This window comes from Hakea prostrata, chromosome 1 (assembly GCF_041222555.1).
Source record: "Hakea prostrata isolate BN-2017 chromosome 1, UWA_Hpros_2, whole genome shotgun sequence".
In the NCBI taxonomy this organism is placed as follows: Eukaryota; Viridiplantae; Streptophyta; class Magnoliopsida; order Proteales; family Proteaceae; genus Hakea; species Hakea prostrata.
In genome coordinates this window covers 36057996-36130084 of record NC_142600.1, presented here as the reverse complement: position 1 = coordinate 36130084, position 72089 = coordinate 36057996, and the positions used below count along the sequence as shown (strand labels likewise).

The following is a 72089-nucleotide window of genomic DNA, read 5'->3' as shown; positions in this document are numbered from 1 at the left end:
CAAGCTTCTTCGAGTTTTGAACCACCTGAGCATATCCTTCAAGAGGCAAGACAGTGAGGTATGCCTTAATAGAAGGTCGCAAACCCTTGAAAAACTTTTTCGCCTTGGCTTCTTCAGACTTAATAGACTCGGGGGCGAAGAAGAAAAGTTCTTCAAATTTCTGCTGATACTCAAGCACAGACAAAGTACCTTGTACTAAGGCCATGAACTCGGCCTCTTTTACGTCCTTTACAGCTTCTGGAAAGTAGTTCTTGCAAAAAGCTTCCTTAAACTTCTCCCAGGTAACAACACCACCATTCAAGGTCTCAAGGATAGGCCTAGTGGAAGCCCACCATGCATCGCTTCTTGTTGAAGCTTCGCTCGAGAAACAACACTTTCCGAGCATCAGAACATTGCAAATGTCTGAAGGCCTTCTCCAACTCACGAAGCCACTTGTTCGGAAAGAGGGTGTCCTTTGTTACACCAGTAAAGGAAGGTACTTGTAACTTTAGGAAACTTTCCATCAAACGGGTGTGGGGTGTCCCGGTGAATCTTTCCATAAGAGGGGCTGCGGCTCCAGAAGTTCCAATTCCGGCACGGTTCTCATTGCGAAGGGTAGCAAAACCAGTCATCATTTGATTAAATTGGGGAGCCTCCTGTTGCATCATGTTGGTCATGACGCTGGCGATATCTCTAAAGCTTCCGATATCGGGGGCACCAGGAATGCCATTCGTGGTGTGGCTATCGTCTTGTGTCTGCTGATCAGAGCCCCCAGCAGGGGTTTCTTCGTTTCCGTTGCTTCCGGATCCGACGAAACGATTTCTAAGTAAGACCATTCTGCAAGGATCAAAGATAAGGATACCAAAATTTCAAATTTGACAAAGACAACTTGGCCAACGAATAGGATAACCAAATCATGGTTAGAATTATCAATATAACAGTAAAATAAATCAGCATTGATCAAAATCCAAAGGAAATGAGTCCAAGAATCAAAAACTCCAAAAATAACCCAATGCAGAAAAATGAAGGATTTTGGTCGATGCTTTTGGTCGATGGTATCGACCAAAATGATCGACCAAAATAAATTCTGCGCGAAAATCAGATTTAAAGGGCCCACTTCTCATTTCATTTTCATTTCTCACTCAACCATTTCGAGTTTAGCTCTGGAGAAAGCGATTTTCTAGGGTTTTCAAAAGTGCTAGGACTTGATTCAAGGCTTCAATCATTCTTGATAATCTCACTTGATCATCTACACAAGTAAGTTCTCTTTCTTTTTCTCTTTTCTTGTAAACTTCATTCACCATTGTTGTGTTCTTCAATAAAACCGAGTAATACTTGTAGCTAATGGTTAGAATCATACATATAAATGATTAGAAACATGTTTTCATAACTTTTCAAATAAGATTAAGTTCCAAACACAAGATTGCATCCATTTTGGTTACCAAAACACTATTCATTTCATAAAAACTCAACTTTACAAGCACTTGTCTCATTTTCAACCCAAAAGGAATTTTGACATGAAACAAATTTCTACAACACTGATCTACTAGGGGAAAAGTGTTCCCACTCTCCATTCGGTAAAATTCCAATTTTTTTAAAAATTACAAATGCAAGCCAAAAGAGGGATTTTTCTCTCTCTTACTTGCTGAATTTTCACTTTGAATATGCCAAAAAGATGGATTTTCACCAAATAAAGTATTCTAGCATGCTTGTATAGGTCTTATGCATATGTTAGAATGATCAAATCAAAATTTTACCAAAAATCGAATTTTCTGAAAATTTACGAAAATGCCCTTCATCTAACAATCATACACTGAGACTAATCCAAATGAGTTTCTTTCCTTGTTTCAACAGATACACCATGCCTAGAGGAGGGAGATGAGTAGACAGGGGTAGAGGACTTGTTCCCCGGGCTGAGGTCATAGACGAGGAGCATTTCACTACTCCTATGGCGGAGTTTCTATACGAGCATTATTTCCATGATATACCGATCGAGCACGGACGTTTGGTGGATGCGGATGATTTAGAGGTATTTCGTATCCGAGAGAGATTAGAGGCTATGGATTGGCTTCACTTATACACTACGGCACAGCCAGTCTACCCAGATCTTATCAGATACTTCTATAGTAATCTGACTTACCATATAGAGGATGATCCGAGGGATGGTTCTAGGATTGTCATAGATTCCATGGTCGGAGGTAGAGAGATCAGTTTCACTACGAGGACACTGGCTTGCATCTTAGATGTACCGATCGTACAAGATTCCCGTTGATGGATTCCCGCTGGTACAGATATCACAGAGGTGCTTCTTCCTTATGAGGTATACGAGGTGTGCATGACTCTATGGGATGACATTGACTGTTATATGCCCCGGTGTGGTACTGACATGCGTCCTTCAGCTAGAGTTATCGCTCGCATCGTCGGGCGAAACATCCTTCCGAAGGCAGGGCATCATAGCAAAGTGTCGGCGATGGAGGCACTGATCATTTATAGTATGTATACTGGAGTACAAATCGATTTAGCATACATCATGCAAAATGTCATGATTGATCGGATCGAGTTTCCTGGGGATAGGAACTTGGCTTTCGGTCGACTCTTGACTCATATCTTTGAGTACTTTGGTGTGGACTTGGAGCATACACCTACGATTCAGGGTCGAGATTTAGGTGAGCCCAATTGTACATGGTTGATCAGGAAGATGGGGCTCCAGGATGCAGTCAGATCAGAGGATGAGGATGATATCGATGATGCATCAGGAGATGACGACTCAGAGGATGATAGTACTAATGATGATGATGGTGCTTGTAAAACCCAGCCCTAACCTTGACCCGGAAACCTTGTTATTTGTAGGTCCGATGACCCGAAGTAAAGTAAGAAGTCAGCTTTGGGCCATCCCAGTGGAGGACTTGGTGTCTGGCTTTGAATCCATGAAAGTTGATGATGAAGTTCTATTTATGGAAACCGAATCTTGATGAAGATCTGATTAGTTGATGGACTTGGAGTGCTCTCTATCTTGGTTTGAAGGCATTTCTACCTATTAGGTAAGTCACTTGACATGTGTGCAAAACCCCTTTAGGATTGGATTTGATCTGGGCCTTCAATTCCTCGTTTTTTGGTCTTGTTGTCGGCATTGGTCGACCGATTGGTCGATCGGCCAGTCGACCAATCCACTCGACCAATGAGTGCTGTCTTTGGCAATTAGGTTGTTCTTGCTCTATTTAAGTCCAATCTCGAGTCCACTTCGTATTTGCTGCCTCCAAACTCTCTGGAACGAACCAAAGACCTCTGCAAGTCATCTCTCTTGCATCCTTGGTGTTTTCTTGACGGATCTTCGTCGAAACTCTTCTTTTTGCATCAAAAGGTATGTCTACTCTCTCTTCTTCTCCTCCATCTTTGTTTTTCTTTCCTTTTTGAGTTGAGACAGTAGAAGAGATGCTGCATTCTCTCGTTGCAAACATCTCTCGAGCATGTTCTCATGATCATCCTAAGGATTTGAGGCTAGAACAATGATCTTAACCATGATCATTGCAAGCTTCCGAAGGAATCATGATCAAACCATGATCTAATCTTTGTTAAACTTCTGATTTGAATTCTGATATCTTTGGATCTTCTATATTGATCATATTAGTAGTTAATTACTGTGTTTTCCTTCCATGATCCATAATCTATAAATTTCTAGTTGTTCTCTTCCACCTTACTATGTGTTCTTCATGATGCATGGTAGTTACATATATGGTAGGTTTTATTTCCTTATTTAGATTTATGCTTCTAAGCCTTGTTCCTTGAAGATCTAAGTATGTTTTCATGATACCTTTACCTGAAGCAATGATCCATCCTCCTATTGTTCTTGTCTTTGATTTCTATTTCAAATTCATCAAGATCCATGGTTGATTTAATTATGGTAACTTTTTGTTTCCTAATTTGGATCTTGATATCTTGATTTGATTGGTGTTTTGAGGTCCCCTATATGTTAGAATACTACTGATGTAGTCTACCCCTTGATTAGTACCCTTTTGAACCACCAAATTCGGATTTCATATCTTAAAACTCTGTTTTTTTTGGGCTACTGTCTGCATTGGTCGATCGATTGGTCGATCTGGCCATCGACCAATCCACTCGACCAATGAGTACAAAGCAACTCCAGAATGGTCTCTGTTGGATGTTTTGGTATCTTTTCTATTAGGGATCTTTCCTAATATGTTGTATATACTTGTTTAGGACCTTCTTCTCAAGTTTGCCAAGATCTTACTTGATTTCTTAGGATTCCTTTGCGAGTTATAAAAGGTAAGGATGGTTATTTCCTTAATTACATAGATAGCATGAATCTAGTTTCTATATTTGAATATCATAGATATGATTCCTAAATTAGATTCTTACAATGATATACTACTGTTGCATAACTTTGATTACAGTAGCATTACTTATTCATATTAAATTGATTCATGTATGATTTACTTACCAGTGTTATACAAGTGATTGTAATTATTGATTTCTTTCCATATATGAAGTTACCATATATGTGATGATATGAATTGATGCATGTGTATGCTTAAGTATGGTTTGGAAAGGAGAGGTGTCCTTTTGACACTTCTGTCCTTGGACTACTACGGGAATATTATGGGATGTTTCCGGAGATGCCCTCTGGACACCTTCCTAAACTGTTGGATGACATATCTAGGATTGTCTAGTAGTGTTTGGCTAGGATGTCCTGTTATGTCGACCCCTAATCGGAGGGGTATTGAGACCGAACGACCCGTGGTAGCAATGGGGATTCATGGGCACTCAAGACCGGTAACCAACCCGTGAGAGGACAGGAATCACATTGTGGGGGCCATTTATTGGTAGGGTTGCATATGGTTAGACTTGGGCTCATGGGCGCTTAAGACCGGTAACCAACCCGTGAGAGGACGTGAGAGCTTCCCGTTTACCATATGTGGATGATCAATAGGGTTGATGAGTCCGTAGTCGGGGGACTATGAGGACTCTAGTGTGAAGGATACCGGAAAGGATCGTCGGGGACGAGGAATGGAAGTATCTGGATCCGACTTGATGTAACTAAGTAGAAGACTTGCATTTGGCTAGGTTTTACCCCGACATGCGCCAGTACTTATACCAAATGGTTGTGAGAGTGTGTGTTGACTTAACCCCTGCCATGGTTTGTCCTGAGGGATGAAGGACCCATTACCAATCGGCTGCTCAAGACCGGTGAAATGATCCGTGAGAGAATCCAAGATATCTTAAATGGTTGAGGATGTGAGTGGACTTTCCTAAAGAAGTACGGTGCTATGACTTAAAGCATGTCCGCCAATAGAGACCAGCATACATAGAGTTAGATTCATTCATTCATTGCTTGTCTCATATCATATTGCATTCATGATTGTTCGGAATCCTCGCCATTTATGTTATTATGGATTTTTAATCGCCTTCTTCGAGTTTCTTTGAAACTCATTCCTTTATTGTACAATGTTGTTAGACTATTTGCAGGTACTGAGTACTATGACGGTCCCTATGAAGAAGCGCAAGGCGAAGAGGCATATCTCCAGGAAGGTGATTGCGGTTACCACAATTACTTTGAAGATCCCGCGAGTGGTTATGCTCCGTACGATGCTTAGTCCGACCATTGAGTGGAAGCGTCCTTGTGCCATTTATGAGATTTACACTTATAAGGATGTTGTCTATAAAGTGGAGAACAATTTAGTTACCCAATGTACTAGCTACTGGGATTAGATTTTATTTAGTTTATTCTCTTTAGAGCTACTTTTCCGCTGGTTGTAAAGTGGGATTTTTGCCTCACTTTACTTATCTGTTTGATACTCTGATTATATCTATTATTCTGATTTATTTATGATTCATTCTTTCTTTATTGGTCTATGGTTTATCTTCCGCACTTTTGTTATGGTTGTTCATGATTATGTTATTGTTTATGTGGGAGGTTGATCACTCGATACCTGATCTTCGGGCTGTGGATCACACTCTCGGGTATGCCAGATAGGGTACCGGCTGGGAGGGCGTGATGATTGGTATCGAGCCCACGGTTCGAGGAGATCCTAACCACAAAAGACAACAACTGAACATTCCTGAGTCATTGATCTGAAATGACTCTTCTACTCTTAGAAGTGAATAATAGAACACTAAATTAGAAACTTGACCTTTGAAGCATAACAGAACATTTCCGAATAAGATAACATAATTATACTTGAACAAATGTCACTAATGCAAGGAAAAGAAAGGTGCATAACATACAATAATTAAAGAGAAACAAAATGAACTTCATTAATTTCAAGGTTTCTTTTAACAACGATTACATCTGAAATGCATAAATGGAAATCCTAAGGTACAGTCTATCTAGGTGATCTCCTCTGATCTCTGTATGCTCCGAACTCCTCTCGCTAGCCGAGTCACCCGATGCTCTATCCTATCCTCGTCGTGACTCCATCCTCTCGTACATCTGCTCCTGTCTGACCTCCATTCTCTCTAGCATGGAAGTCATCGATCTCATCTGTGCTCCAAGATCTGAAGTTTCCGGAACTGCATATGAAGGGCCACCTGCCTCGAAGTGTGATGAAGGAAACTCGTGATGCACAGGCTCAGCCTCGCGCATATCTCGCATCATCTCCGGCCTGATCATCACTATCGGGACCGATATCCTCTCCTCCATCCTCCGATCCCCGATCCTCATCCTCCGATTCATCATCATCCTCACCCTCCGGACCAGGAGATCTCTCCGATCGCTGTAGTCTCATCCGACGAATGGTCCGAGTCCCAATAGAGTATCCCCGTGATCCAGTGTCCACCGGTGTATCCTCGAAACTCACCCCGAAATGCCCGAAGATCAAAGTCGGTAGCCTCCCATAGCAAAGGTTCCGCATGCTAGGCCGCAGAACTAAGTCCAAGCATGACCTGCTGAATGATGTAGGAGAGATCGATCTCGAAGCCCATGTAGATGCGGTAGATGACTAAGGCCTCCATCACCGTGACCCGATGGTGATGTCCGGCTTTCGGCATAATGTTTCGGCCGACTATGCGACCGATAATCCGTGCAGAATCCGTCATCCGTCCGCTAGTCCACGGTGTGAAGCATCGACGGCTATCCCATAGCGTAGAGCATATCTCGCGTAGCTCGTACGGCATCGGATGGCTGTCCGGATCTGCTCCTGCAGGTATCCACACACACCGCTGTGGATAGTAAGGAACCCGCAAGATCTCAGCCGGTGTCCGGGTAGAGAAGCGAATCCGAGTCCGGAAGACCCCTGCTCCCGAGGACAAGTCTAAGTGGATGTCCTTGGCCTCGAGCCTCCTCTGTGTAGGTAAGGTTGCTAAAGAACAACCTCACCAGTTCCGGGTATACCGGCAGATCCTCGGTGAAGAGATGAGTCCACTGCAATGTGTCGAACCTCTGCCGAATCCTAAAGGCTCTGAGCTGGCGTAAGTGAAGTAGACGTCCCATCTCGATATTGCGAAGATGGCTGAAGTAGGCCTCGTACAGGAACTTGGCCCGAGGTGTGTCAAACATGTCCGGTCTCCTAACCTCCCGTCTAGGCTCGAAGGAACCCGGCCTCTGCCCCTAAGAGCACCTACAATGCGACCACGACCTCTACCTCGTCCTCGCCCTCCCCTTTGCATAGTGTATCTGTGAAAGAGACAAGAGACAATTCCAGTTAGTGCTATCTAAAGATTTGAGCCAAAAGGGTATTTTCGTAATTTTCGGAAAAATTTCAAATTTGGGGGAAATTTGATTTGAACATACTAGCATGTGCGCAATACTTGGAATTTCATGTCTATGAAGTTTGTTTGATGAAAATCGATCGAAAACTTGGTTTAAAGCGAAAAATTCAGCAAGAAGGAAATTTGGGGATTTTGCAATTTAGGTCAAAATTGGATTTTTGAAAAGTTGAAATTGGTTAAATCAAATTGTATGGACCTATCTACAATGTCATCTTGAGCATGTAGCATTTGATCTCGTGCGAAAATTTCAAGCGGTTTGAGAGAAAACGGATTTTTTCTAAAGATATCGATTTCGGTATAAAACTTTGCGAGATGAGCACCATTATGTTAAAACTTGTTGTCTATGCATGGCATTGTGTTTAAAACCTAGGGAATATGTTTCTAAGCATTCCTAAGCATGATTTCTAGCATTGGATACAAGTAAAGCTTGGTTTTATTGATATGCAAGCAGGAGAAGATGAAAATGGAAGAAAAAAAAAAGAAATTTACCTTGTTTGTGAAGGTGGTGTGTTGTGGTGTTGTTGTTGAAGCACTAAATCACCTCAAGAACACTTGTGGGAACTCTTGGAGACTTTCCCTAGAACTCTCTCACCTTTGGAAGAAGTTAGAATGAGGTTGGAATGTGAAAGTGAGGTTTATAATGCGAATTTTCGCATTCTGTCTGCATTGGTCGACTCATTGGTCGACTGGGTCAGTCGACCAATCACTCGACCAATGGTCACAGAGACCTCATTTGCTGTTGAATTTTTGGAAAATGTGATTTTTGCCTTATGGAATATTGTTTGATGACTATATGGATATATTTGAGCACGATTTAAGTTTTCAAATCATTTGGACTTGTGGTTTATGTTGAATCTTCGAAATTCGGTGTTTTGATGTTCTCGGTTTTGCAGAATGGTTACTCTGAGAAGTGGGCGTGGTGAATCCAGTGGTCATGGAGGTGGTGAAATACCTCAGGGAGGTGGTGAAGTACCTCATGGAGGTGGTGAGATACCAAATGCTGATCAGGGTACTCATGAGATCCCTGGTGCCCCAAATGTTGGAAGTTTTCGAGATATTGCCAATATTATGGGCAATATGATGCAAGCAGCAAGCAGCTCAATTCAACCAGATGTTGGTGGGTTTCATGACTCGCATAATGAGACCCGGGCTGGTGCTAATGTGAACCCTCATGCCGCAGATCCCGAATGCGGGAGGTTTAGCTGGAACTCCTCATACTCACTTTGATGGAGAGTTTTCCGAAGATGCAAGTACCCACTTTCACTGGAGTTACCAAGGACCCCTTGTTTCCTAACAAGTGGCTTCGTGAGTTGGAGAAGGCTTTCCGACATCTGCAATGCTCGGAAGCTCGTAAGATTCTCGTTTGCTGACAGAAGTTGCAACAAGAAGCTGATGCATGGTGGATCTCCACTCGGCCTGTTTTGGAAGGTTTGCATGCAGGAGTTGTAACTTGGGAGTTATTCAAAGAGGCTTTTTGTATGAACTACTTTCCCGAGGCGGTGAAAGATGCGAAGGAAGCCGAGTTCATGATTCCGACTCAAGGAACTCGTCTCGTGTTGGAGTACCAACGAGAAGTTCGAGGAGCTTCATTTCTTTGCTCCAGATTCTCCGAAGGAAGACCTCGCGAAAGCAAAGAAGTTCTTCAAAGTATCTGCGCCCGCCATTAAAGCTTATCTCACAGTCCAGCCTATAGTGAGCTATGCTCAAGTGGTGCGAACTCGAAGAAGTTGGAAGAAACAGAGAAGGAAAGTGCTCGTGTGCAAAAGCCTTGGCAGTCAAGGAATTCTGGTTTGGTGGATCGTAATGACCGTCGTTTTGTGAGACCTACACCCTACCCCACTCCTACCTTTCGGGCTAAGAGTGTAGGTCGAACACGGGTTTTCAGCAGCCCGGCCGCTTTAGGACAAGATGGCGGAAACCGACCACCAGCAAGTACAAGTGCAAGTGCAAGGCCTTTTGTTCGAAGCCCTCTGTTGCAGCCACCCCCGTTGGATCCAAGCAATCCTGTTTGTTTCTACCGCAAGCAAGCTGGTCATTTTGCTCGTGCTCGTCCGAGCGGCCTGCCCAGCAGCCTGCCCCGATGGTGAAGAGTGCTTCGCTCCTCCCTCCGGTAGAGTTTTCAGTATTTCCAAGTCTTGAGCAGGATCCAAGCCATGAAGTGATTACAGGTACATTGTTAGTTGCTTCTATTTCCGCATTTGTCTTATTTGATACGGGTGCATCTCATTCGTTCATGTCATCTCGCATTCATCAAGAAGACTAACCTAATCCCCGAGAAGTTGTCTAGTTGTTTATTGATTAGTACACCTACTGGTCCTGTTGTGAAACTAGATAAGGGGTTATCTAAATGTCCTGTGTTGATTGGTGAGAAGAACTTGGAAGCCAATTTTGTGATTCTTGACATGAAGGACTTCGATGTTATTTTGGGAATTGATTGGTTGACAGCCCACAAAGCCGTGTTCCTTTGTTCCTCAAAGAAGATTCAGTTCCATATTTGTGGAAGTCCGGTCTTTGAATTTCAGGGTGAAAAGAGAAGGGTTTGTAGGAAGGTGCTTTCCAGCACCGATGCAAGTCTATGCCCTAGTGGATGATGCTTCATCCGAAGGCAAGAGTATGGTGGAGAAAAGAGTCGATGAAGTCGAGTTGTCTCTGCGACTTTGTTGATGTCTTCCTCGATGATCTATCGGGAGTGCCTCCCGACAGGGATGTCGAATTTTCTATTGATCTCGTCCCCGGTGCCGCTCCGGTATCTAAAGCTCCGTACAGGATGGCTCCTACTGAGTTGAAAGAGTTGCAAAATCAGTTGAATGAGCTCATTGATAGAGGTTTCGTACAGCCTAGTGTGTCACCTTGGGGAGCTCCGGTCTTGTTCGTCAAGAAGAAAGACGGTAGTATGCGCTTGTGCATCGACTACCGTGAGTTGAATAAGTTGACTATCAAGAATAGGTATCCGCTGCCCAGAATTGATGATCTCTTCGATCAGTTGAAGGGTGCAGTTGTGTTCTCAAAGATTGACTTAAGGTCCGGATATCACCAATTGAAAGTGAAGTCTAGTGATATCTTCAAGACAGCTTTCCGAACGCGGTATGGTCACTACGAGTTTAGAGTCATGCCCTTCGGATTGACCAATGCTCCTGCGGTGTTCATGGACCTCATGAACCGAGTATTTCATGATGTGCTTGATAAGTTTGTGATTGTTTTCATTGATGACATCTTGATCTATTCGAAGAGCGAAGAAGAGCATGCGAGTCATCTAAGTTTCACTTTGCAAAGGTTGCGAGAAAAGAAGTTGTTCGCTAAGTTTAGCAAGTGTGATTTCTGGCTTAAGAGAGTGGTATTCCTTGGTCATGTAGTTTCAGCCGAAGGTATTCGTGTCGATCCCGAAAAGGTCCAAGCTGTGGCTGATTGGGAAAGACCGAAGTCGAGAACGGAAATAAGAAGTTTTCTTGGATTGGCGGGTTACTACCGAAGGTTTATTGAGAATTTTTCTCGGTTGGCTGCTCCTATGACTAAGTTGACCAGGAAAGAAGAGAAGTTTGTTTGGTCTGACGCTTGTGAGAAGAATTTCCAAGAGTTGAAAGATAGATTGACAAGTGCCCCAGCTTTGACTATACCCGATAGTTCCGGTGGTATGACAGTTTATACCGATGCGTCAAAGATTGGTTTGGGTTGTGTACTGATGCAACATGGCAAGGTCGTAGCCTATGCTTCTCGGCAATTGAAGGATTATGAGCGGAATTACCCCACTCACGATCTAGAACTTGCCGCCGTTGTCTTTGCTTTGAAGATTTGGAGACATTACCTTTACGGTGAGAAGATTGCCATTTTCACGGATCATAAGAGTTTGAAATACTTCTTTACCCAAAAGGAGTTGAACATGAGACAAAGGAGATGGTTGGAACTAGTCTCCGATTATGATTGTGATATTCAGTATCACCCTGGGAAAGCAAACGTTGTTGCTGATGCTCTTAGTAGGAAGAACCAGAAGAAGACTTTGGATTTGAATGCTTTGAGTTTACCATTGTGGTCTTCTATTGAGAGTTTTGATTTGGAAATCGTCCCTGAGAATTCTGATTTTATTCTTTCGCCATGACGGCAAGATCTGGTCTTAGAGATAAGATTGTTGCTCTGCAGAGTTCGATCAAGAGTTTTTGATCAAAGTTGAGAAGATTTCTTCGAATCCTGAGTCGGACCCCGACTTTGGTATATCCATGGATGGTGCTTTGTTGTTTAGAGGAAGACTGTGTGCGCCTGCAAATGAAGAAGTTAAGAAAGAAATATTGAAGGAAGCACACCAGTCAGTCTTTACTATACACCCGGGAAGCACCAAGATGTACAAGGACTTGAAGGAACATTTTTGGTGGATTGGTCTAAAGGCGGATGTTGATGATTTTGTTGCCAAGTGTGAGACTTGCCAACGTGTGAAAGCCGTTCGACAACCTCCATCTGGATTACTTCAGCTTCTTCCTATTCCTAGTTGGAAGTGGGAGGATATCTCCATGGACTTTGTGACTAGCTTGCCTCGGACAAGTAAAGGCAATGACACTGTGTGGGTGATTGTTGATAGGTTGACCAAATCAGCTCATTTCATTCCTATGAAGATCACCCATACTCTGGATAAGCTAGCAAGGCTTTATGTGGATAATGTGGTTCGTCTGCATGGTGTGCCATTGAGTATTGTTTCGGATCGTGATCCCAGGTTCACCTCAAGGTTTTGGAATAGTTTGCAGAAGGCCTTGGGAACTCAATTGAACTTGAGTACAGCTCATCATCCACAGTCTGATGGACAATCTGAGCGGATAATTCGGACATTGGAAGACATGCTCAGATCTTGTGTGGTGGATATGGGTGGTAATTGGGATGAACACCTAGCTTTGGTTGAGTTTGCCTATAACAACAGTTATCAAGCAACAATAGGCATGGCTCCATTCAAGGCTTTGTATGGCAAGTACTTGTAGGACACCTTTGTACTGGACTGAGACAGTGAAAGAAAAGTCTTAGGTCCTGAGAGATGATTGAAGCTACGAGTGCTATGGTAGATATGATAAGAGAAAGGATTAAGTCTGCCCAGTCAAGACAGAAATCTTATGCTGATAAGAGAAGGACCGATTTGGAATTTCAAGTGGGAGAGAAAGTCTTTCTGAAGGTTTCACCAATGAAGGGTGTGATGATATTCAATGTTAAGGGAAAGCTTAGCCCTCGTTACATTGGACCTTTCGAGATTTTGGAAAAGGTTGGACCTGTTGCGTATCGATTAGCATTACCTCCGCCTCTTGCAGGTGTTCACAATGTGTTTCATATTTCGATGCTCCGAAAATACATAGAGAATCCGGAACACATTTTGCAGCAAGCACCCGAAGGACTTAGTGCTGATTTGACCTATGATGAAGAACCGGCCGAAATCTTGGATAGGAAGGACAAGCAGCTGCGGAATCGCACCATCCCTTTGGTGAAGATTCGGTGGAAGAACCATACCCCTGAAGAAGCTTCTTGGGAGAAGGAAGAAGATATGAAGGAGAAGTTTCCTTACCTCTTTGGAAGCACAGTACGCTTTCAATTTCGGGGACGAAATTTCTTTAAGGGGGGGAGAATGTAAAACCCAGCCCTAACCTTGACCCGGAAACCTTGTTATTTGTAGGTCCGATGACCCGAAGTAAAGTAAGAAGTCAGCTTTGGGCCATACCAGTGGAGGACTTGGTGTCTGGCTTTGAATCCATGAAAGTTGATGATGAAGTTCTATTTATGGAAACTGAATCTTGATGAAGATCTGATTAGTTGATGGACTTGGAGTGCTCTCTACCTATTAGGTAAGTCACTTGACATGTGTGCAGAACCCCTTTAGGATTGGATTTGATCTGGGCCTTCAATTCCCTGTTTTGGTCTTGCTGTCAGCATTGGTCGACTAATTGGTCGATCGGGCCATCGACCAATCCACTCGACCAATGAGTGTTGTCTTTGGCAATTAGGTTGTTCTTGCTCTATTTAAGTCCAATCTCGAGTCCACTTCGTATTTGCTGCCTCCAAACTCTCTGGAACGAACCAAAGACCTCTGCAAGTCATCTCTCTTGCATCCTTGGTGTTTTCTTGACGGATCTTCATCGAAACTCTTCTTTTTGCATCAAAAGGTATGTCTACTCTCTCTTCTTCTCCTCCATCTTTGTTTTTCTTTCCTTTTTGAGTTGAGACAGTAGAAGAGATGCTGCATTCTCTGTTGCAAACATCTCTAAGCATGTTCTCATGATCATCCTAAGGATTTGAGGCTAGAACAATGATCTTAACCATGATCATTGCAAGCTTCTGAAGGAATCATGATCAAACCATGATCTAATCTTTGTTAAACTTCTGATTTGAATTCTGATCTCTTTGAATCTTCTATATTGATCATATTAGTAGTTAATTACTGTGTTTTCCTTCCATGATCCATAATCTATAAATTTCTAGTTGTTCTCTTCCACCTTACTATGTGTTCTTCATGATGCATGGTAGTTACATATATGGTAGGTTTTATTTCCTTATTTAGATTTATGCTTCTAAGCCTTGTTCCTTGAAGATCTAAGTATGTTTTCATGATACCTTTACCTGAAGCAATGATCCATCCTCCTATTGTTCTTGTCTTTGATTTCTATTTCGAATTCATCAAGATCCATGGTTGATTTAATTATGGTAACTTTTTGTTTCCTAATTTGGATCTTGATATCTTGATTTGATTGGTGTTTTGAGGTCCCCTATATGTTAGAATACTACTGATGTAGTCTACCCCTTGATTAGTACCCTTTTGAACCACCAAATTCGAATTTCATATCTTAAAACTCTGTTTTTTTTGGGCTACTGTCTGCATTGGTCGACTGATTGGTCGACTGGGCCAGTCGACCAATCCACTCGACCAATGAGTACAGCAACTCCAGAATTGGTCTGTGTTGGATGTTTTGGTATCTTTTCTGTTAGGGATCTTTCCTAATATGTTGTATATATTTGTTTAGGACCTTCTTCTCAAGTTTGCCAAGATCTTACTTGATTTCTTAGGATTCCTTTGCGAGTTATAAAAGGTAAGGATGGTTATTTCCTTAATTACATAGATAGCATGAATCTAGTTTCTATATTTGAATATCATAGATATGATTCCTAAATTAGATTCTTACAATGATATACTACTGTTGCATAACTTTGATTACAGTAGCATTACTTATTCATATTAAATTGATTCATGTATGATTTACTTACCAATGTTATACAAGTGATTGTAATTATTGATTTCTTTCCATATATGAAGTTACCATATATGTGATGATATGAACTGATGCATGTGTATGCTTAAGTATGGTTTGGAAAGGAGAGGTGTCCTTTTGACACTTCTGTCCTTGGACTACTACGGGAATATTATGGGATGTTTCCGGAGATGCCCTCTGGACACCTTCCTAAACTGTTGGATGACATATCTAGGATTGTCTAGTAGTGTTTGGCTAGGATGTCCTGTTATGTCAGACCCTAATCGGAGGGGTATTGAGACCGAACGACCCGTGGTAGCAATGGGGATTCATGGGCGCTCAAGACCGGTAACCAACCCGTGAGAGGACAGGAATCACATTGTGGGGGCCATTTATTGGTAGGGTTGCATATGGTTAGACTTGGGCTCATGGGCGCTTAAGACCGGTAACCAACCCGTGAGAGGACGTGAGAGCTTCCCGTTTACCATATGTGGATGATCAATAGGGTTGATGAGTCCGTAGTCAGGGACTATGAGGACTCTAGTGTGAAGGATACCGGAAAGGATCGTCAGGGACGAGGAATGGAAGTATCTGGATCTGACTTGATGTAACTAAGTAGAAGACTTGCATTTGGCTAGGTTTTACCCTGACATGCGCCAGTACTTATAACAAATGGTTGTGAGAGTGTGTGTTGACTTAACCCCTGCCATGGTTTGTCCTGAGGGATGAAGGACCCATTACCAATCGGCTGCTCAAGACCGGTGAAATGATCCGTGAGAGAATCCAAGATATCTTAAATGGTTGAGGATGTGAGTGGACTTTCCTAAAGAAGTACGGTGCTATGACTTAAAGCATGTCTGCCAATAGAGACCAGCATACATAGAGTTAGATTCATTCATTCATTGCTTGTCTCATATCATATTGCATTCATGATTGTTCTGGAATCCTGCCATTTATGTTATTATGGATTTTTAACTGCCTTACTGAGTTTCTTTGAAACTCATTCCTTTATTGTACAATGTTGTTAGACTATTTGCAGGTACTGAGTACTATGACGGTCCCTATGAAGAAGCGCAAGGCGAAGAGGCATATCTCTAGGAAGGTGATTGCGGTTACCACAATTACTTTGAAGATCCCGCGAGTGGTTATGCTCCGTACGATGCTTAGTCCGACCATTGAGTGGAAGCGTCCTTGTGCCATTTATGAGATTTACACTTATAAGGATGTTGTCTATAAAGTGGAGAACAATTTAGTTACCCAATGTACTAGCTACTGGGATTAGATTTTATTTAGTTTATTCTCTTTAGAGCTACTTTTCCGCTGGTTGTAAAGTGGGATTTTTGCCTCACTTTACTTATCTGTTTGATACTCTGATTATATCTATTATTCTGATTTATTTATGATTCATTCTTTCTTTATTGGTCTATGGTTTATCTTCCGCACTTTTGTTATGGTTGTTCATGATTATGTTATTGTTTATGTGGGAGGTTGATCACTCGATACCTGATCTTCGGGCTATGGATCACACTCTCGGGTATGCCAGATAGGGTACCGGCTGGGAGGGCGTGACAGTGCTGACGATGATGAGCATAGTGAGGATGATGATCAGGGTCATGATGATCAGGGTCATGATGATGCTCCGAGGCATGAGGAGGTTCCCGCTCCACGATTTACTGAGGTCAGAGGCCCATCACACACGACTTCTGAGGCTCCAGATGTGGCTTCCCATCAGTCGTCGATTTACTCTATTCTTGAGAGGATCGAGGCTCGGCAGGAGAGGATGGAGTTACACATGTGCACCCTCAGTGAGAGGTTTGCACGACTGGAAGAGGAGTTCAGATCAAGGAGGGATCAGACAGATCGCAGGAGTCGTTCACCTACATAGACATCACTAGGAAATCAATGAAGTTCCCTATGAAATCAATGAAGTTCAGTTATTTTGTCTATATTATTGTGTCTTATTCATGAGTCAAATTATGTTTCCATACTTTGGTTTCTAGTCCAGGTTATCTATTATTCACTTCTAGGAGCACTTGAGTCACTTTCGGATCTGTGATTCGGAATGTTCCGTCACCGTTTCTGTGGTCGGGGTTCCACTTGATCTTGGGCTCTGATACCAATCTGTCACATCCACCCAGCCGGTACCCCATTTGAAATACCCGGGATGTGATCCACAGTCCAAGGATCAATGATCTGAGGTCCATGCCTCCCACATACATGGTAACACAATCATGAACAGTAATAATCAATGGTAAAAACAACTAATATCAAGTATCATGAATAAGACAAGATTAACTAAATCAGAGTGCGGAACATAGATAATAAATAAGGTATGATCAAAATCATAAAGGGTGAGAAGGTATGGTAGTCACCCTCTCAGAGCAGCGGAAAAGTATTAAATCAAGTTAGTTACATATCCAAATTTGCACAAAAGGAATGAGTTCGAAGAACTCAGCAAGGAAGTTATTCCATAATTAGAAACCATACACATTCAGAACATATAATAATGCAATGTGATATGGAACATATGATGCAGATATGAGCCTAACTCTATGAATGCTGGTCTCTAAGGTAGACATGCTTTAAGTCATAGCACCGTACTTCTCTGAGTCGTCAGTCACTCTCCCATTTCCATATCGTGGGAATGCCCGGGGAAGATCGGTAAAGTCATCAAAAACCATGGTAAGGGGATCAGTCACCGCTCTCTCACATCACCATTTGGTCAAGTACTGGCGCATGTCACAGTAAAGCCTAGCCCAATGCAAGTCATCTACTCAGTCGGTCAAGTCAGATTCAAATACGTCCATTCCTCGCCCCCGGCGATCCTTTCCGGTATCCTTCACACTAGAGTTAGCGAAATCCCGGATTTCGGACTCATCAACCCTATTGGTCATCCACATATAGTAGACGGGAAGCTCTCACGTCCTCTCACGGATTGGTTACCGGTCTTGAGCGCCCGTGAGCCCAAGTCTATCCATATGCAACTCTACCAATAAATGGCCCCTTTCAGGTATCCGTAGCATGGTTTATGTCCCCTACCGGATTGGCTACCGGCCTAGAGCGCCCATCCAACCATACACTACCACGGGTTGTTCGGTCTCAATGCCCTTCCGATTCGGGTCTGACACAACAAGGATGAACCTAGCCACACAACTAGACACTCCTATGTATGTCATCCAATAACTCGGGAGAGTGTCGATAGGCACCATCGGAGAACATCCCATACTATTCCTTCCGATGCCCAAGGACAGAAGTGTCAGTAGGACACCTTCCAATCCCAAGTCATACGTAAACAATCACACATCAAATCTCATCATTTCTCATGCATCCAATGCGTATTCATAATAGTACTCAAATCATGATATTGAAACGAATCATTATAAACATAAGCAAATCAAAATGATAGAGTAACACAACAAATGTATAAAGATTTAAATGTTACTGTTCTAACACATATGTAACAGTATCATAATGATTGAAAGAAATTTAGGGATTTCACTCTTTGAATAAAGCATAGTTCAATATTTGATGACTTATATGTTTATGGATATAACCATCCTTACCTTGGATGAGTTGATGATGAATTGAGAATACCAAGAATAGTCCAATAGAAGTGTTAAGGCCCTAAACAAACATCAATAATAAGTTAGAAAAGAAGTCGGGAAGATCGGATGTCATTTGAGTCAAAACTGACCAAGGTTGCTGTCAGCAACAACTTTGGTCGATGGTCTTGGTCGATGGTATCGACAAAAATGATCGACCAAAATAGTCCTCGGGCAGAATAGTGGATTTTGGGGATTTTGGTCCGAAATGAGTCTTCCGGTGTTCGGATCAATCTGAAACTTGGAGGCATACTTAACAACAGTAGTAGGACACTATAAATCAAGGAATTAACCCAATCCAATGGTCTAATTAAAAAGCCCCAATTTGAGCTATCAAGTTCAAGTGATAAACATCATGGCATGAGTTGGAATTGATTGCATTGATGAGGAATAGCATGCAATAGCTAGAGGAACTAATAGAAATTCGATTGGAATCATATGGCAATGTTAAACATGAACATAATACACTCTATAGCTCAGTTTGATATCAAATGGTATGATGTTAATAGGTAAATCATGGAATACATATGCTAGGCATGAGATATAAGCATTAGCATCAATGAATGGCTAAGGGAATCATGAATTGAGCATGAGTAGGCACTTGGAGTGATGGTTGCAAGGTTGCAGCACCATTCCAAATGTCCCATCAGCAAGATGACAATAGAAAAGAGTAGGAAATGGTAGGGTAGAGAGTGGAATGAAGAGTCATACCTTAGTGTGGAAGATGAAGACAAGAATCAATGATAAACTAAGTGTCTTTGATGAGATACCATTCACACTAACCAAGGAGCTGCTTTGGGAAGCTCTCCCCACGTTCCTAGGTGAGAAAAATGATTGCAAAAGGCTCAAGGCTCAAGGCTCGAGGTCATATTAAATAGAAAAGGAATATTTCATGGAATCATTAACTTGGCAGACTGAGACATTTTGGTCGATGGTCCTTGGTCGATGGTATCGACCAAAATGATCGACCAAAATGTTTTCAGCAGAAAACTCAGGTTTAGAACAACAACTTCAAGTAGGGATTTGGAAGGCTATACAAGGTCAAATTGAGTGAGGTTTTCTTCCACAATTCAATCAAGAAGTCTAGTATTGGGGAATACCTTCGGATTGTGCACAGGAGGTCATTTGGTACATCAACCATATTAATCTTCTCCGATGCGCAGACTTTCCTTAAACACTGACAATGCATTTAAGCAAGGGGTATCATTGTCAATGTCCATGGGTTTGGTCTCCAAATCATGATCATCAATCAGGATGGTCCATAAATCTCTTCTTCCACCGCTTCGGGTCCTCGGACCTGAATACAACAGTGGATCCGGGTCAGGGTCAAGGTTAGAATAGGGCTGGATATTACATAAACCCTAGCCATGGTGATAGTCCGAGAGGGGTGCCTTGACCCCTTACCTGGGATCTCAAGACCGGTAACCAACCCGTGAGAGATCAGAGTGACGATACCTTCCTAAAGGAGGCTGGTGTTCCATCTTAATGCGTGTCCACCATTAGAGACTAGCATCTGTTAGAGTTAGTTGCATCCTTGCATATTGTCTTATATCATATTGCATCATGCTTTGTCCTTAAATTGGATTGTAATTGTGAAATCCAGCCCAAACCTAGCCTGAGATACCCTATTTTTTTTGGGATAAAGAAAGACTTGTTTAATGTTAGACCTTGAAGTTGGACCTTGATTTCAATGTTGTTATCCTTGAAAGCCTTAGGAGGCCATGTCCGGCCTTATCCTTACCCTGGACCCGGCCCGAAATTGTATTGTCTGTAGATCCAATGACCTGAAGTGGTGGGAGAAGTCCTTGTGGACCCTTTTGGTTGATGATTTGGTGTCGGAGCCCAAGCCCATGGACATTGACGATGATGCCCCTCACTTGAGAGCATTGTCAGTGTTAGTTTTGAATCTACGCACCGAAGAGGGGTGAATTAGTTGAAATACCTAATGAACTTCTGTGCCCAATCCGAAAGTATTTCCCGAAACTAGACTTCTTGATGGACTTGTAGGAGAAAACCTCACTCAATTTGACTTTGTATAGCCCTCCGAATCCACATCCGAAGTTGTTGAACTATTCCTGAAAATTCTGTTGAAACTATTGTTGGTCGATACCCATCAACCCAAGGTATCGACCAACAAGCCTAGATTCGAATAAAAAGGTGCTTTTTGGATATTCCTTCCTCCTTTTAAGTGAAACCTCGAACCTAAATCATTATTTCACTTATTTCAACATCTAAGAAAGTGGGAAAGCTCCTCTAAGCCTCCTCCTTGGCTTGGGTGTTGATCTTCTTCAAGAATCCTTTGTCTCTCTTCTCAAATTTCATCTACAAGGTATGTGTTCTCTCACTTCTCTCTATTCTACTCCTATCTACTTTTGTCTTGTACCGAGTTCGTGAAGAAGGTACTGCAACCTTGCAACCACCTCTTCTACAAGCTCTCTTGGGTTGATTAAACCTCTCTTCATTCTTTCCATGCTATGTTTCTTATACTTGATGTTCTTGCTTTCTTATTTTGATTTCCTCTTCATGGAAACATGAGTTCATCTTCTTAATCTGATTTTCTTTAGCAAATATGTCTGATTATATGTTAGTAATTGTCTATATTCTACTGCTCATCATTCTATTAATTGAATTCCTAAGTTCTCTTGCAATTTCAATTGATTCCATTGAAGAACATGATTCTTGCAAGTTTGAACCTAGGACCTCAATTTGGGGGTTTTCAATTTGACCATTGGATCATGTTAATTCTTGCTTCATAGCCTGCTGCTACTGTTCCTAGCATTCCCTCCAAGTTTCGTATCGATCCGAGACCCGGAAGACCAATTTTGAGCCAAAACCCAAAAATCCCATTTGCTGTCCAAGACTCTGTTGGTCGATACCATCAACCCAATGTATCAACCAACAGTGTTGCTGTCAACAACTTTTGCCAAGTTTTGATTCGTTCGATCTCCGATTGTTTTGATTTCTTCTCTAATCCTTCATGTATGTTTGTTTAGGGCTTTAAGACTATAATTGGACCATTCTCTTGTGACTTCGGATCATCTTCTTCACAATTTGAGGTAAGGACGGTTATTGCCATATAACATAGACTGTATGACTTTTACACTGTTGTTGGTAACTTAGTAGACTTAACTTATTAGTTGATTTTAGAAATCATATGACTACTGTAGTTACCTTATGACAGTAGCACCATGCTTAATTACTTGGTTTATCATGTTTACTTATTCTTGTCATTTATTTTTACACTGTATTATGAGATGTTATGACATGTTTTCAATATGATAATGTATTGTTGATATGTAATGGATGGAAATAAGCATGTGATTGCTTAGATATGATTTGGGACTGGGGAGTGCCCTACTGGTACTTCTGTCCTCGGACATCGGAGGGAACAGTATGGGATGTTCTCCGAAGATGCCCATCGACGCTTTCCTGGATCATTGGATGACATACATAGGACTTGTCTTATGGTGTTTGGCTAGGATGTCCCTGTCGTATCAGACCCGAATCGGAAGGGCATTGAGACCGAACGACCCGTGGTAGTAGTGTGGATTTGTGGGTGCTCAAGACTAGTAACCACCCCGTGAGAGGACATAAATCACATTGCGGATACCCGAAAGGGGCCATTTATTGGTAGGGTTGCAAATGGCTAGACTTGGGCTCACGGGCGCTCAAGACCGGTGAAATGATTCGTGAGGGGACGTGAGAGCTTCCCGTCTACTATTTGTGGATGACCAATAGGGTTGATGAGTCCGGTGGGTAATATCCGTGACTCTAGTGTGAAGAATACCAGAAAGGATCCCGAGAGGGGAGGAATGGACGTATCTGGAACTGACATGATATGACTATGTAGATGACTTGCATTGGGCTAGGCTTTATCTTGACATGCGCCAATACTTAGACCAAATGGTGATGTGAGAGAGTGGTGACCGAAACCCCTAACCATGGATTTGTCCGAGAGGGATGCAGGACCCAATTCCCCCCGGTGATGAGTGATTGAGACTACCTAAAGAAGTATGGTGCTATGACTTAAAGCATGTCTACCATAGAGACCAACATACTTAGAGTTAGATTCATGTTTGCATCATATGTCTCATATCATATTGCATCATGCTATGCTGTGCATCATATGATTTATGTTATTATGGAATAACTTTCCTTGCTGAGTTCTTTTGAACACACTCCTTTTTGCAACATATTTGTTAGACTTTTCTGCAAGTACTACTACTGTTGACTGTGACGATCAACACTTTGAGGACTAAGTTGGTGACTCATACCACTTTGGCTACGGTGACTACATCGGTGAAGGCTATCAGTTCAAGACTCATATTTGTCAGGAGTAGATCCGACCTGGCTTAGTTTCTTATGATTATGTTATTAAGGAGACATTGTATAAGTTAGAAGAAACTATAACTTAGTTGCTTACCTTGTTACGTTTATAAAAGTAGTATGTTAATATGATTTACTTCTGGAAATCAAAGCTTATCGGATGCAAAGTAAAGTGAAATCTAATAATCAACTTCTAAATTATTTGAAGTTATTTATATTGTTTCTTAGAGTAATGAATATGAATTATTAGAAAATTTGCTTTTTTAAGTATGAAAATTTCCCTTCCCTTCCTTCAATTTCATTGCAACCAGACAAATTGACCATCAAAGATTGAATATTTAGTAAGAAATTAAATTTCAATATATTGAACTTTGAATCAAGTCAAAGAGAAGTAGTAATATAGGCAGGTAGTTATGTTTTAATGGAGAAGGTGTCATATGCTTTTCTCCTTCCATAGTTTCTCCTTTGCTGAGGTACTTGAACCAAACACAACTACATACTCCAGCTTGAGGAATCACTCTTTAAAAGCAATACATAAGAAGCCAAGTACACAGATGTACGAGAATCAAAATTGAATGGACTCAAAAACACGGACTTGGCATTTGAACACCCGAGGCAACCCCTTTTGCATTCTCACAAACAGAGGTGCTGTCACCATCACTTGATTTCAAATCAATATCAACGAGCTGTACTCCTTCGCATGGTACGGCTTCACTACATATGAGGGTAACTGCATCCTTGGTGGCAGACGTACCCTTGATGTTCTTGAAATGAATGTCTGTGAGCTTCACACGTGAAGGCTGTGCATTGGGTAGGGTTAATAAATGCCATTAGTAATCTTAGAGACAAGGTTTACAAAGCCAATATATAATTACCAGCCTTCAAGTGAAAAAGACGAGGTAGAGCAATCAGGATCCTCTCCTATGACCTGATCGACCTACCTCCCTTCTATCAAACACAAAAGGGGATGGTTATATGAACATACTTATGCCAACCTAGACAAGGTGAGCTCACAAACGAAGTCTAATTGGGTGGGGAGCATATATGTATTAACTTGATGAAAAGAGAGTGGTTCTAACAAAGTGCTAATTGTGCTTGGAGAGAGATTGTCAATGACTCTGTACAATCAAATTGGGTAGTATTTTGTTGATGTCACATTATTTTACTCATTGGGCTCATCGAACTTACCGAGGAGTCACAGTGGTTCTTGTCACAATATTCTTGGTTGATGATGATGGGGTTTTTCACATTTTTCATGATAAGATCCTCAAATATAACATTAGAAACTTTGTTGTCTTCTGATGCTGGCCATGTTTTGATCCGGACGCCATTGTCAGTTCCAGTAAAAGTACAACTCTTCACTGTGATACCGTTCACTTCCTTTTCATTTTGATATCTCCCAAGGCTTCCCAAGCTGCAAAACAAAGAACAAAACTTGGAGAAAGCCGTTTGAAACAATTTTCATCATCCCTCCTTTTCTTGTTTCTGTTTTTTTTACGGCGGAGGGGGCTTTTAGATTTAACCCAACCGTAGGAGCCTTAATCAAATACCTAGCCCTGCGTACCCCTGCTAGGGCCAAGCTTAAACTTGACCCAGACCAACCCTAGTAGAGTTTTCCCAACAACTGCCCACCCCTAGTTCACCTTGATTTTCATGCGCCCATTTAGTCATGGAACTTGCAAACCCATTGCATCCTACTAGGGCTAAGCCCAAGCTTTAATGCACATAAAATCATGGAAATAGCAAAGCTCATCAAAGCCCATTTATATCAAGCACATGCTTTATATATGATGAACCTAGCCCACACCTAACTTCAAATACAGGCCCGATCTAATCCTATTTGGCTCAGGGTGCTTGTGCTAGTTGCTTTTTCTCTGACACCCCTTTATTGTTTTAGATCTGATGTATTAATTACTAGGATATTTATCAAAGTATTTAGGCATGATTAATATGTCATTACCTGATGCCATGACCTGGTCCACAATTCACATTGGAGACTAAAATGTTGGAAGTTCCATCTCCGACAGAAACACAATCATCACCGGTTCCAATATTACTGTTAGTAACAGTGATGCCGGATGAGTCGCCGATGTGCACACCGTCAGTGTTTCGGCTCGTCGCAGGGGCTTGGATATTGATATCATGGACGGTAAAGTCACTGCTTTCAACAATACCTATGTGAAAAGCCTTACTGTTGATTAAAGTGATGCCGCTTAATGATCCGCCGGTAATTGCAAAAAGGCGCAAGGTCTGCAACAAAAGCGAAAGTTCGAAAAGGGAAACAAATATTAAGGATCCAATTGTTTCCATGTAAAAATACAATAACTCACTGATTCAGCCATTTTGCAGTTTGAATTGCCAGTGTGAACACAACCACTGCCCCAAGAGGCTTCTCCTTGACCATCCAGAGATCCAGTTCCGGACCCAGTGATATCCAGCTCGTTTAGACTATCAAATGTGATCCATGACTCGGTAGATCCCGAGGAAGTTGGAGCTATTAATTTGCCGCTTATCTCAACACGAGGAGATTTCTTGTTTCCACAAGGACCACTAAACATGATTGAAGTAAGAAAGTAGTCACCTTTTGGGACCAAAAGGCTGGATGGTTCAGTAGATTTACATGCAGCGGCCCATGCATTAAGGAAGGCCTTATTATTATTTGTTTTCCCGTCGCCAACTGCTCCATACTTGGTGACATCAAACACTATACCCTGTGAATCATCACCTGGTGGCGGCCCGAAAGCATCTCTCGGTGCAGATGCTGGTGATGGCGTTCCAGTCGGAGTTTCACCTTTCGAGGTTCCATTTTTATGTTTTGATTTGAGAAGCCGAGTTTCAATAGTTCTTGCTTTAGCCACCCATAGAAGGAAGCCTAGTAAACATATTAACATAAGAAGCCTGCCTGAATCCATCGTTGATTTCTCCTAAGCAAATAAAGACTCAAACACAAGTGAGAAAGGCAAACGAGCTATGATCATAAACAAGGATCAGGCAGAGCCTTAGAGACCTTGCTTGGGATGAGAGGTTTGGTTGATACGAACTCCAACAGATGTCTAGTGGACTTCGTTCAAGTTGTAACGCTTGTGGGAGGGAGTTGATATTTATGCTCTGAATTTCCATCCTTATTTGGGATTTACACGTGAATTTAGCGAGAGAGATCTTAACTCACTGTTCTTGTTATTATTAACTGTGCGGTAAGAAATCCACATTCAAATAGGGATCGGCTGCCCTTTTCTTTAGGAAAAAGAATGAGAGGAAAAAAAAAGAGAGTAGGTAATTGGTTCTTTGGCTTGTTAGTTTGGTTATGCTGTTTCGCAATTTGTTTTTCTCTCTTTTTGAGTGAGTGGAAAGTTTTCTTAAAGAAGGTTCTTGGTCAGGGGATTCTCCCTCAACTAAGTATACCACTTGATAAGGAACTGGTGAGCGATGGGTGTACTGGGGGAGTTGTTGTTGCCAGTTTGAGTGTTTATTTTTCCTTGTAATCCTTTTTATCCCCTTTCCATAAAGATGTTTTATTTATTTTTTGTAAAGAAAAAAAAAAAAAAAAAAAGAGGATTTGTGTTGGTCTATGGTCAGGCTTTATGTACGGATGATAAATTTAGGAACTTGGATCCGCTATGGTGCTGGAAGGTCACCACATAATGATGTTCAATTTTCAATTATTGTTGATGAATTTAGGGACTGGGTCCTCTATGGTGCAAAGTAGGTCACCAATCTGGCAATTAGGGATTACCCCAATATAGAACCACACACGGAAGAAAGATCCTAAATGTCCACAGAATGATCATTCAACTATTGTATAGAAGAAGCCTTACAAATACTTAGTATTTTTTTTGGTACGACACATGTTCAATATTTTAATTGTTTGTTTTAGTGAATATATTCAATTGTTAAATAGAAGGTTAAGATGATTTTGTTTGGCTTGGGTTTCCCTCTAAGTAGGGGATGGCCCATTACTTGAGTTATCCCATGTGGTTTATGGATGGGCAAGTTCGTTTTTCTCTTAAAAGGTCCAGAGGGGGAGAAATTGCTTGTTTTTGTGGATGAAACAATGAGGGAAGGAATCCCAAAATAGAGAAGAAAGAGCTCAAGTCCCGTTTTTGGGTGTGCCTTGCTCACATGGCATTCAGGACGATGTAGGCCTAGTCTATCGGAAAGCCAACGTAGAGAGCATAGGTGACGTGCGCCTCCATTGGAGAGATCTTGTCTTGGTGCCCTCCTTTAGGCACGAGGTTTCAGCTATCCATGTGTGAGATCACTCTAGCAGATTGAAGCATGCACTTGTCCATCTTAACAGCAGTGCACTCCTCATCACAGAGAGTGGACAAGATCATCCAGTGCTCAATCCAGTATAGTATGTCGTCGAACTCACAGCCTGGTGCATTCCATCTGCTCACACTTGGGACGTAAGGAGGTCCAGTATGTGTGCTAGCAGCCATGTGGAGAAGGTGATGTGGATGTCCCACACCTTGCTCTCTATCACCAATCATTTGTCCTCTTCATCGGCTAGCTTTGATCGTGTCGCTAACCAATCAAAAATAAAATCCTATACTAATCTAGCAAGCAAAAAGTACGGGGTCGAACTATGGGGAACTAAAAGGCTAAGTTACTAAGATTGAATTTAACACAACCTACTTTAAACTAAATCTATTAATTAATGCAAAAACTTAAACTATCAATATGTGAAGATCTTTGGGATTTCGAATCCCCAATGCTTTTCCGTAACCGATATAACTCTACACTTCAAAGTAAATTAGGGATGGTCTTCCTAGATATGCCCTATCTTCGCAAGACTATCGTCCTTCGCAGAAGCTTGGCACGCTTAGTTCGCTGAGCTATAGAACATCTTTGGTCAAACTCAAACACAATCAACTAGAAGAGATAGAACAATCAAATTACTGAAATAAGCATGGTTCATCTACATCCCAAAGAAAAGGAACTAGCTACTCATTATCCCAAAGTTCATAAGAAAAATAAAGATGAAACATAGGGAGAGAGAGAGAGAGAGAGAGAGAGAGAGAGAGAGAGAGAGAGAGAGAGAGAGAGAGAGAGAGAGAGAGAGAGAGAAATGTGGTCTTCTTCTTCAGCAATGAGAGAGATGAGAGACACGTTCGCCGTCTTCTTTTCTTCTCTGTGGCTGGCTTCTCTTTTATGTCTCCCACACACAATGAATCCCCTCTCTTTACCCCTAGATTTGACCTTTATTCGTTTGAATTTTGGAAAAACTCAAAACTATTAAGTTGTAGATATTTTCAATATCGTTCCATAGTATCTTGAGTCACCACAATCCAAGCTCATACGAGAGAGATAGTCCGAAAATACTGAAGGTAGGTCTGTTTACCCGATTTTCAGATTTATTACCAATTTTGTTCCTTAGAGGTCCACCTGTTTCCAATTTGACTAAGATCTCAGTTTTCATGATTTCTTGGGCAGCAAGATTGAATGCCATGATTTAAAATCCACCTTATTTGCCAACTTTACTCCATATTATCTCTAATATCCAAAATCACCTTATTCCTGAAAAATACACAAAAATACTCAATTAGCTCTCTTTAATTAAATAAGTATGGGGAATTAAATCAAATAAATAATGGTAAATGCATGCTTATCAAATACCCCCACACTTGAGTGTTTGCTAGTCCTCGAGCAAAACGAAACAATAAATGCCATACGGGAAATAAATAAAGAAAAACCTAACTCACTTTCATAGGAATCACGGTTGCACTTAGCATGTGCAACAAGCCTTTAAACCCCTAGGTTACCCTAGTGGACGAGTTGTGTCTCGTGAGTGTTTGCAGAGAATATACACACAAAATTCTTAAGTGCTCTTCTAATTATTCTGGCAATAGTAAGAGTAAAAAGACAAATTCCAAGACAAAGACACTCCATTAAAGATTGAAGGGAATATAGGCACCCCCACACTTAAGCTCTTTACACCCTCTCTTGAGCAATTTTGCTGAGGTCCTGCGTAATTAATGCACAGGACCGTCAAGCGACCCGTCCGATATAATCGGACGGCTCGCATCATCCTTCCATTAAAATAATATAAACAGCCTGTTAAAGCAGCTTTTTGGGAACGGGTCGGTCCAATGACGCTAAATTGGTTCGAGTTGGGCGGTTCGAGTTTCTCTTTTGAGTTATACTATATGTTATAAATACGTTTTATAAAACACAACGTACATACAATTGTTTTATACCTTTAGCAAAATACATTTGTATACGATACGAAGTGATTTCAAACCCATGCGCGACAAATACGTTTTCAAATTTGAATCACAAAAGCGTTTGTTTTCTACATCTCGTGTTTCATTTCAAAATCAAAAGCCCCAAATCCATTTTTCATGTTGCAGAGGAGAATTAGAAGACGGAGACGAATTTTCATGGTTATAGCGTTGTTGAAGAAGAAGTTGCAGAGGAGCATTTCCCAGTTTGAGAGGTTCCAGCGTTGTTGAAGAAGAAGTTGTGGAGGAGCATTTCCCAGTTTGATAGCTTACAGCGTTCTTGAAGAAGAAGAAGCGAACCTTAAAGCTTTAGCAGAAGAAGAAGAAGGTTGAAGTAGTGGCTTGAAGAAGAAGAAGCCGTAGTTTGGGTTCTCGTTCCAACGTTCTGCTCTTAAAGAAGAAACACAAAATGGTGCCATTATTCTCTCCTAAAATGCTCCTGGTTTACATTATTCACATCACTTCTTGCTCATTTTGTCATTTACCCTTATTTCAGGAGACGCTGTGAAGGTGAAGAAGAAAAGGAAGACAACGATGGGAGTAAGGTTGGAATCGAGTAGTATGCGGTTGAGTTTTCACTGAGTGGGGAGCTTCTGCTTTTGGACTCTGTGAAAGTAAGATTTACCGGTGGGTTTTCTGTAATGACATTTGATTTATAATATTTCTGTTGAAATCATTATTTTATTATTTGCTTAAGTGTTGAATTTATAGCTTTCCATTCGGTTTCTGATTAGATTGGGTATAGATTTTTTGGCAAAGGTGATTGGATTTGTTCCCAAAGTCTGTTGTACAGGTTGGTTTTGTTGAACACAATAGCTTCACTCGGGCTTTTTATTTTACAAATAGAGAATACGCTGTTTCATATTTTTGGAAATTAATGACATTTCCATTTTTCCTAAACCTATGCATCTTCAAAGACAAACTTTGCATTTCATGATCTCCTTGATTCAAAAAAAAAAAAAAAAAAAAAAAAAAAACCCTGCTTGCCTTATCTGAATTTCTTATGTTGCTCAAATTCTATGGCATAGTCCATTTTCATTTCATCTCTCAAACTTGTGCTCTCAGTTGGATTTCTATGATATTGTTAAACAACCAAAACATAAGTGAGAAGAAAATTTGTTTGAAGCAGTTCCATTGTACAACAATAAGAGGTGAGTAATCAGCACCATTGTTTGTTTATTAATATGTTATACATCATTCGCCTATTTCCTTCTTTTTAGTTGAGCCTATAACCTCCTAAAGCATGCTAACCTAGTGCCATATACTTGTTCAACATTTCAGGCTTTTGATATTTTATTTTTTCCCCATCATTAGTAGTTCTTTCAATGGTGATAGTAGTTGGTTGTAAGTAGAAAGCATTATCTCTATTCTCAATGTCATGGTTATATGCATAGTTTGTATAAACTTTCTGGAAGTAGTGGACAAGAAACAATATGGTTGGTTGTAGGTTTGTCCTAATGGTGGTAAAGAGTGTAATTACAGACATGCTCTTCCTCCTAGATATGTATTAAAATCTGAAATGCAAGTTTTGTTAGAGGAAGAGGCTGAGAGGCTGAGAAGATATCGATTGAGGAAGAGATTAGAGAACCAAGTAGATGGAATATTATTTCTGCCACTAGTTCTACTGTTCTATCCTATAATTTGGATTTTAGTAAACTAGTTCCAAGTAGTGTGATATTTTGGTAGTAGTGTTCAAAACTATGGTTGAGCACTCCCTCTTTGAAACCTTACATTTTTTTGGTGTCTTATGTAAGCTCCAAGGGCTCGAGTCATGTGAATGAGAAGTTGAAATGCGCTCTCAGATTATAAGCCTGACATTGTACTTTGAAATTGAAATTTGATTTCTACTTTCAGGTAAAATATGTTGGAGAATAGTGGGATAATACTTCTGTCTTGTGGCTATTTGCTCTATCATGAGTGCAGTATTATCTGATAGAAGCTTCACTCTTTTTATAATTGAAATATATATTGGTTTTAATTTGTTGGTTTCCTATGACATGTTTTTTTGCATTTAATATGATGTTGTTTTAGCATTGGCTTATTAAAACATTTCATCCATGTTTAAATTAAATGGTTTCGTGCACAGTCAGGAGATAATGTTGTTATAATAATTGGAGATTTATGTTAAATCCAAAGTTGGTCAGGCCTATGTGGTTGTAGGGGCCATTCAATATGATATATATAATTTGATTCTATGGTTTGTACAGACTTGTGGTGGGGAATGATTTTTGAATTAAAAATATAAGTTCCTATAAGCATGTATGGATTAGTATTTTGTGACTTGTGGTGGGGAAGGGAGACATTATATTATCTGTATCATTGCACTGATTTAAGGGTATTGGTTGAAGACTTTTGATGATGTTTGGCAGTTTGTATTGTTTGATCATATTTGTTTTGTTTTGACATAGTTGATCATCAAACTTTGACTTAAGAAAGGGGTTAGTATTGTAGATCTCCATATTTGAGTCACCGTTGTGCTTGATGAGTTGTCAATTTGGTGCAGTTGTGTTATCCTTGTTTAAATCATGGGCGGATGCAATTGTGAAGAGTAGTCTTCCATGTTAATGGAGCAACCCACTCCATTATGCTATTGCGGGCAAGGCAGGATGTTGCTGCTGACTTCAAACACAACAAAAAATCCTGGTCGCAGATTTTATAGGTGCCGAAATGGTGAAAAGCATCCACATTCTTTTATTTGGGTAGATAAGATGTGTGGTAGTGAAGCAGCAGCAACGTACATACATTCTAGAGCTTCAACTTCATATGACAGTGTGAATAGTAAGAAGGAAGTGAGATCGACAATAATATATGACGACCCAGTAGGCAATCAGCTAAATTTGGGTCCTGCATGGCGAGCCCCTACTCATCAACTGCACAATCAGATAGTGTTGGACCGAATCACAATGTTGTATCATATAGTATTGTTCTTATGTGTTTGGGTTTTTTTAGTTTCTTGTTATGTACTTTATTCAGCAAACATGTAAAGGTCGTACTTTTGTGTCAGTACTGTAAGCTAGACAAGAGGACAATGGTCAAGTGGTTGGGTATTACATATTTATTGTTATGTACTGTATCCAATTTTAGTGTCATTTGGCTCATTCTGCTTGTTTGTCGATTCCTTTATTTGGCTGTTCCTTACGGTATGGAAGCTTACGAACATTGAGAGGATACAGGCTAATGGCTACTGATAGTCATCATATCACACTAATGGGTCCAACTAATAGTGAGGTTGCAGATGATTTATTTTGTTCGATCGACCTTGTGACAGCAAGAGTGAGCTGTAGTTCAGGTGACTTTAGGAGCTTAGGCAATCTCATTCTTGGAAGGTCTTATCGCATAATCTAGTATTGTTCTTATGTGTTTGGGTTATTTTTCTTTCTTGTGGTGAGAAGAATTCGTTGAGATCCCTCTGCAGTCACCTTTACCATGCTTCTGTACCCCAGCAAGAAAAGTCATGTGCTCCTACTCTGTCCATGGAACTCCTAACCACCCATAACCCCCAACAAGAAAAGAATTAAAATAGAAAAAAAATTTCCATGACATAGACAGATAATTCTTTGAGGAAGATGAGTTTAGGAAGATGGCAATCCTTTCATGAGACCTATAGTGTACAAATTTACTATTCACTCATATGCTCAGTCAATTTGAGCAACCAACCACTGTAATGCTCAATGAAATTTTAAAATGAAGACTTACATTCATTGTGACCAAGGAAACATATGTCCCTCATTGTTTTATTCAAACTAGTACCACCATCCATATACAAATTCAATGTGGCATTAAAAAAATGTGAAGTATAGTCGCTCATGTATGAGCGCAACATTCTATTCTTGACCAACCGCACATGCTCAGAACGCTAACAACATTCTATTCCAATCATCAGTGGTGGGCTTTGTAAGCCATCTACTTCCTATATAATCAAACAACAAATATGTAAGAATCACTCTTAAATAAAAATATATGAGCAATACAGAAAGAGATCCGTACATGCATTTAGCTTAGTTAATCAATGATCAGCACCCTGACCAATATGCACTGAATTTTGGGAGGAAGGTACATGCTATATAATCCAACAACAAATAGGTAAGAATAACTTTGAAATAAAGCAATACAAAAAGAGATCCCTACTTGCATTTACCTTAGTTGAAGAATGATCAGTAGTTACACCATTTTATACTAAATTTTGGGAGGAATGTACATGCTATATAATTCAACAACAAACAGGCCTAAGATCAATTGTGAAATGAGGTAAAATAGATGTATAATACAAAAGGTGTGTAAATGCATTTACCTGAGTTGACCATGTATTAAAACCTCAGACATTGACAAATAATCAGACTCTGGCAAGGTTATGTCAATGGAGCCCTATCCTTCCACTAGCCTGACAGACCTCTTCTTTTGTGTTTTTTTATGCCAGGGCTTTATTCTTTTTCCTGATCCCCTTTTGTGAGACTCTTTTGGTTTTAACTGTAAATTTCGGTAGTCTTCACCATTTTCTTCCGAGGGATGCTAAGTAGGTTGCACAACGTCTACATCTTCGAGCTCTTTGAGAATCCCATTTACATGCTTATATAATATGTTATAACCAACTTCCGTTTCACAGGCTTGGTTAATTACTTTCAAACATGTCGGAGTAATCAACCTACTTCGCTATAAGCAATTTAATTTCCCATCAATGTCATTCCTTGCCTCCCCTTCTCTTCCTGTTCTCACAAGTGATGTTAATTCTCGGACTGATCTTCTCCATCTCATCAAAAAATATTTGTTTGGGATGCACATGAGTTGGTGAAAATTGAGCACCCTTAAGATATGGACACAAAGGATCCCAACAGTCTCAAATTTCTTACAACTACATGTTAGGCTTTCTTCTACTGTATTACGCAATACTGTGTATGCCTTACCTGTATAGGAACCAGTCACATCTGCCTTCAAAATCACATATTCAACAAAATTACTTGACACATTTTGGCTGTTGATACCATGACTATCCACCAATTCAAACTCGATCAAAATTTTTTGAGTATAGTTGGAGTATATAACTGGTAAACTTGAATCAACATAGGTTTAAACCTATGTGCACCTCCAAGAACCTCATTTCGTGCATCAAATTCTTTTTTCATTTCATTTGCACGTTTTGCCTCCACAACATTGTTGAAATGTCTCATAAACCTTACAAGATCTAGTTTGCGTCCAAGACATTGTTTCAAATCAGCATTCAAACTTTCAGCCAACTGTGTGCTCCTCACACCTAGTGTGAAACAGTCCTTCATGTAACAACAAGCCCATTTTTTCCTTATTTCATATGTTCTATCTAGCCAAGCAGTGTTTACAACCCCATGATTTTCTCTTAAATTCCTCCATGCAAATTCAAATTCCTCAACTTCTGTATAATTGTAGATGCATTTGTACAAAATTCTGGAGAATTGTGACTTCTCATTCATCAAATATCCATGGTGTTTCTTTGCATTCTGCCAGAGATGCCAAGTGCACAATGCATGGAGTGTATTAGGTGCAACCTCAGTTAGTGCCCTTGACATTGCAGCGTCCTGGTCAGTGAAAATTGTCTTTGGCTTCTTGTCACCATTAACTCCAAAGGAAGTTTGAAATAACCATTGAAATGACTCAGTTGTCTCATCATAAAGCAAGTCATCTCCAAAGATAACCATAGTCCTATGATGATTAAATCCCACAAACACAGCCAACGGTCTATTTTCTTTGTTTGTGCAGAAAGTAGTATCAAACACAACTACATCACCAAATAGTTGATAATCACATTGCATCTGTGGATCAGCCCAAAATACATTTGTCAGCTTATCCTCATTGTCCATCTGTACAGAATACACAAATGCAGGGTTTAAATTTCGTTGATTGTCAAGATATAACATCAAGCTCCCGACATCCCCAAATGCCAAATCACGTTGCCGTTTGCTATTCAAATAATTTTGCAAGTCTTTCTTTGTGAAACCTAGATTTTCATTGCCCCCTGCTTGCAAACCCATCAAATTATATGTCAATCTGGTCCCCAATCCAGTTCTGTCTGCCATTTCTATTTCTGTGGCTTGGGTAGTTGATATTGCACGCTGGGAGCGCAACAAATGTGCAACTTCTTCAATTTGAACAGCATGGTTGTGTTCCTCAAAAAATTTATCTACTAGTAATCATCCATCATTATCTCTTTTGACACTCAACCCTGCTAAACAACCAGTTCTAGTCTCAGGACGTTGTCCTTTGACTTCTACTTGTTTCTCTCTTCGATGTCCTTCTTTACTACGCACGTAACACCATTGCACGATGATAGTCTTATCTATAGTGCACCTGTGCAAATAATTTTTCCTAATGCTGAACCCAATCATATGCGCATACTTGTTATAACAGTCATATGCTTCTTCAAAAGATGTAAATTCCATGCCTATTCGAGGTGTCACGTTGGCATCCATGTCCACCAATGTTGACAGTTCACTATAAAGACACATTTACAAAACTTAGTTATGAAAAGTAGTTAACATTATTCAAATTCAAAGATGAAGCCAACAGACATTATGAGATGTCAAAAATTTAACACCAACTTCCCATCGCATCGGACTCATTTGTAATCAAATCGATGAGATAAGTTGGAACCTGGCATCCGATCACACATTGATCTAGTAGTAGGCATGTATACAGCCTTGAACATTTTGACAGTCGTGTCTTACAAGAACTGAAACAAGTTGTCTCATTCTACTGAATAAGCCTTTTCTGTTCCAATATAATCTCTTAGTTCTGGGTTTTTTATATGACTCATACCAAATATGTGTTTCAAATGTTCTCCTTCTTGCTTTCTATAACTAATCAAAATCTAATGTTGATCTCGTTCTTGTCAAATGTGAAGTATAGTCGCTCATGTTTACAACATGAATGCAGCAGAGTTATAAACATTTGATTCAAAGCAATTTACAAATAAAAATATAGAAAAAAAAATACCAAACCTTAAACACAAACAATCGAAAGAGGGAACAACCTCGAAAAACATAGTCTGACGAACTGATACACACATATATCAACTGAACTTAATTACATATATAAAAAAACAAATGTTTTCACAACGCAGATACTCGTTAGAGGAAAAAAAGGGGATCGGACTCACCAAATGCACCACTTGAATGGAGCTCAGCTGAAGGACCTTAGTTGCACTATTGCGCTGCTTCAAATGTTGAGGGCAAATGGAATATTCAGATTCGGCGGTAGAGGGGTACTTGAAGAATTGTAAGGGAGAAACGTGGGAGGCGAAAATTTATCAGAGACTTATTTGCGTCGAAGTTTCATCCAAATCGAGAGTGACAGCTGAGAAACTAGAGAGGTTCAACGAACTGTTTTGCGTCAACGAAGAACAAATAGACTCAGCTAACAAAAAACCTAGAGATTTAATTGATTCAAGAGACAAAGAGAAATCAGAGCTTGAATAGGGACAGAACGAAAAAGTTTGAGGTTTCGTGCCTTTTTGGGTTCGCGCCTTTTTGTTCCATTATGTACTTCTTCATTACGAGTCTGGCTCAAGTGGCCAGCCTTCCGAGGCCTGGTCATGCTTTTCATAGCTGACCAGGTGTCATTCCTTCCGCGTGGGTGGTCACGACTTTCCATGTGTCAGGCTGAAGTAGCTAGGCTTCCGATGCCTAATAATGCTTTCCGAATGTGATTAACAAAAGTTATTATGCAGATTGAAGATTATAAATTTGCGGATAAGCTAGTCAGCCAATTACTAAATGACAAAAGCTTTGATCAAAGAAACACGAAGACAATCTTATAAAAGATGCAAAATTCAATGTTCATTTTCTCAAAATAAGAAGGAGATAGATAGACCAATACATCAGAAAAAGAGTGACTTAAACAAAAAATAAGAGTTTCTTAATGTATTCTTTCCAAAACATGATTGACATCAGATATGTGGGTCAGCAGGAGAGTCGTCATCCTTGGTTGAACTTGACGTTTCTCCATCTTCAAAATCTTTATCTTCATATTCTTCTTCACTTTCTTCATTGTCCCCTTCAAATTCATCAGAGTCAGGATATTTGAGATTTCTAAGGTCAAAGAACTTCCGGGAGGGGAGAATCCCCGAAGGAAGCATATTGAAGTTAACAGCTGAACAAATTTTATGAATTTCAGAGAAGATCTGATCGGAACAAACCTTCACCATATTTTTGCAGAATCCAAGAAAGGTTAGATTATCTCTAGCTTCTTCAATTGCTGATGTAACGGTACTCAGAACAACTTCATGTTCATATTCAATTCTTTTCTTTTCTAATTCAAAAATTTTCCTCTCTAACTGAATTTCTTCAAGCATAACAGTCTTGTCCTTAACAGTCTCATCCAATTCCAATTTCAAATTTTCCTTCTCTTTAGAAACCAAATCTAAAGAGACTCTGAGATTATCCTTCTCCTTAGAAGTCTCACAGAGGGTCAATCCCAATTGGTTCTTTTGACAGTCTAAATCGGATTTTTCCTTTGAAACTAAATCAAAGGCTTTCTGCAGACATTGATGTTGTTGCTCCAAATCAGACTTAAACTTATCAATCTTCTGGAAATTTTCTAGAATCTCATTTCTTTCTTTCTCAAACTGTTTAGACCAACTAATGGCCCTTGCTAATTTTTCTCTCAGTTCATCCCTCTCAAGCGTAGCAAGTCTGGCCCTTTCCAGACCATCGTTCTTCAACATTTCAATCTGAAGAAGTTCATCCTTATGATTTAGAACTGAGGCCCTTAAATTTGACACTTCTTCCTGCAGATCAGTGCATAGATCATAACAGATTTCATAATCACTATGTAAACCATCTATATCGGAACATAGTTCCATTTCTCTGAAATGAGCAGCCTCTAATTTTCTTTCTGATGATTTCAAGCTTTTTCTCAGTTCTTCTACCTCATCAATCAATTCAAACTGCCGCTTTATGAGACTGTCATTTTCCAAAGAAAGAACCTTCTCTCTTTCCAACACTTCAGAAAAGGCATTAAAGGCAGCACCAAAACATTTGCATTCAAAGTGATGAACAGTTAACAAAAACTAGATAATAAAAGATGAAATAAAAACCTTTCTCTTGAATCAATCAGCCTGAATAAGAGAAATGGAAATTCATTCCTTATCCCCAGGCATGTGAGTATAGAACAGGATCAGTCATGCTGGATGTCTCTCTTTTATCTCGAGGAATTCCCGCCTTTTGTTCCCCATTCACGTGCTACTTCCCAGTTCCAGTTAGCAGTGTCATTTTCCTTCAAATTCCAAACTGGGTTAAAGTGATCCTCTGAATCAGCATCAGTCTGGGCATCATCTAACTGCCCAGTACAAATCGGATGAGGATTGGCGGGTTCAATTACTTCATGGGGGTTAACATCAACAACGACATCACTAGAAGGAACTTGTAAGTCAACAACTTGAGCCGCAAAATTTACCTGCTCCTGTTGACCATTGGGAGAATCAACTGGCATAACTAAAAAAGGGGGAGCAGCATTTAACGCATCGTTATCGGGGACATTTGGGACAATCTCTTCAACAACATCGGGCACAACATTGATATCTGGAATAACATTTTCAATAACAGGGACGGTAAAAATTAAATTTGGAACAACTGGATGATCACCAAGTACTGTATCATTGTCGGGAACATCCATCTAGATATTTTGTTCATTTTCATCTTCATGATGGGGAACAAAACTATTCTCACCAAACAATTGATCAGCCATTTGATCAATGATATTACCTGCAACATGTGTACCAATTTCGTGAGCCATTGTCTTCATCTGATCAATAAAGTAACTAGAAAAGTCCTCACCTGGATTTTCGGCTTCAACTGTATTTTCTGAGGGGGCAACAGTAATATCATGGGGAAGATGAGGTGACATGGGGGCAGTAAACGCCTCATCCCCAGAAGAATTTTCAGGATCAATGGCTTCTTCAACAACTTTTTTCACTGAACTTTCTTTCTCAATGGGTACTGTCTTAGGGGATACTTCAATTGGGGGAGAAACAGAGGATATTTTTCTCTTGCCTTTTTGGGCAATATGTAACTCTTCAGCAGATGAAGGACCCATGGAGCGAAGTCGACTTCTCAAGGTCCTCGCTATTTGAATCGGGGTTTCAGTACGGACAACTTTGACAAACCCAATATCAGAATTATCAGCATCTTCATTTCTTTCTACCTGATCCGGCTCCTGCCGATCAAATGGAATTTTCTCTTCAGCAACATCTTTTTTGGGCATTTTGGTTTTCTTCTTTGAAGTTTTCTTAACATCCTACTTTCTTTTCTTCCCTGACTTCCTTGACTTGGATTGAGGTTTCTTTTTAGATTTGTTTTCTTCTGAAATAGCCTTTCGGAGTTCAGAAACATTGGGAACTTCGTGTACATCGGTTCCTAATGAAAAAAAAAATGTAAAAGTGCAAAACAAATATTATTTTATATTAAAAAAATTACAATTTCTCAAACAATTTCATTGTATACCTAGTAGAAGACCATGGCTGGCCAGACCTGCATCAGTTCTTAGATCGGCCGAATCAACTGGTTCTCCAGTGGGAATTAAATCCCAAGTCTCTTGGTCATACTCATTTAGTTCAGGACGCTTATTCAAGGGAAGAAGAGAACTCGAGAGTGCAAACACCAACGGGAACGATAGTTAGGAGTGGGAATGGCACAGAAAAAAATACTTTTCTCTCCATTGTTTGTTGTCACGAGGGATGGAGGAATCGGTAAAATTCGGGTCTCCTGGACCCAACTCATTCGCAATACATGTTCTTCTCGCAAAGTGGATGTAACCTCTCTCACGAGAAACTTTCAGAGTTTGATATTTTTTGAAGAGTTCTATAGAAGGGAGATGCCCCATTCTACGAATAAAAGCAAAAAAGCTGTAAACCAATCTCCAACTGTTTGGAGTAAGTTGACAAGGACAGACATGGTAGTAGTCAAGCAGTGACTGAACTATGGGAACCAAAGGAACTCTAAAACTAGACTCAAGATGGTCAAGGTAAACAGCAATAACTCCAGGCTCTGCATCATATGGACGTTCAGAGGATCCAGGAACCCATACCTTAGCATCGGATGGAAAGAGATAATCTTCCAAGTACGAAGAGAGGTGCAATTTTTTAAGCTTACTTGGATACCACTCCGGACCAGCATATCTTGGATCTTTCTTCTCTACAGACATATCTACAGGTGTGTAAGGAACGATATCTTCATAATGAGCATAAAGAGCGGGTTTCCAGTCTAACGAGACTTGATCAGACGACAAAATAGTTAGGGCTTGCTCTGTTTGATCGGCAGTTGAAGGAGTATCAGGTCGGTCTGAAGTACTGGGTGTTGAAGGATTACTTGCAGAATCCATGTCAAATGATAAAAGAGAAGAGTAAAGATTTGAAGACTTCAAGTAAGAGTAGTTAGAGCAATGAAAATGGCGGATGATTACAATTTGTTTTCAAATGAGCGAGAGCAAATAACAGCGGATGAATAAATAAAAGGACGACGTAAGGCGAAAGAGGAAGGAGGTTTCTTGAAAAATTGGAGGGAAGTATAAGATGTTTCAGATCAATGGCTATATCTATTCGTACTCGACGCGTGGAGTCAATTAGTTGATTTAAAAGCATTACCTCTGGACACGTGGATGATATCAAACGAAAGAAGAGAGATATGATAACCGCATGTTGGGAAAAAATTTAATTTATGATCAAATGGCGCAAAGGAGGAAAACGTCAAAGAAGACAAAAAGTAAAATTGAAGAGAGAGAACAAAAATTTCTGACATATGAAGATTTTGGCTGATCTTACAGAGATTTGTGGGCTGAGCACAGTAATCTATGGTTAGGGTTACGAAGCACGGATCGACTCTCGATAAAATTACTGTTTATATTCATAAATAAGTGATGGGTCGCCCATCACCGTTCGATTTAATTATAAGGATTTTTTTATTCTTGTTTTTTTTGGAAATTGACTTAATTAAAACAATTAAGTCTGAGGTTGCAGTATTTAAAATATAATTAATTTTGGAAATTACAGGGCATTGATCAAGTAAAACCCTGCGAGGTGGAGGGAATATTAAAAAGTCTGATATGTGGGGAAAATATTTTCTTAACAAAAACGACGAAATCTACAAGACGATGACGTGCACAACATTCTGGAATTACCTAATAATTTATTCAAACCTCCTGACCAGACTCTTAGATAAGTTGAACCTGATCAACATGGGGCTCGTGTTGTCAATAAAATACCCCAACCTCGGTTCAAGGTGATTCACTCCGGTCTAAATCTAAGATTATCGGTTTAAGTCCATTATATAAAGCAGTCTCTGGGTCACTCAACAGCTAAGAAGAAGCCCTAATCATGGTGGATGCTACTCAACAAACCATTAAAACACAAAAAGGATGTTATATTACAAAAGACAATAGATTAATTGATAGAGAAAAAGGAACTAAGGGGCAAGATATATTAATATATCAGAAAAATACTGAAACTGACTTTTTCTAAAACAAAAAATATAACAAAGGACTTTCAATGTTTCTATTTAAAGTTAAACATCAAAGATTTGGGTCTGCAGGAGTGTGGATATCATCTTTCTTGGATGGTGATTCATCGCTACAATCACCATCCTTACTTGAACATTCGGTTTCTTCCTCTTCAGAATCATTATCTTCATTGTCTTCTTCACTTTCTCCATTATCATCTGCAGAATCCTCAGAGTCAGGATGCTTCAAATTATTGAGATGAAAGAACTTACGAGAGGGAACACACTCTGGAGGAAGCGATTTAAAATCAATGTTTGGACAGATCCTGAGTATCTCAGAAAAAATCTGATCAGAACAGACTTTCACTACAGTCTTGCAGAACCTTAGGAAACTTGGGTTGTCTCCTGCTTCTTCAACTACAGAGGTAACATAACTTAGGAGAAGTTCATGATCATCCTTCATTCTTTTCTTCTCAAGTTCAAATTGCACTTCTGCTTCTTTTTTCTCTTCCTGAAACTTCACAACCGTGGAAGTCCTCTCTTTTACACTTTCTTTCCAGGCAACAGCTAATTTATGTAATTCCATAGATACTTCAATGTAAGAAGTCCTCATATTGTCCTTCTCCAAGGACATCTCACTCAGAGCCAAACTCAAATTGTCTTTCTGGATTTCCAGATCTTCTTTCTCCTTCGAAAAAGAATCAAATGCTTGTTGCAGCAATTCATTTCTTCTTTCAAAGTTCAAATTCAATTTCTCCACTTCTTCTAATTTGATTTTCCATTCTACTGTTTCTCTTTCAAAACCTTGGGACCAAGCAATTGGCCTTGCCAACTTAGCCTGAATTTCATCTCTTTCATGAGTGGCAAGTCTGGCCCTCTCCAATGCATTATTCTTCAACATCTCAATCTGCAAGAAGTCTTCCTTATATTTCATTAATGAATCCTTTAAACCTTGAAACTTCTTCCCGCAAAAAACAAGTGCTTGTATCGAAGAAATTTGAAAATCATCTTCCAAAATATATATCTCGAACATAAATCCTTTTCTCTCGAACCGAGCAGACTCTAATTTCCTTTATGAGGATTTGAAACAATTCTTGAGTTCTTGTACCTGATCATTCAATTCAAAAGTACGTTTGATCAAATTGTCATTTTCCAAAGACATAGATTTCTGTCTTTCCAAGACCTCAAAAAAAGCATTGAAAGCAAGCACCAAAGCATCTCGTGAAAAAGTGATAAAGACTTAGCAAAACAATGGATAATGAAAGGAAATTTATCTTAACAATAACGATAATAGTTAAGTTTTTACCCCCATGCATGTGTGTAAAGCCCATCATCGGACATGGCAGCAGCCTCTCTTTTGTCACGGGGTATTCTACCCTTGGTCCCCCATTCACGGGCAACTTCCCAATTCCAATTGGCACTATGATTTTCTTTCAAACCCCAAATAGGCTGAAAATGGTCACCAGGAGTCAAGAACACTTTGGGCATCTTCTAATTCCTTTGGCCAGGGCCAATTGGGTGTGGGTTCACATCTTCAAGCACATTATCAGGATTAACATCTACAGCGGCGTCATTCGAATCTACTTGCATGTCAACAACTTCAGCCGCAATGTTCTCTTCGTCATCAGATCCAATAAGAGGATCAGCTGGCATATCAAATTCAGGGGGAGCAACATGAACAAATCTTCATTTGGCGGACCAATCTGTGCATTCTCTTCACCAATATCAACATCAATGTTTATGTCTAGAACAATATTGTCAAAAACAGGGGCAGCCAAAGCAGGATCATGTATAGGGGGAGCCAAAATAGGGGCAGGCAAAGCAGGATCATGTATAGGGGGAGCCAAAACAGGGGCAGGCAAAGCAGGATCATGTATAGGGGGAGCAAAAACAGGGGCAGGCAAATCAGGATCATGTATAGGGGGAGCCAAAACAGGGGTAGGATCATGTATAGGGGGAGCCAAAACAGGGGCAGGATCATGTATAGGGGGACCAAAAACTAAAACAAGGTCATCATCAGCAACAACATTTTCATTTTCAGGAATATCCTTACGGATATTCTCTTCATAAACAAATTCAGGGGGAGGAGCGGGAACAAAAGTGTTATCATCAAACACCAGATCAGCTATTTGTTCAATAATATCACCTGCAGCATTAGCAAGAATTTCTTCAGCCATATTCTTTAGATTTTCAATGGAATAATCAGGTATTTCCTTACCTTGATATTCATTCTCAACCATATTGTTTGGGAGAACAGAAACATCATGAGGTAGCATGGGTGACATGGGAGGAGTGAACACTTCATTCCTAGAACAATAAACGGGCTCACCAGTCTCTTCAGCTACATGTCGGAGTGTTCCAACAGAGGGGAAACCCCCGATTTTTCTTTCTTTCTTTTCTTGGAAGCCGATACCTTGTGGCCTGAAGAGGGACCTGCTGAGTTCAGATTACATCTCAGGCTTCTGGAGGTTCTTGAGGTTCTTGTTCGAACAGGAGGGTTTTTACTGTCAATCACTTTGACAAACTCAATATCGGGCATTTCTTCATCAGCATTTTCTTGTACAATTTCTTCTTGTACCTGGTCTACCTTTTGCTGACCAGATGGACATTTTCTCTCAGCACTCTTCTTACCAACCTTTCTCTTGGGGGATGACGAACAACAAAATGTTTTCTTTTCTTACCTGACTTCTCAGGTTTGGAATCACGCTTCTGTTCTTCTGAGGCAACCTTTCGGAGTTCATAAATGTTAGGGATTTGATAAACATTAGTCCTCGTAAGAGAAACAGATGTGAACAACTCGCAACAAAGTTTATAGTATTAAAAAAAAAAAAGAAGAAGAAGAAGACGAAAAACCCTATCTTATGTACTTGGTAAGAGGTTGTGAGTTGCCAATCCAAAGATCGGTCTTCCGTTCTGTTGCATCAATGGGTATTCCGTGACGGGATCAGGCTCCATGTTTCCCGATCATATGCACTCGAGCGTAGGACACTGGTTCAAAGGACGAAGGGATTCCTTTGTATGGAAACACCATCGAGAGCGGTAATTGGGAATGGGGATGGAACAAAAAAAATACATTTCTCTCCATTTCTTGTTGTCATGAGGAATAGAGTGCTCGGTGAAGATTTTGGTTTTCTTACCCAACTCAGTAGCAATACAATTTCTTCGAGCAAAATGGAGATAACCACGCTCACGGGAAACTTTGAGTCTGTGAAAATTTCTAAAAAGTTTGATAGATGGGGTGCGGGCCATTTGACGGATGAAGGCAAAGAAATAGTAAATCCAACTTCCAACCGTTGGGAGTAAGTTGAGAAGGGCAAACGCGGTAGTAGTCAAGTAAAGATCGGACAATCGGAATCATAGGAACTCTAAATCCGGAATCAAGGTGATGGAGGTAAACGGCAATAACGCCGGGGCAAGCATTATATGGACGCACAGAATGTTCAGGAACCCATAACTTGGCATTAGAAAGAAAATGGAAATCTTGACGGTAAGACGAAAGGTGAGATTCTTTGACCGTAGTTGGATACCATTCTGGTCCAGCATGTCTGGGGTCCATCTTAGCTTTGGTGGTGTCCAAGGGAACATAAGGAGTTATTTCTTCGTCCACAGCATACGGAGCAGGGCTATCAACATTAACATGTGAAGGCGCATTCACTTGTTCGAAGGTGCTGGGGCCTGATGAATTCATAGAGGGATCCATGAAGAAGAACAAGAAAGAGCAAGCAATGAAGGTTCGGGAATTATGATAATGGAGTTGCAGAGAGGAATGCGCTTTGAGTATGAAGAGCAAAACTGCGGGTTATGGGCTGAAGCGGATGACAGGGAGTAAATAAATACGAAGATGAGGTGACATACTGAAAAGACTCTTGCAAAGTGGAGGGGAATATGCGATGCTTCAGATCGACGGCTATAACTGTTCGTAATCGATGCTTGGGGTTTATCGGTGGATTTGGAAACATTGCGACCAGACACGTGGATAAAATAAAAACGATTAAGGAGATCATTATAATCGTGTGATGGGAAGCAAATAATATTTATTGATCAAACGACGGAGAAGAAGATAACGTCAAGGAAGCTGGACAGGTGCATTAATGAGGTGATTTGATTTGTGGGGCGGCTGACCTCAGAATTTGGATGATTACAAAACATTTGGGGTGGCTGACCACAAGAGGCATTATGGTTAAACATATTGAGATCAGCGTCTAAATTGATGACAACCTGACAATCCGAATTCCAATACAAATTTCAAAAATGAATGATTTCTGGAAATAATACGAAAGGTTAAAGGATAAAAAACTTGATGACGAAGATTAAGCGCATGAAAGCAGTTGAACTTTAAGAGTCAAAAGTACAGAATGAACGATTCTGATTGAATTAAATCCAACTTCTATTGATTAATATTTCCAAGGTGGAAGGTGATATGAATTGAACGATCATCGATGACCTAAAGTACCGAGGAATGGGAATTTTTCACAAACGGTACAAAATATAGAATATTCGAAGTCATGTGAAGGAAAGATTCAAACCCTATCGACCGGACTCTCATACAAGTTCAACCGGATCAGCTTGCTTGTGCGCTCATGTCACTAAAATATGGTCATCCCGATTATTCCCATTATACACAGATCAAGCAACCATTGATCCGTCTCGGACTCTCCAACCCGTCAACCTAATTCAAACTTCCAAAAATAAAAGAAACAAGATCCAACCTACTCAAAATAAATAATTTCAAAAGCAAATACGTGTTTCAAAAGAATAATTAAATCATACCAACATTTGTTTATTGAGACAAAGTTCTCTACTACATCAGCTATAAAACGATTTGGTAAAGTATCTTGAATGTAATGTGGCAACCTGAAATCCACCAACTTCTCGGTATGACACACTCGAGGAAAATAGACAATAGAAGTAGCAATATACTTGATAGTCAAAACTAGTCTTTCCGATGAAACATAATCATTCTGCTTCAAGTACCTTCATAACGGTGATGGGCGATTCAACTATCTGATCGAGTCGATGAAACGGAATCATTCCGTTTAAAATAGGTTCGAAAAGAACCATTCAATTTTACCAAGTTTGCCTAAACGTAATCGCAATCATACATACAAAACCTTCATATCTTCATAATTTTTTGGTAAATTAGAATAACAACTGTACATACCAACTCTTTATGTGAAGAATTTTTGCTCCACCCCCCCCCCCCCCCCCCCCCCCCCCCCCCCCCCCCCCCCCCCCCGCCGGCGGGCGCCCCCCCCCCCCCCCCCCCCCCCGCGCCCCCCCCCCCCGCGGGGGGGCCCCCCCCCCCCCCCCCGCGCCCCCGGGCCCCCCTTAGGAGGAGATGGAAGCTCTAGGAAATTCGGAGGTGCCTAGGGAATCGGTCTTCCTGCGTTTGAAGCCTCCAGAGGTGCCTACCAATGGGGATAAATCTTATGCGGGAGTAGTGGGGAGTTCGTTGTTGCCTGAGATCGATTCCCTCCCTTCTCCTATACAAGCGGGTAAGTTTCGCAGGATTGTAATCTCGCAACAGGATTACGAGCTGCAACGAAATCAGTTCCGTTTTTCGTTGATTGGGCGAGCTAATTTTTGCATCACTACCATGGATGAATTGCGAGAGCTAGCTAGGGGTGCTTGGAAATTGTCTCAAGGGGTGATCTTACATTCATTGGGGAAAGGGTTTATCATCTTTTAGTTTCATAGTGAGGCAGATATGATTGAGGTGTGGCGCAGAGGTTTTTGGAATGTTGGAAAGCAATACATTCATTTTCAACGATGGAGGCCGGATTTTAATATCCACTCTCCTCAACCAGCAGGTAAGTTGGTGTGGGTTCGTTTCCCTGATTTACCTCTTGAGTATTGGCATGAGAAAGTGCTTCTTTCTATAGCAAAATCTGTTGGGAGACCTATTTCTCTTGATAGACGAACTCGTCTTGGTTCTATTGGTCATTATGCTCGAATTTTGGTTGAATTGGAGGTCGATGCTGTTCGAGTGAATGAGGTTCAGATTGAGCGCCTTGAACCAGGAACTCTTCGAGTTTTTAGTTTTCTTCAAAAGGTAATTTTTTAGGATGATATTCTGCGGTGCTCACGGTGTAATCGAGAAGGCCACTTGGGTCTTCATTGTAGGTTTGCTTCAAACGATTCTGTGGATGGTTTGCAGGTTCAGCCCTCTATCGTTCCGTGGGAAAACCTCCCAACGAGATAATCCTATTGTGGATGGGATTCCCTGCGACGGTGTGAGAGTCCAGACTCCAAGCTCACTCCAACATCAGATTCGTGTGGCTCTAGAGGTGGCGGGTTTGGAGGACTCTATTTCATCCAATGACGGTGCAACAAATTCAATTTCAAATTTCAATTCAAATTTCAAATCTACAAGGTTGGTTCCCTCTGATGTGGTGATCGCGTCTAGCGAGAACTCTTCTCTTGATCTTTCTCTCTCTCAAAGTGATCCTTTTCAACTTCAAAAAATTTTAGATAAAGGCAAGAGTTCGATGTTGGTTGGTAATCTTTCAAAGAACGTAGTTACCTTTGTTGGTCCCACGACTAACCAACTTCCACCTAATTCGGCCACTAAGGATATTGGCTCTTTTGAACGGTTTGAAAAGCTTCATGAGAGGCCTTGTGGGGCCCTGCTGAATTCGGTTAGAGTGGAAGACTCTTTTACCGAACAGAATTCGGTTTATGTGGAAGACTTTTCTACGCAACAAAATTCGATTAGATTGGAAGAAACTGCATTGGACGTGAACTCTAGTTTGGAGCTTCAAGTGGGGTCATGCGGGGCCCAACAGAATTTGAATAATTTTGAAGCAACTTCTTTGGCCGTGGACTCTAGTTTTGAAATTCAAAATTCCTTAGATGCGGCAAAGTGTTTTAATTCAATTGGTAAACTTCCTTTGGGGAGTTCACTAGTGGGACCTACAGATAAGCTCGAAAGTGGTTCAGCCACTCTTTTTGAATTTCAAAAAGTGCTTGTTGCAGGTAAGAGTTCTATGCAAATTGGAAACCCTTCTTTGGAGTGTTCATTAGTGGGACCTGAAGTTGCAAATATTATTAGAAGTTCAGCCATTGAAGGAACTACGGAGGATGATTTGGACTATTGTGGGGCCGATCGAATTCGGCCAGCTGGAGAGTTCGGCCAATGATGAAACTTTGCAATTGAAAGTAGTTCTTCCACTTTCGTCTTCGTCTATATCGGCGGTGGGGCTGAAGGTTCTCCTCGTCGGAAACCTGGTCGTCCGAAGAAGAAGGCTCACGCAGTGAAGAAAGTAGTAACAAGTAAAAAGGTTTCTATAGTAGAGGAATTCAAGAAGGTAGATGCAGCGTTAGTGAAAGTATCCACAGTGCATCAGAGCCTTCCATTGGGAGAGGATAGTGCTGCTATGTAACTATTGTTATGAAGCTTTTCTTAAAGATCTTGATTTGGATGCATCTAGACGTCCTACATTTCGTTTCTGATGACTTAGTTGTTGTCAATTATGAGTAGGAACCAGTGAGGAAGGGTGTATTGGGGGCACTTTTTTTTGCGGGTGGGCAAAGTGGTTTCTATTGGTGTTTTTTTTTTTTTTTTTTTTTTTTTGTTTTAAAATGACCATTTTAGCGAAAAAAATGCACACTGAAATTTCCAAATGAAGAATTACAATAACGTGTATGGTCTATCATTGTTTTATACAAATTTAAAGGGAATAAACAATGTTTCAATATGAATGTCATGTTTCGATTATTTGTTTCATCAGACTGTATATGAAAGGTTGATATGACAAATAAAAGAATTGGATGTCCAGAGCATCATATATAGAAGCTGTGGTTCAGCAAATTGCTGATACCTTAATGTTCACTACACCAGCACAATATTATTCACCGTGACTTGAAGCCTGACAAATGCCTGTTCCTGAATGAAATCCACAATTCGCCTTTGAAGATTATGGACTTTGGTTTGAGTTTGTCCATGACTTCACTGACCCAATTGTTGGAACGTTTGCTTCAATTGATTATGTCTCACCAGAGACTTCATCACGTCAGAATTCCACTTTCCCTCCTTTCTGGGTAATGTCTGCAAAATTCATGTGAAATATAGTCGATATTCATGCACAGACTAAAATTTAAATACATTAATAAACTTAAAGGAATCCTAAATGATTCCTTATTGAATATTAATTGATAGTTTACAATTATAAAGAAGAATACGATGCGGATTAAAACACATAAAACCATGAGCTTTCTTTATATATATATATATATATATATATATATATATATATATATATATATATATATATATATATATATATTATATATATATATATATATATATATATATATATATATATGTATATATGTATGTATGTATGTATGTATGTATGTATGTATGTATGTATGTATGTATGTATGTATGTATGTATGTATGTATGTATACCAACCATATGAATTTCAAAGGTTACCATTTTTCAGATCACACCAACCGCTGTCTTGTTCCTGGAGATGTTTATTTCATGCTGACTGGGATTAGACCTATTTAGGTTCTAATCTTACATTTATTTGTGTCTTCCAATATCTATTTTATAAACACAGAAGTACAAAAGATGGATCAGTTGAGATGACGATTGATAGGGGGATTATCCATAGATGGTTTCAAGAAATAAATGTAAAATTAAAGGAAAAAGAAGGTTCTTAAGACTCTGATGCAATGGAAAACATCAGTCAAGCATCAATATTTGTCAAAAGTACTGATTTAATGAAATGAAGTCTGTGAACAACCACCCCCTGTATACCTAAACCAGAAACACCTAAAATCCATCCATATTAGATAAAAAACTATTATATGATGATCCATCAGATGCACCAGATGGATAAATAAAAGATGCATTCTATAAAAAGAAGTCATTTACAGCAATAACTACAAACATTCATGTGTAAAGACAGAAAATACCAGAATAAGGGCATGCAAAATTTTACAAGATATGTTCAAAAAAGCAGATTAGATAAAGTAAAGTATCAGCTTAACAAGCAAATCAAAAAAAGGGCATGGAAAATTAAAGAGCAGCTTGTATGTTTCCTTTTTTATACTCGACCTTCCCTAACAATGCTCTAGCCTCCTGTGTACAGGAAATGTATTTGACCTTCGTAACCGAATTATAGATAAAAAAGCATTTGAGCTTCTTGACCAAATTCATAGAACCAAAAGACATAGGAATTAGTATCTCATTCATAAGCAATGTTAAGCTACCCATTAGTTTAAGAAACAAAGATTTCAAAAGATAACCAAATTTGAAAATTTTTGTTGGGAATAGAATGTTAAAAATGAAGGACAGAAGGTTAAAACTAAACAGCGCAACAATAATGAACTGAAGATGGACAAGAATATAGCCGAAGCTTTTAACACCGTGATTCACTTATTTCTGAGAACCAACAGATAACATTATAGCTAGGAACTGAGCACAATGATTATCGACATATCCCATACAAGTAGCTGTAAAGGTCCAGAGAATATAGAAATCTAACGCATTGACCACCTATAGTCTTCTCGATATGACCATAATGATCTTACACAATGCAGCAGTTAACGAATCCACAATGTCAACTAAATAGCCACAAACAGGCACAACCCAACTCATTGTAACATCTAATGTGGAAAGCAAATAAGCATTTTCCTCTATAAAAGTAATCTTTCAAATATAGCATACAATTGTATGAATAAAAAACAATTGTATGTATGCAACAGTTAACAAATCCACAATGTCAACTAAATAACCACAAACAGGCACAACCCAACTCATTCTATCATCTAATGTGAAAAGCAAAAATGAACTTTTCTCTATAAAAGTAATATTTCAAATATAGAATATGGTGAATATAGAATAACATGTGTTTTCTATGCCGTTCTCCGAAATCAGAATCACATTCACATAGTCAAATCTCAGCAAAATCAAAACGCAAGATAATGTGCAGTAACAAACCTCATAGTTCAGACAGCTGGTTTCACGAAGGGATGATTCAGCCTCTTTAATATTGCTAGTATTTGGCTTCTCATAACTTTCACTAGTTTGATAGAGTAGAGACTGGCCGAATAGTCTTTGGTGGCCAACGAGTCAGATGAGGGAACCATTTCATCTGTTATTATTTGCTCTCCGGAACAAAGGCATTTCACCATCCTCCCCAACCCTGCTCTAACACCACTTCTCTGATTTCTCCGTTTGTCACGTCCCATTATGTTTCATTAGATTGGAGAGTTTTCTGATCATCTCAATTGCAGAAGACCCAAATCAGTCCCGATGATTTGGGTCGAAGATAACATAATCACAATTTCACTTATTGGGTAAAATAAGATGATCGACTCTCTGTAACATGGAAAAATTCAAAAATTGCAGGAATAACAAGTGAGACAAGAGATATATTAATCGAACCGGAGACTCCATTTCCAGTTAGAATAATAAAACAAAGAAGACAACATTTCACCACTCACCCATATAAATAAGAAACCATGCAGGTCTCCTTTGTATATATAGCCATTTTTTTCTCTGAAACAAATTAAAACAATCCTATAATAGTTAAAATTCAAAGCGTCAACAACAGAATTAAATAGTCGAAACTGTCACCAGACTCCAGAAATCAACAAAATCATTATAAATCCCACACCGTCAACCCGACCATCCTAAGTAAAGCAGATGAACCATGGGGATATCCTAACCAAACTCAGTTGAAGTTCGCACAAGCCCAAATGCTGATTTTCCTCAAAAACCAGACCAGAAGAAGTGACACTAAAACCCATTAGAGATCGCAACCATAAAGAAATTACATTTTGTTCAAAAAATAGAAGAAACCGAGCCCACATTACATGAAAACCCCCAAACCCCCACCCATTCCTCCACTTCCTCCCAAAAATAAAAATTAATACGGTATCTTCTTCGGAAACCTCTTTGATTGACCAGGAATCCAAACCTTCAACAACTCTTCTTTCTATTTCCTTCTTTATCAGGAAATTCTCTTCTTTAAATCATATTCACAACTTGTAATTCTTCGAAACATTTTTCATTCTACGATAAAAGGGAACAACTGCAAGGAAAGATGGAAGAACCGAAGAGGGACACCAGAACACTACAACCTTACCTCAAACTAGGGCTTCTTTCTTCTGCTTCAAGATTATTCTTCTCCTTCGATCGAAAACTGGGAAGTGACCTGCGACTGAAGCTATACCTCTTCTGCTTCGATTAAAACTGGGAAGCTTTCAACTCATCAAGCTGCCACAACTGTTTCGCTATGGCTTCCAATTCCTTTTCGTCCTTGTCGAAATTCATCTGCATCACAGTCGCGCTACACTATGTGGTTGAGTTTCAACCTCTTCTTCTCCAGAACGTCAGAGCTCGAAATCGTTCACAAACGAAATGAGGGTTGGGCGGTGAAAGAATGGGTTTTGTGTATTTCAAAATATTTTGAAATTCAAAATTTACCCGCGCATGGGGTTTGAAATCATTTCGTATATTATACAAATGTATTTTGTTAAAGGTATAAAACAATTGTAAGTACGTTGTGTTTTATAAAACGTATTTATAACATATAATACAACTCAAAAGAGAAACTCGAACCGCCCGACTCGAACCGGTTTAGCGTCATTGGACCGACCCGTTCCCAAAAAGCTACTTTAACTTTTTTTTTTTTATTTTTATAAAAAAAAAAAAAAACCCCCACCCAAAAAAAAAAACCGCCCCCCCCCCCGGCCCCCCCCAAAATAAACACCCCCACCACAAAAAAAAAAACCCCCAAAAAAAAAAAAAAAAAAAAAAAACCACCCCCCCACTAAAAAAAAAACAAAAAAAAAAGAGAGTACGTACAATGGGTAAAGGATCCGGAGCTCTTCTTTTGAGGTGGGAAAGTGGGTAGGTAGGTATAGGTGGGGTTTGTTAGTTTTTTCAATTCCATATTTTTCATGTGAGAAGTATGAATACACGGCACATGGTGATCAATGATTTTAAAAATCACATATTTACTTTTCTAGGTGAGAAAGCATACATGGGGTTCCCCATGTGGATGGGTTTTTATCGACTTTTTTAATTCTACACACATGATTACATAACTTAACTCTATACGGCCCTACCCAAGTGACTGACTGATGGCTTTAAATTCGTGGAAACTCTAAAAAGAAGCAAGATTTTATTAGATTTCAAATATTTAATTACTTTTCTAAGTTCAATCAATCAATCACATGGGTGAGCACCATACATCCCCAATAATACATCTTGATGAAAGACCTATCTGAACAAATTATCTTCTCTGCTATTTTTCTGCAACTACACTTCTTTAACATCCAACATCATGGCGACACAAGATTTTGCTTCCTCCTCCTCCTCTGCTGGATCCAATGTTATATCTTCTTCTAGTTATGATGTGTTTATCAACTTTAGAGGCGAAGATACCCGCAATAACTTTGTTGGCTTCCTTTATAAAGCTTTGAAGGATGCAGGAATCAATGCCTTTCTTGATAGTGAAAAATTATGGACGGGAGAAAAAATTAGTGAAGCCCTTGAGAGAGCCATTAAGGGTTCTAAGATCTCGATCCCTGTCTTCTCTAAAGGTTATGCAGATAGCAAATGGTGCATGAGGGAACTTGCTCTAATAGTTGAACGCCACAAATCCGACAGTCAACTAATCCTCCCCATATTCTACGATGTTGATCCATCGAATGTTCGGCATCAGACTGGAAGCTTTGAGAATGCATTCTTAGAACACAAAAAGAACTTTAAGCCCCATGAAGTAGACGATTGGAGGGAAGCTTTGAGTGTGGTAGGGAGCTTGAAAGGAGATGTACTTCTTGATGACACTAAGTAAGTCTCCAACTCAAAAAAACTTTTTCTTAAGTTAGTCTCATAATGTAATTTTTTTTTTTTCATTCAGTAGCAGTTAGAGTTTTAGGATTTCCAATCAAGAAATTCTTCAAATTTGTTTATTCTTCACTTCACTTGATATTTTCATCCCCATGATCATTCTTGTGATTTTATTTTTTTATGTAAATTAACTACAGGGATCAAGCAAAATTAGTTGAATCAGTTGTTGAAAGGGCTCAACAGAATTGGTCGATTGCCTAGGCTTTGCTAAGTGCAAGTACTCTATTGATATGGATTCAAGAGTAAATGATCTATTATCATTACTAGATATTGGCTCCAACGATGTTCGATTTGTGGGGATTTGGGGTTCCGGTGGCATCGGAAAGACAACTCTTGCCAAGGCTATCTATAATGAAATCCTTTCAACCTTCCATAACCATTGTTTTCTTTCAGATATTAGAGAAAAAGCAACACAAAATGGTCTAGAGTCTTTGCAAAAGCAATTTCTAAAGGATATTTTCAAACAAGACTTTGACATAGGAGATTCCGATAAAGGAAAAAAATTGATAGAAGAAAGAGTTTGCATGGAAAAGGTTTTTCTTGTTCTTGACGATGTGGATAGTCAAGAACACATAGATGCTTTGGCTGGCTCACTCAGTTGGTTTGGTTATGGAAGTAGGGTCATAATTACAACTAGAGATGAACGTATTTTAAACTTGGCTAATGTTGATGAAGATAAAATATACAAGCCTCCATTGCTAGATCTTGCATACTCTCTTCAACTATTCAGTTGGCATGCCTTTCAAACTAGCCAACCTCCGGAAGAATATAAGCAGCTCTCACATGGCGTGGTGTACCATTCTGGAGGGATACCTTTAATTCTAGAGGTATTTGGGTCTTCTCTATCATGTATATCCAACAAAAATGAGTGGGAAAGTACACTAGAATTGTTGAGAGAAATTCCTCCAGAAAAAGTTCAAAAAAGGTTGAGAATAAGCTATGACAATCTAGAAAATGGTTATCAAAGAGAAATATTTCTTGATGCTGCTTGCTTTTTCATTGGATGGAAAGAAAAAGATGTAATTTCCATATGGGAAGCTTGTGGCTTTCATCCAAAATCAGCACTACCTAGATTAATAAAAAAATCTCTTCTAAAGTTTGATGATGGATTTCTAAAGATGCATGACTGTATTCGAGATATGGGAAGGGAAATTGTCAAGGAAGAAAACTGCAAAGATCCAAGTGAGCGTAGTAGGCTATGGTCTTATGACGAAATCATTCGAGTATTGGAGCAACATAAGGTAACAGATCTCTCTTGCATGTGTGTGCAAAATACGCTCCCAGTAACCAAGGTAGTACTTAAACGCATCTCTCTCTTGCATGCATGTGCAAAGTATGCTTGCATGTGTTGAGACCCTATAACAAAGTAAACAGTAACTAAGGACAACAAAAACATGATGTTTTCTAGATCCTTACTCATACATTGATGGTGCATAACATCCTAAAAGCCAAGTCTCACTGAATCAATCATAGGATCTGTAATAGAGAGGTGTGTAAATTTTTTTCTTCTTTTTCTGGTAGAATAGCGTGGTATGTACATCATTGTACAAGGATCCAGAATCCATTAATTTATATTAATTGGTTGCACCATCATTCCTACTCTTTTTCTCTTTCTCATTCTCACCTCTATATATAAATACATATTTAGTTTTGTTATTCATAAATTTCTATTTAATTGAATTACTTTTTATTATAGGGAACTGACACAATAAGAGGCATAACCATGAATTACCGGTACCCCTCCAATGCTTCAAGGTCGCCTATTTATTTAACTACGGATTCCTTGGAGATGATGCCCAATTTAAGGTTTCTTCATGTTATGGAATATAATTGGAATGTGAGGCCTCCAAATGAATACAATAAGGTATTTTTTTTTTTACTTTTTCTTGATTCTTTTGATAATATTGAGTTTCATAGATTGTAATATATGTATGTGTTCTCTTTGTTCTGCAGCGGTTTCTAAATTTGAAAATTCTCAAGTTTGATGGATGTTACTCCTTGTCAATAGACTTTTCATGGTTTCCGTCCTTGGAACAATTATGCTTTGATGGATGTCTTTGGGTTGAGTTAGACAAGTCCATTGGGCAATTGAATCAACTCAAAAGTCTTATTCTTGTGTGGTGCATTTCACTCAACAAGTTGCCTGATTCAATTGGCGATTTAAAATCCCTAGTGAAGCTTGACTTGTCGCATACACACATAGAAAAACTTCCATACAACATTTCTGGGATGAGTTCTCTCAAAGAGCTTATTCTTGTGAGTTGTGCGTCACTCAAGAAGTTGCCTGATTCAATTGGCGATTTAAAATCCTTAGTGAAGCTTGACTTGTCGCATACACACATAGAAAAACTCCCATACAGCATTTCTGGGATGAGTTCTCTCAAAGAGCTTATTCTTGTGAGTTGCAAGTCACTCAAGAAGTTGCCTGACTCAATTGATGATTTAAGATCCCTAGTGAAGCTTGACTTGTCGAGTTCATGTATAGAAGAACTCCCAAACATCATTGGTAGGATGAATTCTCTCGAAGAGCTTAATTTTAACACATGTGAGTCACTGAAGAAGTTGCCTGATGTTGCATTGTTAGAAAAGTTTTCGGGGGTATCAAATTTTGGAAATAGAATCAACCTACACAAGCTACCAAGATCAATGGGGGCAAAGAGATGTTTGGATAGAACCGGACATATGGATACCATTGATTTTAATGATGATTTTCTGGTGCCCCCATATCCAGTAAGGCTGAATGTCTTTGATCTGCCACTGCTTCAGTCCCTCCCAGCAGATTTCTCAGCCTCCAAAACCTTGAGGAAATTAAATATTAGTCAGTGCGGCAAATTGGAAGACCTCCCTGCGCTTCCCTCATGTTTGGTTGAACTTCATTGCCAAGACTGTCGATCATTGGTACAACTTCCTGATTTATCAGCATCGAAAACCTTGAGGCTATTGACGATATGGCAGTGCCACCAATTCAAATACCTCCCAGCACTTCCCTCAAGTTTGGTTGAACTTCACTGCATATGGTGTCAATCACTGGTACGACTTCCTGATTTGTCAAAGCTGAAAATGTTGACAACATTAAAGCTTCAATATTGCAGAAACTTGGAGGAAGTTCAGGGCCTTGAGGAGATAGTAGAATCTTTGGACAAATTGAATACGGAAGGATCTTATAACTTAACAACACGTACTGATGACAAGAAGATAGAGGTGCGTGCAGGCCGGTAACCCAGCTGTCATGTTTGGATATGTAGAATTTATTATTTTGACTGATTATTGATGCTTAATCTTTTCTTCTTTGTCTCTTGTCATTTGCAGGGAATACTTTCACCGTGCAACATGTCAACAAGTTATTCCTTGACTGCAAATCAACGGATCTATGATGGTGGGATTATTCTCTGCCTTGTGCTAGATATCACCTTGTGTTTCCTGAAACCACGGGTGGATCCATGCAATCGAGCATACGTAGACATTTTTGCCACCTTCCACCAAAAGGATAAAAAAATCAGGCGTACTCATACGCTGAGAATAGGGGATGATGAATATGGTACAGATAGCCATGTAATCCACATTAGTCATTTCAAAGGCTTTACCTGGTTTGGACTTCCATTGCCACAGGAAACTGATGCTATTGAGATTTTAGAAATCAAAGAATTTGGCTGCCGAGTAAAATTCTCGGAGGTCTTGTTCAAGAACGGGGATGTAATTGGCACGCAAGAGCCTTGCCAAAATTATCCGAATACCTTGAAGTGGTCGTACATGGTTGACGATGGTGGAGTAATAACATTAGATTATTCGCCCAACCAGCAACAAATTAGTTTACGACCAAACTCTGTTTTTGATGAAAGGACAGAAGAAGAAGAAGATACGTTGAGATCACGCGGCTATAGAGTTGGTCTTCGCAGTGAAAACGACCATGATGATGATGGACCAGATGGGGGGAGCTGTGTCTGTTTTTGTTTCCATCCCATTCTGTTCCTTCGTTCCCTGCTTTTCAGAGCCTAATTCCAGTACGGACAACATGAATGCACAGTGACAAAGTGATGGGGATAATCGGGTCAAAGAATGCAATTGCATAGATTGAAGGTTAGTTGAATAATCTGCCTTGCTATGCCCTAATTTGCAAACGAGTTCTGTTGCAAAGCATGAGTTTCGTGAATATTGTACAGGAGAACTAGATCGACATGCTTGAGTGGAAATGTGCAATGGGTGATGAAGCTAGCCAATCTCAATATCTCAAGGTAAACAGTTTTCTTCAAAGATAGGGATAGCTTCTTGCACCATGTTAATAGTTGTGTGATTAATTATGTGGTTAATAATTCTAAAACCTTTTTGTTACAGGGACTTTGATAGTGCTAGCATGGTTGGCCAGTGGCTTGTCCGGTAAGTGTGAAGGCTGGTTTGGAAATGCACCCTCTGTTAGAAGGCTTTTTTGACCCATTATTTCTTGGGTTGCCTCAGTTCACTCTATCTTGGACCGGTGCAAGTTCTTTTGATTGAACAGTGTGGAGTATCTTATCCAGTTGTTTGGGTCTTTTCATTTTCATTGCACGGTTTGGGGTAGGTATTGTTTCTAGGGATTTTCCTCTTCTTCTGTAGTGATTATTCATGGCTTCTTTTGCATTGTTTTGTAAGGTTTATGAGTCTCAAGTAAGATGTTTATGTATTGAGTCATTGTAGAACAATGTTGTATAGGTTTGAATTTGTTTATCGTGCATTGGGTTCAATCATGAGTCCTAGAGATGTATGTCAATTCGTCAAACTCCGCCAACAAATCTCTTATTTGTGTTTCTCATTATGCTCTGATTTATCTTGTTCTTGCAATGAAAACCAATCATGGTTCCTAACGAAAGCAATGATCATGGCATTCATGGAAGGAGTACAACAATGCACAAGAAATAACAAACACCTCTGAGAAGTTTGGTGCACAGAACCAGAAGGTGCAACCCAATTAACAAAAGCATATTGGCTGCTTCATCTAATTCTATCACTTTTTGTAATTTTGAATCCCCCACTCTCCTTAGAATATTACTGATTTTGCTTTTGAAGCTACTTACAACTATGGACCTGGCAGGAATACTATCCGCAAGTATCCAGCTAATTACGTAGAACTAGACATCCGATGTACTTGTTTTGAAAGTTATTAATGTATATATCAAAACAAAAACGAAAAAAAACAAAAAACAAATAACAAATAACAAACACCCAAAAATAAAAATAAAACTCATGAACTGACTTAGATATACTTACCACTTGGGTCTTCTTCCATTTTTCATTTAAAGATAATAATAACAAAATAAAATAGAAGGAGAAAAGCAAACTTTAATAGCTCCACCATAATTGGATTGGAAATCCAACAAAAATATCTATCCTAGGGAATTCACTTAAATTATTATTTTTTTGTCAAAAATTTAAATTATTATCAATATCATCCGTTTGTACAATCTGATTGTCATCGGTTAGAATCACACCACATTTTTCATTATATGGTCAATTTGTTTGGAATCTTCCATTAATGTATACTTTTACAAGAAAAAAGAACCTTAACCCAAATTATCTTCTACTCGTGATCATATAGGGTGCTAGATGAATACTTGTTAATAGAAAAGAAAACCAATTATTGATTTAGTGGAAGTCACAAAGTGGGAGGCTTAATTCATGATTCACCATTAAGGCACTTACCATTTCCACTTATAAAATAAATGAATCAAAACAAAAGCACTCCACAGCTGCACAGCATATGCTAGTATTTCCTGCGTCCATCTGGAGTAGAAATGTTTTTAATTGAAACGACCAATACTTAGGATATATATATATATGTTAAGTCATATGAGATTTTAACAAAAAACTCCTAGAAGATAATCAATACATATCAATATTTTGGGGAACTTTCAGCATCACCCCCTGATTTATCTCTTAAATTAATGCAACCTCTTTAGTTACCATGCCAATATGAAAGGCACACATTACCAAGAAGAAATCACAATTAAGTATTGCTGATCAACTGATGTACGCAAGTTAAATATTTCAAAAATACAAGAATAATCTTAAACAAAAAACCCTCGACTTGTTTCTTAGTCTCCTATTTGGATTGATTATTGATATATGCTTGCTTCTTTTCTTCTTTGTCTCTTGTCATTTGCAGGGAATACTTTCACCGTGCAACATGTCAACAAGTTATTCCTTGACTGCAAATCAACAGATCTATGATGGTGGGATTATTCTCTGCCTTGTTCTAGATATCACCTTGTGTTTCCTGAAACCACGGGTGGATCCATGCAATCGAGCATACGTAGACATTTTTGCTACCTTCCACCAAAAGGATAAAAAAATCAGGCGTACTCATACGCTGAGAGTAGGGGATGATGAGTATGGTACAGATAGCCATGTCATCCACATTAGTCATTTCAAAGGCTTTACTTGGTTTGGACTTCCATTGCCGCAGGAAACTGATGCTATTGAGATTTTAGAAATCAAAGAATTTGGCTGCCGAGTAAAATTCTCCGAGGTCTTGTTCAAGAACGGGGTGGATGTAATTGGCACGCGAAAGCTTTGCCAAAATTATCCGAATGCCTTGAAGTGGTTGTACAGGGATGACGATGGTGGAGTAATAACATTAGATTATTCGCCCAACCAGCAACAAATTAGTTTACCATCGGACTCTGTTTTTCATGAAAGGGCAGAAGAAGAAGAAGAAGAAGAAGTTGAAGAGGAAGAAGATACGTTGAGATCACGTGGCTATAGAGCTGGTCTTCACAATGAAAACGACCATGATGATGATGGACCAGATGGGGGGAGTTGTTTCTGTTTCTGTTTCCATCCCATTCTGTTCTTTCGTTCCCTGCTTTTTAGATCCTAATTCTAGTACGGATGACATGAATGCACAGTGACAGTGATGGGATAATCGGGTCAAAGAATGCAATTGCGTAATTTGAAGGTTAGTTGAATAATCTGCCTTGCTATGTCCTAATTTGCAAACGAGTTCTGTTGCAAAGCATGAGTTGTTTATATGATATGATGTCTATCATGACCAAAATGATGAATGGTTTCATGAATATTGTACACGAGAACTAGATGAATGGTTTCATGAATATTGTACCCGAGAACTAGATGGAGATGCTTGAGTGGAAATGTGCATGAAAGATGTATGTACTAGCTAGCCCATTCCGATATATCAAGGTAAATAGTTTTCTTCAAAGATAGGGATAGCTTCTTGCACCATATTAATTAGTTGTGTGCTTAATTAGGTGGTTAATAATTCTAAAACCTTCTGTTACAGGGACTTTGATAGTGCTAGCATGGTTGGAGCCAGTGATTTGTACGGTAAGTGTGAAGGTTGGTTTGTAAATACACCCTCTGTGAGAAAGCTTATTCGACCCTTTATTCTTGGGTTGCCTCGGTTTACTCATCTTGATCTGGCGCCAGTTATTTTGATTGAACAGTGTGGAGCATATCTATTATCCAATTTTTTGGGTCTTTTCATTTTCATTGCATGGTTTGGGGTACATATTGTTTCTAGGGATTTTCCTCTACTTTTCCTCTGTGTTTTGGTGCTTACTATATCCATGGCTTCTCTTGCATGGTTTTGTAAGGTTATTTATGAGTCTTCAAGTAAGATGTTTATGTACTAAGTCATTGTACAAAAGGGTTATGTAGGTTTGAACTTGTTTATGGTGCATTGGGTTCAATTCTGAGTCCTGGAGTCATAGGTTGATTCGTCAAACTCCTCCAACAAATCTCTTGTCCCGTTTTTTTGGTCTCTTCTTGTACTTTGATTTATCATGTTCTTGCAACGAGAATCAATCGTGGTTCGTAACAAAAACTCATGGCCTGACTTAGATGTACTACCATTTGGGTCTTCTTCCATTTCTCGTTTGAAAAAATAAAAAAATAAAATAAAATAGAAGAAGAAAAGCAACCTTTAAGAGCTCCACCATAATTGGATTTGAAATCCAACAAAAATATCTATCCTAAGGGAATTAACTTAAATTATTAGCTTTTTTTTGTCAAAACTTAAATTATTATCAATATCATCCATTTGTACAATTTTATTGTCATCGGTTAGAATCACACCACATTTTTCATTATGATCAATTTGTATGGGACCTTCTATTAATATAGACTTTTAAAAGAAAAGAGAACCTTAACCCAATTTCTCTTCAACTCATGATTATATAGCATGATAGATGAATACATGTTAATAGAAAAGGAATCCAACTATTAATTTTTTGGAAGTCACGAGATGGGAGGCTTAATCCATGGCTTTTGTTTCTATTTTTCCAACAAAGAATTGCACTTGGATAAGAGTAAGTTTATTAACTGATGGTGCTTCCACAATGGTAAAATGAAGCAGATAAGTCTCTCTTACATACAGCCACATTAAAACTTCAACAAGAGACCACATAAACAAGTCACTGTTGTCATTTTTCTGGGGGCGATATATAGCTATTGATAAACCAGTCACAAAATCCTCCATGATTACAAGAAGAAATCATAAATTATTATACAAAAAAATGAGTGAAAGTAATTAACTTGCATAAGCTACCATCTTCATTCCATTGATACAATGTCCTGGCAAGTTGCAGATGAAGTTGTTGTTTCCTTTCCTTAATTTGATATGATCATTTCCTGTACTAGTAATGAAGGATCCCTTAGGAACTGAGCAAGTTCGATAGCCAGAGTGGTTCACCTTCACGACATTGTGAGCTGTTGGAAGGTACTTGAAAACTGTAAAAAGAAAAAGAACATTTTAAGTAAATAATTAATTTCAATAATGAGCATTGTATCCTAAATAATTAAATATTGAAAAAAATAATGTATAGATGCGAGAGTGTGCTTTCCCATTGGCCTTATCAAGAGAGAACTCTCTCTTCCATGTATAATTAGGTTGGTAGCTATATAGATATTGAAACATAGGTGAGCCTTGACACAATGGTCGGTGGACCTCAGCAAAAATTAAGACAAGACTGCATAAGAAAATTAATCTCCAAGCACAAAACTTCAATATCTGGTTCGCCTTTTTATCCCCCCAAGATACATAGATATGAGATTTTAATTCATCACTACTGAATTAGATCATGTAATTTCCTTGCTGCAAACGGTAATGGATCTATCCCCATCTCCATGAGGATAGCGGACTCAGACTACCAATGAGAGTACAAACAAAAGCATCACGAGGGATAAGATAGTCAATTTATACCATTGTGTCTAGCGTAAATGATCCCACAGAGAGCTTTTTTCCAAACTATAAAGGTAGAACCTATAGACACACCCATCTTTCCATAATTCCTTAACTCATTTCTACGGAAAAATATGGTAATAAAGCAAGTGACTATTGACTGGACATGTAAACATGCAAAAGTGCTAGCTGTAACCAATAAAAGCCCACAGAGAAACATTCATTTAAATGCAATTTTCTATTTCAGTAGGAACTGAATGGTTATTCAACACAAAAAGACATTGATTTGGAGAATAGACAATGACATGTAACAGCATAACTGTACATTACATGGAGATTCTGTTCCTCTCAATTAATTCCAAACCCTTCTTGCATGGTTCTGATATGCAAGCAAATCGCATTGAAACTCAACCTCATCCCTCTGATCATCATTTTGTATTCTCCAGTGTAAGAACATTTGTTCTTTATTGATTTAGAATGAATCCAATGATGTCTTATATAGAGAGCTTAAAACCTTAACTACAACCACGATAGAAAAGGAAAGACAACTATTGAAAAGTTAAAATAGAAACAATTCAAATTGGTTGTCAACCAAATATGGAAAGAGGCTGGTATGGAAACAATCCTAATGGTTGTCAATCAATGGAAGCCAATATGGAAAGGATTCAAATGATGACAACCAATGCAGAGCAGATACGGGAAGATTTCAAATGTCTTCTTGGAACCAACTTCCTTTCTCGGAGAGACTTTTGAAAAAATGTGGAAAAACCCTTGAAAATGGCTTTAAGAGTGGAGGCCAGAGAATCCTCTCCTTTGCAGCCAGAGAAATATTTGCCACGGCAGAGCTCAGGGAAGAAAGAGGAGGGTCTATCACGCTAAATGGAGAGGCTGCTACTATCGGATGCAGCAGCGGAAGAACCCTTGAAAATGGCTTTAAGAGTGGAGGAGGCGGTGGTGGAAAAAGAAAGAGTAGGCTCCTCTGCTCCACCTCCCTAGTTTTCACAAAGATTAAGATTGGTGGTATTTTGATGCCTTTTATGGAGAGATAGAAGACATGAGAAACCACGGCAAAACCAAACGGATCTGTGAATGATTCATGTGGAACTTGGGAAGAGCTGCGGAACTTGGGAAGAGCTGCTGTTAGCTTGTGCCATTAACTGTCATGGAACTAATAACCGGGACTCTATTGCTATGGAAATGGAAATACAGAACCGAAGCTCTTCTCTTCATCTCCTAACTCCTCAGAACAGTAAACACAAGTGGATAAGCCAGGACACCGGAGCTTCATCTTGCCATGCATGAATTGGAGCAGCCTGTTGGTAGAACTTTGGTGAAAATATCGGCCAGCTGATCCTGGGTGGAAATAAACTGAACATGGAGTTGTCGTTCCGCAACCCGATCACGAAACCGGAACACAACTTCAACATGTTTGGTTCAGCATTAAAGACAGGAATAGTCAAAAGATATGTAACACCAATATTGTCACACCATAAAACTGGGTGAGAGCTTAATGGCAATCCAAGTTCAGTAAATGATGTCTCTCACCAGATAAATTCGGTGGCCACATCTGCAAGAGCTTTATATTCAGAATCTGTTGAGAAGCAAGCCACAGTCTTCTGCTTGCGAGCCAAGAGATCAGATTACATCCAAGAAAAATAGCAAACCCACCAATAGACTTGTGATCTGCACCTCCACCAGCCCAATCCACATCAGAAAAGGCAAAAGAGGGTTTTAGGTGAGTTGCGATCGAGAATAAGTCCATAGTGAGAAGTACTCTTAAGACATTGAAGGATGCGTTTCACCATTGTTCAATGAGCATCTGTCGGTGAATGCAAGTGTTGACAAGCAAGATTGACAAAAAAAAAAGAAGCAACATCTAGGTGTGTCAAAGCTACTTCTTGAAGTGCCACTACAATAGAGTGGTATTGAGTAGGATCATCAAATAGAGTGCCCCTTGCATCAGATGGCTTAACACAAAGCCCTGGGTGTTTGAATTGGCTTGCAGTCAGACATGCCTGTTCTTTGCAAAATATCTGTAATATACCTAGTCTGTGAGAGCAAGAGGCACTAAGAATGGGGTTGTGCTTCAATTTTAAGGAAAAAGTGTAACATACCCAGATCTTTTATGGAAAATTCCATTGCAAGATGGGCAAGGAAAGTTTGAACAAGAGACCATCAGAACCTATGACCAGGATATCATCCGTGTATACTAGCACATACAATAGATGTGTGCCTATACGATAAATAAACAAAGAGGGATCTGTCTTTGAGGCTGTGAATCCGAATTGAAGAAAGAATTGAGACAAATGATGAAATCATGCTCGTGGGGCTTGTTCGAGGCCATGAGAGATCTAATGAAGATGGCATTCATGATTAGGATGAGATGGATCTTAAAAACCAGGTGGCTGCACCATAAATATTTCCTTTGTAAGATTGTCATAAAGGAAGGCATTGAATATCTAGTTGGCAAATCTGCCAGCCATGGCTCACGGTAATGGAAAGTACGGTGGGAATGGTGGTTGGTTTAACCACACTAATGAATGTCTAGGTGAAATCAATGCCTCGTTGTTGGTGAATTCCCTTGGCAACAAGACGCGCTTTGTAGTGCTCAAGGGGTCCATTTTCTTTGTGCTTGATCTTAGTCATTAAGGTGTTGCCTAGGCATCCAAGTGCTAATGGAGAAGGTGAGGTGAGAGTCACCTTATAAGAGTTACATAAGGCGGTCGCCCTTAGGCGCCTCAAACACCTTGGCCCCCAAGGCTTCTGCCTTTTTATCTTCTTAAATCCAAAAAAAGTGATACTGATTCAAAGTTTTAAAATTCATAAACCGTTAGCTTCTAATCCGAAAAATCCTATTGGCTGAACCTATGATTTTCTTTGCACCGATGCTACATGGAATCATAAAAAAAAAAAAAAAAAAAAAAAACATAACAAATTAACCTAAAACTGTTCGCACAAGTGGCAACACCAAAAGACAAAACCTCTGGCAGCAGTGACTTGTGGTGGCTATTGCGGCAGTCTCTGGCTATTTTCCGATGCTCCTCTTCTCTGTGGAGATCAATGCTAACCTATTTCTCTCCAGTAATTATTTTCCTTTTTTTATTTATTTTTTTAAGTTTTAAACTCTCAGACTCTAAGTTCACATTTGGAGTTGCAGTGAGAGTCTCGACTCTTCAACTTGTAGCGGCAGTCTCCGGTGGTTCTTCCTTTCCAAAGCTTCTCTTCTCAGGCTAGGTAAGTTTCAAATCTTTTTTTTTTCCCAATAGTTTTGTTGATTTGTTCAGACACCTGCAAGACCCCCCCCCCCATTTTTTAAGATACTGAGGTGACCAGTGCCTCTTATTCTTAAGCCTCTCTTAGACGACAACCAGCAACATCATCTTCTCTGGTGAAGGTGGTTCTGGATTTTATTTTTTATTATTCCTACTGATCACTAAGGCACAGTGCCTATTGTACTCAAATGATGGCCAGCTTCTTCATCTGCTCTAGCGAAGGTAATTTTGGCTGTTCTTTTTTTTTTTGAACTTAACTTTGTTATAGTGGACTATTTTAGTGTTTTTGTAATATAATATATGATATATTTATGATGAACTAGAGTCTATGGGATGTACACTAAAAATGTCATTTGAAACACCTTGATCACCTCGGAAGCGCCTCAGGGAGTGCCTCATTGCCTCACCACCTCAACTGGCTTAAACTGCCTCGCATCCCTTCGTCGCCTTGACCAACTATGCGTTTGATCTTATACACCTATTTACAGCCCACAAGGTTCATGTGATCTTGCTTTGGTGTGAGAGACCATGTGACATTTCGAATGAGTGCCAATATTCAACTTTGTTACTAGGAAGTCAACAAACAAATAGCAATACAACCAAATAATAGAAAAAAGTATAATCAGTTAGACAATTTTAGGGTGTACTGAAATCAGATTTCCTTTTTTTCATGAATGAGTTAAGCTTCAGTATCAGAAAACGAATAAAAACCTAAGGCCGGAAGCAAAATTTGATGACCACTAGTGACATAATGGATCTGGGTGGATAGAGATAGGAAATAAACATGGCATGGACCCAATCTGACACTAGCCCTTCATATATCGTGAGGATAGGCTTGAGCTGCCCAAATAGTGCTTGAAGAAATGTACAAACAACGGTGTAACAAAAATAAAAAATAAGCACGATTTTGTTATTAATGGATATAGGATAATCTGGCAATTGGGTGGGCTCAAACAGATTTAGGTTTGGTGGATTAGTGTAGGCTCGGAGGAAGTCTAACAGCCTGTCAGATCAAACATTATACATGAAACCAACCCATTTATTTAATAGGCCAGGTTACAATTGCCACGAGTATAAGAGATTATATACGTTTTCTTAAACAGTTGCAAGAATATCTTGTGAGCAAAATTAATATAGTATAGATGACAACATATAAGAAACTAGGGAAGAATATAAATTATTGATAGAATGAAAACAAAGCAAGTACAGAAAGTACAAAAGTTAGGCTATACAAAAAGTACAGACTATGTTTCTCCAAGCATGGTTTGAGATCTCGTGAGATATCTCACTTTTTTAAGAAGGCGAGGCGAAATGAACGGCAAGACGAGATGAAGGGAGAGACGAGATAAAGGGCGAGATTCCCTACATCTTGCTTGAGATATCGCCATATCTCGCTAGAACTCTCAATTTTATCAGGATTTTTTGTGGATTTCAGTTGGAGTTTCACTTGCAACTACTCTGAGCACCTCTACAACACCAAAGGAAGATCAATCATTTTATGCTTGTCTTATGAACTTATGAATTATGACTTATGACTTGTATAGAACTTCTAATGGTTGTATAATTATATTATTTTATTCTCGCAAGTCAAGATTGTGATACTCATATGGATGGAATTTGATGACATTTAAATTATTTGACGTGTTTGATGCACTTACTTTTCATTTTTAAGCCTTAAAGGTTCTATATTACATGTGGTATAACTTTGCATTCCCCAATCCTGTAGCATTTCGGTTTCACACTTAGGGTCGACTTAGAACTCATACTTGTAGTTGTTTTTCACAAATTCAAAGCCACCAATGTGTTCAGAAGGCCTAGATCAAGCTAACTACCAAGTTTGAGCCTAACTTGGACCTTAAAAACCCCCCAAGATGGGCCATCAAGTTGGCCCAAAAAAATGACCATACCTCGATCAAGATCTCGCTCTCGCTCTTGAACCATGCTCCAAGATACTATTTTACATTTCTAGAAACCAATGATCACAAAGCTCACTAAGATTTACAAATTCAAAATCACGGGGAGGTGCCAAGCTACTAGAAATTGGCCAATATCATAACAAAGTGCTTAGATAAAGCTATAAGATCTCAAAAGAGTTATTATAATGGGAAAGCACCCAAACATCATCTAGCTTAATGAAACAGACAGTTCCACAAATCACAGAGTTTGAAGTTCCGAGTGCAGGTTAAACCAAACTACTCCACAACATTAGTTACCAGAAACTAGCTTTGAACAACTTAAAAAGAATCTTATCTTGTTTCTTGCAATTCAATTTTATTTTTTAACCAACCTCCCTGATTGTAATTCTGATCAGGTCTCTCCTGAAGGCAGCAAAGGCCTTTAACATTATAGGTCGAAGAAAGAAAATAGCCAAGGAAATGCTCATCATGAACAGCATCGAGGTACAAAATAAACCATAAGAGAACAATTCTCTTACATAAACCTTGAACCAATTGCTATTTAAATGAGAATATGAAGAATATAAACAAACTCTCACATAGACCTCGAACTCATTCCAATTTAATGAGAATATGAAGGTAAGAAAAGATACAAAATTGCTTATCCTCACAGCAAGGCTTATACCTACATCAAAATCTTAAATCAAAACCTATTGGACCAGTCAATTCCTATTCTCATTCAAATTGTAATCACGAATTAAACAAATGCACTCCTAAATTGAACTCAATCTCAGATCCTAAACCAACTATGCCTCATGCATGGGCATGGGCTATAGTGTAAGCTATAGAGGGTACGTACTAGAAAATAGTTAATGCTGCTTGAATATTCAGTGCAGGATACATTAGCAAATCTCTATTTTGTGTTTGGATTACAACAGGTATTTTCTTTTTGTTGTCCATGATTTTGATGAACAACATTATGCTCTCTATTGAGTTCTTGCTGCTCTTGTGATACAGTTGCAGACCTTCAGACCTTAGGTGGTGATTCCTATGGTCGGTTGGAAGTGAAGCTGACCTAGGCTTGGTGGTCATACGAATTCATAACTTCTACCCTTCTTCCAACTCTTTCCTACTCTCACCTAGTGTACTTCACTGTCTCATCGATTTCCATCAGCTTCCTTGATCCCACCATCATTATCTCTAACAATTTTCTTCCTTTTTATATCGTTCTCTCTTTATTTTTCATGACATACCACTCTGTTAACCATTATTTGGTAGGTTTTATTCTCTGCTTACCTTTTGCTAGTATTGATGGTTTACCCTATTATATCCGTAACTTTTTCGTAATGTTCCCTTTAAACAAGCCAGTAGCCACTGGAGACACTTAACTTTTTGAAATAATCTTCCCTTCCCTATTTGCTACAATCAACCAGAATTCTGTAGTAATCTGATTGCAGATTGAGAGTTATGAATTATTCTGTGACTTACCATTTGTTTTCTTTTATCAGTTTCTATTTACTGTATGTATTTGTTTCTCTAAACCAACTGTTGGTGAGACTTGATATTTTAAGCAGCTAGTCTACCCATTAGGACCTCCACAACGTCCAAGTTTCAGCCCCAACAGTCGCAAGAATTGTCCAAGTTACTGGCTACACTGTATGTTTTGTTTTATCTGTGACTTGGTTTTTCTAGTAGGTTTTTTCACATTGTCTTTTCAGCCTAGAAAACCTCATCATGCTCCAACACTTCCCTGTGGTACATCACATAACAAGCAATAGCAAATTAAAGTTACTAAATGTTGGAATTTGAGAGACATCATTCACTACAATGGTCGTTAGGTAATCAAGAACTAAACACATCCTCTACCATAAAAACATGGATGAGTTCTCTTGAAGTGAAGATGCTTAATGTACAATACGCCACAATTGCCTATATGTAACGACTAAAGCAAGTTAAAGCTTCACACTGGAACAGTGCTTAATCCATTTGCTACAAATCCAGTTGATAGGTTTCTTTTTCCCTGTTTAAATACTTCATGCTTATAAATGTTGCCGGACATTGTTCAACTGGTCTGGAATTCCCTCTGGACCTTCAAGATTATCACAACACTAAAATAGGAGTTTATTCTGTATTATTCTAACTAAAGGATTGAAGGATCAAGTTTCCAATCTTTCAAGTGGATTACATAGGCTTGAATGGAACAAGTCATACCACAAAAATATGCAAACTAAATTATTCCCTTCTATAATTTTTAGGACCTTCTACAAATTAGCTCTCAAGTTAATAGTTTCTCTTCATCTTTGATACAATGTGCTTATATTTTTCTGACTGCCCGTTTGTGTGGCAGGCTAAATACTTGGAAGAGATAATGAGAGGGGTGTAATCTCATCTTTCGGTCCAAGGGATCATAGTCTGGGCAGGATGGAAGCCAACAGGTTGTAGTAGGATGTGTTTAACAGAGAACAATTTCAAGGATTTACCAACAGGTCTGTTGACAAGTTGATATAGGAGTGGAGTACCAACAACTTGCAGGGTACTACAGAAATAAATGGAATATATGAAGACTCAGTTTTCCTTGGGGAGTACCTTGTAACAGTCACAGATGCAAAAAACATTACCTTACACAAACAGAAGTTGGAGGTGATAAGGGACCACTCTTAGGAGCCAGACATATGGAATGTGATAGGAGAAGAGGTCACCATGTCAATCTAGTATAAGCAACAGCTTGTTTGGGGTAAAAAGATTTAAACTTGGGAACTGAACCCAAGTTCAACCAATGCTATGCTAATTTAGCAGTATTGAGTTTTTCTTACGCCCTTAAAAAACTTACTCTGTTAATGTTGAGGTATAATGTTGGTTCTGGAGATGATACTTATTTTAATGAGCAATGTTAAGAACAATCAGCCTCAAGTCTGGATCACTTGAATACCAGAATGTCTAAAATGTGTGAAAGCCAAAATTAAGCAGTTCCATCAGAATAGGAGGCCTAGGGAGCCTTTCTCCCCAGCATTATGAATTTGCATAGGCACATTTGCAACTCTTTCACAGTGCCTCTATCCACTAAAGGTAGGCATCCGCACTTACACACGCACCTTTGCAACTCTTTCACTCTGCCTCTATCCATGGTTGTCAAGGCGATAAGGCGATAGAGGGCAATGAAAAGCAAGGCGACCATCAAGCAAGGCAATAAGGCATTGCCTAAGCGACAAGGCAACACCAGGTCACCTTAACCCAAAAATGGGCCTAGGCGCCTATGCAGCCACCAGGGCACACCTAGGCAGATGCTTTGACAACCATGCCTCTATCCACTAAATGTAGGCATCCCCCTGTTGTTGACGTCTGAGGGATCTGCACGCACACCAGAACTG

General features: G+C 39.4%; 1 protein-coding gene and 1 pseudogene across 2 annotated transcripts; one reads left to right on the top strand and one right to left on the bottom strand.

Annotated features, from left to right (window-relative positions):
• Nucleotides 1-23418: 23418 nt before the first annotated feature.
• Nucleotides 23419-25749, bottom strand: LOC149028869 (exopolygalacturonase-like). Its single transcript, XM_089167426.1, has 4 exons — nt 25168-25749; nt 24798-25087; nt 24026-24251; nt 23419-23637 (listed from the first exon to the last, which is right to left on the bottom strand). The coding sequence occupies exons 1-4, from the start codon at nt 25747-25749 to the stop codon at nt 23419-23421; spliced, it is 1317 nt and encodes a 438-aa protein (XP_089023552.1).
• A 28016-nt stretch (nt 25750-53765) lies between these two features.
• Nucleotides 53766-58456, top strand: LOC149028868 (TMV resistance protein N-like; annotated as a pseudogene). The gene is made up of 5 exons (XR_016175298.1): nt 53766-54325; nt 54523-55626; nt 56082-56249; nt 56339-57586; nt 57695-58456. The product of XR_016175298.1 is annotated as a TMV resistance protein N-like (transcript).
• Nucleotides 58457-72089: the final 13633 nt, after the last annotated feature.

Excerpts from the sequence above, each read along its gene's own strand:
- LOC149028869 (XM_089167426.1), bottom strand. The coding sequence starts at position 25,749 with ATGGATTCAGGCAGGCTTCTTATGTTAATATGTTTACTAGGCTTCCTT. Across the intron at positions 25,088-25,167 it reads ACTGCAAAATGGCTGAATCA|ACCTTGCGCCTTTTTGCAAT; the intron begins GTGAGTTATTGT and ends CTTTTGTTGCAG. Across the intron at positions 24,252-24,797 it reads GGACCAGGTCATGGCATCAG|CTTGGGAAGCCTTGGGAGAT; the intron begins GTAATGACATAT and ends TTTGTTTTGCAG.